At 43.4% G+C, this 72,089-nt stretch overlaps 2 protein-coding genes and 3 pseudogenes across 2 annotated transcripts; all 5 read left to right on the top strand.

Moving 5' to 3' along the window:
• Nucleotides 1–27,731: 27,731 nt before the first annotated feature.
• LOC136548305 (receptor kinase-like protein Xa21) lies at nt 27,732–31,684 on the top strand. Its single transcript, XM_066539882.1, has 4 exons — nt 27,732–28,341; nt 30,023–30,219; nt 31,279–31,396; nt 31,641–31,684. The coding sequence occupies exons 1-4, from the start codon at nt 27,732–27,734 to the stop codon at nt 31,682–31,684; spliced, it is 969 nt and encodes a 322-aa protein (XP_066395979.1).
• Nucleotides 31,685–48,812: 17,128 nt separating this feature from the next.
• LOC136548304 (probable LRR receptor-like serine/threonine-protein kinase At3g47570) lies at nt 48,813–52,781 on the top strand (annotated as a pseudogene).
• A 639-nt stretch (nt 52,782–53,420) lies between these two features.
• Nucleotides 53,421–54,367, top strand: LOC136548303 (ribonuclease 3-like). The gene is made up of 4 exons (XM_066539881.1): nt 53,421–53,586; nt 53,682–53,890; nt 54,003–54,127; nt 54,349–54,367. The coding sequence occupies exons 1-4, from the start codon at nt 53,421–53,423 to the stop codon at nt 54,365–54,367; spliced, it is 519 nt and encodes a 172-aa protein (XP_066395978.1).
• Nucleotides 54,368–56,892: 2,525 nt separating this feature from the next.
• Nucleotides 56,893–66,036, top strand: LOC136548301 (probable LRR receptor-like serine/threonine-protein kinase At3g47570; annotated as a pseudogene).
• Nucleotides 66,037–67,337: 1,301 nt separating this feature from the next.
• Nucleotides 67,338–71,206, top strand: LOC136548300 (putative receptor-like protein kinase At3g47110; annotated as a pseudogene).
• The last annotated feature ends 883 nt before the right edge of the window (nt 71,207–72,089 follow it).

The following is a 72,089-nucleotide window of genomic DNA, read 5'->3' as shown; positions in this document are numbered from 1 at the left end:
GTTCTTTTTCTATACCAGAACTGGATTTGCTAGCCAATCTGGAAGGAGAATTTCCCTGATGAATCCAGCCGCCATTAGTTTTGTAATTTCCTTTTTAATTGCTGCCTTCTTGTCAGGAGAGAATCATCGTAGTCGTTGTTTTACAGGCTTGGAGCCTTCATTGACATCAATTCTGTGCTCAGCCAACTCTCTTGGGACCCCTGGCATGTTGGCCGGCTTCCAAACAAAGATATCCTTGTTGTCCCGAAGAAAGTTGGTGAGCGCGAGTTCCTATTTTGCTAATAGGTGGGCACTGATGGTTGCCATTTTTGAGGGATCACCGGTGCCTAGGTCGATTTGTTTGACGTCGGCTTCTTTTGGTGGTGCCAGGATGCTTGGTCTTTTAGCCGGTATCTCTAGTTCTTCTTGGCTTATTTCTGCGGCGATAGTGGCTATTTCTTTTCTTCCATCATTTGCCTGTGCCTTTGCTGTAATTTGGATTGCCTGTACGTCATAGTCAAATGCGCGCTTTAAATCACTCCGAAGAGAAAGAACACTGTTAGGCCCTGGCATCTTAAGCAACAGGTATGGATAATGTGATATTGCCATGAATTTTGCTAGTGCTGGGCGCCCGAGAATTGCGTGATATGATGAATCGAAATCTATGACTTCAAACTTGATGAACTCTGTGCGGTCTCTTGGGAACATTTCCCTGCTGGCCTCCTTGGCAACTAACTATCTTTAGGGAACAATCCCTGAAGGCATCGGGAACAATCCGTATCTCGGCTTCCTTCAGCTCTCCTGCAGCGGCCTCTCTGGTGTGCTTCCTCCTTAATTCCCTTTTACAACCTATCCTCTCTTTATTTCTTTCATATGGCTGTCAGCAAGCTCCATGGTCGTGTACCATCCGCCTGGGAAAAAACCTCGCCAGCGTCCAAAAATTTGGGATCAGAACTAACCAATTTACTGGAGCTTTTCCACAGTTACTCACTAATCTCTCCGCCAGACATGGGAAACAATAGTTTTACCGGAGTTGTTCCTTCCGGACTGGGGCAGTTTGCGAAAATAGACCGAGCAGAAGTGAAAATGCACATAGACATCCACTACCACTCCCAGCAGCAGCGTGAGGCCCGGCCTGCTGGGAGTGGACGAGTGGTAGAGGAAGCCGATGTGCATTTTCACTTCTGCAATCCATTTGCTCAGAGTTGGTGATGAGCAAATAATGGCACCATCCTTGGCACCTTAGGCAACCACAATAACTTGTCACGACCAATCCCATAACAGTTAAGTAATTCAACATCACCGCTACGCCTTGATCTATCCTTCACAATTTGCAAGGTGAAGGACCAGAAGAAGGGGTTTTTAGAAATCTAACTCGACTATCAATTGATGGGAACACCACGTTATGTGGTGGAATACCACAGCTTCATCTGCCAAAATGCCCAAGCTCTAGCACAACAAAGAATAAGAAAGGCTTGCCGAAATCTATTAGAATAGCAATACCAACTACAGGAGCTCTGGGCTGGATTTCTTTACATAAAGTCCAAGACAGCATCGAAGAAAGAACCACCACCACTATTCCCAGAGATAGAGCTTCTAGTAGTTCCATACAATGATGTACTTAAAGGAATAGATGGATTTTCTGAAGCAAATGTGCTTGGAAAGGGAAGATATAGTACAATATGCAAGGGCACACTAGAAAGGCTGTGAATGTGTTTCATGTACATCAAGCAGGGTCCTACAAAAGCTTCCAGACTGAATGTAAGGCAGTAAAAAGAGTGAGGCACTGATGCCTAGTAAAGATCATTACATGCTGTTCTAGCATCAACCACCAGGGTCAAGACTTCAGAGCACTAGTCTTTGAATTCATGGCTAATGACAGCTTAGATAGGTGGATCCAGTCAAATTTTGAAGGAGAAAATAGACAAGGAGTCCTCAGCTTGTCACAGAGGTTGGATATCACTGTGGACATTGTGGATGCTTTGGACTACCTTCACAACGGCTGCCAGCCATCCGCTATCCATTGCGATTTAAAGCCAAGCAACATTCTTCTCAATGAAGACACATGAGGGCTCGTGTTGGGGATTTGGCATTGCTAGAGTTAGATGAGCCAACAAGCAAACATGCAATGGCTTCTAATTGCTCAATAGGAATAAGAGGCTCCATCAGATATATTGCTCCAGGTAACTCAAATTTGATGTTCTCCATGTTCTTCACATGATAGTATCTAATTATTAGCTAGCCCTGTGCACATGGCATATCTTCTAACTACTATGCATGTTTATGTGTGCTCCAAATTACTCCACATCCAAAACTTTTCATTTCAACCTTTGTAGTGATGCAAACTGCAAAATGTATCTCTCATTTCAGCCTTTGGTTTACCCTTCTGATCCATATTCTGTTCTTGTTCATTGGAGAAATTATTAAATCATTTATTTTATTTAGTGTCCTGCGCCTGCAGTGTGTGTTGCAGTGACTTGCATTGTGTTCACTACCGGAAACTGGGTGTTTGCCGAGTGAAAGATTGTTTGCCGAGTGTATTATATCGGGCACTCGGCAAAGAAGCTCTTTGCCGGCTGCTTTAAAAAACACTCGACAAAATAATTGCATTCGGCAAAAAAGGCAAAAAACACTCGGCAAAGTTTGGCACTCGGCAAACCAGAAAAAAAACACTCGGCAAAAGCTAGGCACTCGGCAAAGAACTGCCACATGGACAACCGTTAGTCCATGTGCTGTCAGTTAGTACGTTTGCCGAGTGTCTGTTAGTGGAAACACTCGGCAAACAAATACACTCGGCAAAGAAATATGTTTGTCCAGTGCACTTATTTGGCACTCAGCAAAGAAATATGTTTGTCGAGTGTATTTGTTTGGCACTCGGCAAAGAAACAAGTTTTTTTTACTTCTGACCTTGAAACTTTTTTTTGCTCTCCACATACAACATGTGGTACTCCATGTTAAGATTTGGTATATTTTTTGACATGTTTGCTATATTTAATTAATTTATTGTATTTCAAGGATTTTTTTTGGTATAAGTCAAATTTGAACCGCAAGTGATTCAAGTAATAGAATAAAATGAGTAGAAAAATAATATTCATGTTATTAAGTCCATTGTGAGGCCTTACCCGGGAAATGAAAAAAAAATTCGAACATCTTGTTCAGGAAACACGACCACGAACGTGTGGCCAAATGGTTTTTAAATTCTAAAAAAGCAACGAATCCTGAGATTTGTTAGAATGTGATGATATCATATGTGGAGGCTGTAGTAAAAAATTGAGAAGGTTTCACACAATTTCTCACGTACGATGTTTAAAAACCGAAACATCTCAGAAGAAGAATCGTAGCGTTGAGAAGGATTCAGTAAGATTTAGAGTCAAAATGACGGTCAAATTGGGGTTTGGCTTCAAAACTTTTTGTATAGGCAATAGAGAACATAGATTGTTTTATGTGAAATTTTAGTAATTTTTTGGATCCGTTTGATAATTTTAATTTATTATGTGTAATTATAGAATTTTAATTGACATAAATTGAATTTAAGTTATAACTGCATGAAATAATGGAATAATATTCGTAGAAAAATCAAATCTATATTGTTGAGTGAATTTGACAAGGTATTTTCAAAGTACATCAGAACAAATTTAGAAAAAACACATTATGGAAAAGAAGGAAAATAAAAAAAACTGGGTCTCAACAAACCTGGGGTTTGCTGAGTGTCAGGTCTGGGACACTCGGCAACCCCCCCCCCACTGGCCGCACACACGCACAGTGTGAAAATAAAAAAAAATGGGTTTGTCGAGTGCCCCTGATCTGGTACTCGGCAAAGCTGGGGTTTGCTGAGTGTCAAATTAGGAGCACTCGGCAAACCCCCCTCATATCCCTGCACCATTTGTGCAAACACGCATCGACAAACAAAGATGGTCATAGGTAAATATCATTGCAAGAATGGATTTGCGGCGGACTATACCCGGTGGATCTACCATGGTGAATCCGATCGTATGAGAGACGAAGTCGTGAGACAACGCCTCGAGGATTATGATGCCGATGCCGGGGTAGGTAACATGTTAAATGACTATCATGAAGCACACTTTGATGAAGGACATAGGGAGGAGCCAGAGGCAACCACAAAGGCGTCTTACTATATGTTGTTTGCGGCACAGCAACCCCTTCACGGGCATACCAAATTCATTTCTTTATTCTAACACTCAATTCTGCATAATTTCTAATCATATTGCTTTTTTGTAGTCGGCGACACATGGTGGCGAGCCTTGCTCCTAGTTCATGGCATATGCTTTGGCCCATAAGGGCAAGGCGACGGCCGATGTCGCCTACAACCCGGAGGACCCACCCTCGGCGTACAGCAACAAGTCTGTCCACAGCCGCCTCAATGGATACACATCGATGGCAAGGACGGTCCATGGCCTAGAGTACGATCCGAGCGCCCATGACCTTGATGGAGAAGTGGTCATGAGGGCGGGAGGAGGCAAGAAGCATGGTCGGTTCTGGATTGGTGACGGCACAATCGACACGGCCAAGACTCCCACTCTCTCCTAGATTCGAGGACAGAGCATGAGTTCCAGCCCGGCGATACACCCACGGTTGGACTCTACATGGTTCTAGATGAACGCACTCCAGGTTATTCCTATTTTATTCATCGTTCATTGATTTTTACATACTTTTACATTGCATTGTAACATTGGGATGAAATATTGTAGGCTCAGCTTGAACAAGAAACGAGGCATCGGGAGGAGCTAGAGGAGAGGATGGAGGCAGAGCAGTAGAGGATGGAGGTAGAGCGGCTGTAGATGTTTGAATATATGAGGGGTGTTTATGCTGCAATCGGTCAACCTCCGCCATCGATGCCAGTCCCTCCTCAACCTGCTCCAAATACTGTTTCAGGCACTGCGAGTCACTTCACAACCTTATAATCATCATTTCTAGTTTATGCAGAATCAATCTTTTCTCCTTTGTGATGTGCGTATGTTTATAGTTTCTAATTTCTAGTTTATTTCTAGTTTGTAGTTAACCTTGTAATCACTGTTTCGTTCTTAATCACTATAACTTAGCTACTTTTAGTTTTCGCAGAATTAATCACTTTTTCTAGTTGCTAGTTTATTTCTAATACTTGTATGTTTCGTTCTCAATCATTGTTAATGATTTATCTCTTCTCCTTCGTGCAGAATCAATCTGCGGCATCGAATGAGCCTTATGACCGACAGTGGTCACAGTGGTCATAGTTTATTTGCATTCGTGATGAGCCTAGAGAGCGACTGGGAACTATGTATTTATGATTCTGAAGTTTATTTGCATTTATGATTGTGAAGTTCATTTGCATCTGTGATGTGGTCGATATATCTATATGAACTGCCTGTGATGCCTATTGTGAACTATTTGTGATGGATGTGATGTTTATTTGAATGTGGGGCTGTGACCGAACCAAATAAACTGATTATATGTGGCAGCTTTGCCGAGTGTTACACTCGTCAAAAGGACTATTTGCCAAGTGCCATGAAAAATACACTCGGCAAAGCGGACACGTGGCAAAAATTTGTGCATTCTGGGGCTAAAATGGCTTCTTTGCCGAGTGTCTGCGCTATGACACTCGGCGAAGAGACCAAAAGCTGGGTCTGGAATGGCTAGTCTTTGCCGAGTGTTCGGGATGTGACACTCGGCAAACATGGATTATTTGCCGAGTGTCAGAGCTGGGTCACTCAGCAAACAATGTCATGTTTGCCTAGTGCCGAGGACGTTAGACACTCTGCAAACACGCCGTGATCATCTCCGTGCCGTCATGTTACCTTTTTTTGTCGAGCGTTGGTTTCAGCACTCGGTAACGTCTTTGCCGAGTGCCCAATAAAAAACACTCGGCAAATAAACTTTTGCCGTCACTGTGTACGCCAAGTGCTGTTTGCCGAGTGTAACACTCGGTAAAGTCTTTGCCGAGTGTTTTTTGGGCTTCCGCGTGTGCCTTGGACACACGGCAAAGATCCTATTTCTGGTAGTGGTTGCGTCTGTCCCTCTTCTGATGCTGCCTCCATCTACTCACCCAGTCTTTTGTTCGCCTCCTTGTCCTGTTGGCCTACTACACCCGGGCACCCCACACTAGGTTGTTGATCACGCCACATCAAAAACTTCACTTTGGATTGTTAATAAAAAACACTAAATTAGAATAGATGACTTACTAATTTTTCTAATTTTTTTGAAGATTTATTTATTTTATTTTATCAATTTAAAGAGTAAAAGTGTGGTTTATAATTTTTTTTCAAGTTAATATACTTTGTTTGCATAAGCTTTTTGTGTGAAAAATGATTTTCTAAAATTCAGTTAAGTCACGGTTAGTATTGTTAGATTTTGGAAAATAAATCCTAAAAATGTTTCAAAACTAGTACCGAAAATCAGTTCAGTTTTCAGTAGAAAAGGTTTTAAAAATGTCTTTCTAAAAATGTTTTAGAAGTATGTTTAAAAAAGTTGAAAATTTTAAAATAGTTTACAAATATATTCTCAAAATAAGTTTCAAATTTTATTCTCCATTTTTTAAATGGTATGTTTAGCTTTCAAAATTGGTTCGGAAATGATCTTTTAAAAATATAGTTTCAAAAATGATTTTCTAATATGTTTGAGAAACATTAGAGATTTCAAATGGGTTTAAAATTACAATTTTAAAATATAATTAGTTATAAAAGTATGTGAGTTTTCAAACTTAAATTGTTTTAAAATCATTTGGAGAAAAATGGTTAAAAAAATCAATCATGTATATAAATAAAAAACCTTTCTTTTTTTGTTCATTTCGCCCCTCTTTTGGCCTTCTTCAGCTTGTGGCCCATGTCCGGCCCCGCCTCCTTCATCTTTTTTCCAGCACGTAGGTCGCCTCGCGCTGGTGGCCCGGCTAGCACAGCAGCAGGTCCGGCCCGCCTCTTGTGTCTTTCCATTTTCCATTATTTCAAATACATTCTATAGTAGATAATCCAACTGTAGTTTCTTATATACAACCTGTCAGCTCTTCAGAAGTCTTCCGGGGCTTCAAATTGAAGGAGAAGTAGACAACAAAGAATCCAAATGTTGTTTCTCATATATTTTCCAGGATCATTGCAATCATAGGGAACAAAAGCACTGTTAGATTCATACTAACATTTACCATAATCTTTTGTAATGAACAATGAATTTGTAATGAGAAGTGCAATCTAGATTTGGTTGGCTTGAGAATCTGTGATTAATTATATGCCTCTGATCATTTGTCTTAAAGTGAACGTCTAATATTATTTGAGTTGATGTATAAATATTATAGTGCACAAATATGGGTTATATTGGTGGTAGTATGGGGATAGACCTGGTACAGTCAATTCCTGACGGCCTAGTTACCTTTTCCTGCCGGATTGGAATGACAGGAAAAATGCATGATTCCTGTCGGGATGTTTTCGTGATGGGATTTCCTGAGAATTATATTGACAAGAGCTGATCCTGGCCAGTCAAACCTAAACCGTCACGAGCTGCCTGTCAGGAAAATATGGTTTTCCTGTCGAGCTGTTCCCATCAGTTGTTTCCTAACTGCCAGCCCCATAAAAAATTATATTCCTGACGGTTTTTAGGCTCTCCTGTCGGTTTTCAGCCATGAGGAAAAATTGTAGCCAGATCATCCCCATCCCGCACGAACGAACTCAAGTCTGGTGGGCCTCCCATTCGATCCGAGCCGGGTGCGCATGCCGAGGAGACCCTAGGCCTATGTTTTCGCCCTATGCGCGACAACCCAAACCCGCCTCCCCCTCCCTTTTCGTGTCCAATCGATGTCGTAAACCCATGCCCCTTCTCTCCAACATGCCCCACCAGCTGCGTTGCCCGTGGTGTTGCCCCTCGCACCCCCGCATGGCTTTCATCAGCACCTTTCCTAGCTCCACCGAGCACCGCCTTGCCACCCGGACACCATCTGCCGCCCATCCCTGTATGATGTATGCCGTGCTGCCACTCGGCCCAACATGCTGTTACGCGCCGCCGCCATACCCTTGAACTCACCAGTCACCAAGAACTGCTGCACCTTTTTGCCGTGGCCGGCCGTTGGCCGCCGGTGCCATTTTCTAGACATAAAGAACCACCTGGAGGAGTCGCAGCTGCGCTGCAATGCCGGAGAGCCACTTCGCGCCTATCCTCATGGACCCTAGCCAGAGATGAGCCCTATGCCGACCGTGCGCCCGCCGTTTTGACTTCTGAGGAGTCATTGCGCCGGAACTAGGTTGCTGATGGCATTTGTTGGAAGGACACTTCCCAGCCATCCAACAAAAGATCAATGAATCGTTTATGTTCCTTCGGGCATGTGCGGGATTTAACGCGAGGTAGACGATTGACCAAAGCATGATTAGTGGAGGGACGGGGCAAGGAGAATGATCCATATCCACTGCATGCGAGGGTGAGGCGAAGACTGTGACATGCATGAGGAAACAAGTTGTGAAGTGGTGACGCCGTGACGAGATTGACCGTAAAGACGGAGGGGGCGATGCTTCATTTGAAAAAGTGGTACATATCATGGGAAAGTTGCATTGGTACTACTTCTCTTCCTATTTTAGTGGATTCCGAAGAAGTGAAACACTTTTTCTTTAATATAAAGTATTTATATGGAACTCCGCGGCCGCGGCCGTGGATGCAGAGCTCTGGCCAAGCCCTGGCGCGCCCGCGGTGGCCGCCTTCCCCCCTCCCCCCACCCTCGCTGACACTACCTGCCCTGACCTAGCCCAACCGTCTCCACCGCTGCTAGGGCCCCTAAACCGCCCACCGGCCTCCCCACCGCCTGGCCGGCCTTCCTCCCACAACCCCTTTCCTTCTAAGGCCGTCGGAGTTTGGGAAGAAGGGAGGGGCTCGCCGGAACCCTAATGCGGGAGGAGGAGAAGGCCTACCTCGCCGGATCCACCATGGCCGGCATGGGTGGGGGTGTAGGTGCGGGGAGGCGATGGAGGTTGCCAGGCGCGGCCGTGGGGAGGAGCTCGCCCGGCGCGGCCGCGGGGTGAATCTCGCCGAGAGATAGAGGGGGGGGGGGGAGAGAGGGGGGGGGGGGGGGGAGAGAGAGGGGGTGCGGTGGGGAAGAGAGGGAGCCGCGTGCGGCGTGCGTGTGTGCGGTGAGCGGGCCGATGGATAAAAAAAATGGCTGGCCGAAATGAAGTCATTACCAAAGTATACATAAACACAATTTCAAAAATATATATATATATATATATATAAACAGACAGAAGACATCCCATCAGGCTGCTCCTATTCATCAGTTCATGAAATTGGACAGGAAATGTTGCAGTAGTGGTACTAGCTAGATATCACCCCAAATTAGTGAACAAGAAGTTCATAGTAGATCGTTGACACATGCTCATATGCACACACATAATGTGAATCTTCCTGCTCGCCTAACATTTTTTGCATGAGTAACAATTTGGTTTGCATATTTTTAACAAAATACTTGTTGCATGATATCAAGAATTGTTGTTCGTATTTCAGACACAGAGCACTATAAAACCCCATTTTCCCTGGGAGATGGCAAACACATTAGCAGTTTCTGCTCAAAATAGAAGGATTGCCTTAATTGGTTTTAGAGACTGTTCATATGCAGCACAAAGCAAACTAAATAGGGGAAGTGAGAAGTAGGAGGAAACCTTTGATGTTTATTGGTTTTGGTGAATATGATAGGCTAATAAACTGGGCGAAATCAGAAGTGTACAAACACACCAATTTGATTTAGGTGGTATGTTAGTTTATTTAGCTAGGCGAAAGTGGAAGTGTACAAACACACCAATCCAGTTGCATAGCTCAACTAGTTGATGTGATGGTCCTCTATATTGAATAAAGTTAACGTTTCATGATTGAGCGCACCACGACATTACACCGTTGTTACTAAAAACATGTTTCCTACCGCCCCAAGATTTCCATGTGCATTGTTTTTATGTTTCGTTAATGCAAAGCATAGAATCACTAACAAACTGGTAGACCTCATGCAGATGACTAAAAAATATTGCAGTTACTTCAATGGGCATGTCAAATGTTTATCATTCATTAGGTAGAAGACACAGCAGTTTCATGTCAATCCAATGGTCTGTCCTCAAGGATTTAACGGCCAAATGTTTATCATTCATTTTATTAGGTAGAAGACAATAGTTTAAGGAATTCCAATGGTCCTGTCCCAGTGGTAAGGAAATACACACGATCATATAGGCAAGACAGTTTAATGCCAATGTGTATCTTACAGTACACATGCCATGCTTTGATTTTTTTCAGCAGACCATTAATATTTACTGGATTACAAACCTTTTTACTCTGCTAGCATCAGCCAATTAGGTTGAATCTTGAGCACCAGACCGATTATGTAAATAAAGAATGTTCAATCTAAAATTCACAAATTAAATACTGCCAGGAGACGAGAACATTTGGAATTTGAAATAATGCAAACTAACTTATTTCTTTGTTCTTCATAACATTACAAAACTCGTCTGTCAGACACTCTCCACAAAGTAGTATAACTTATATCAACAAAAGAATGCATATCAACACAAGTAACTCTGTGAAAAACAATATCCCCGGGTCTGTACGTAGCTGTAAATAACGCCACCTGCTTATAACTTAACATACAATTGGTGGCAGTGGCACATCCGTATTCTAAAAAAAACGCCACATCCGATGTGCCAACACCACTCCACCTCATCTCAAGGATACCAGTGGCAAAAATTGAAATAAAGAGAGAAATGAACCAGATACTTGCGAAGCTGCTAATCTGCATTCCAAAAATAGATTCTGTCGGTATTGTTGATCGATGCTCCTCGTAATAAAGAACACTCTTATGTAACGCATGCTTACCTCTGGGATGATCAAAGTGAGCAGACAGATGGCAGGCAGAATACAATAAATGAGAAGTGGGATAGACGTGAGCGGGTAAATGGTGGTGTTGATGTAAGCAAATCTCTCCAAGGCGTCCTCCATAGCCGTACCATAAGGGGCAATGCCGGCTGAAAAGAATTTCCACAGAACCACAAGAGCGCAAACGGAGCACTTGGTTCAGACGATCTGAAAGATTGATGGGAGTAGTCGAGCAGATCCCTTGAAAGCTGGCCGCTTAGGCATGCAGTAAATTGACTGCCAGCCTCGTGCGTAGGGAGGTTTTGGGGTGTTACAAGGAGCATGCGTAGGAGCAGCCCAGCCACCTAGCGCGGCGGTGGCACGAGGGCCAGCCTGGCTGCATGGAGTAGGCCGTGAAAGTGGCGCGCGTAGAGCAAGAGCGCAGCAGCAGCCTAGCCTCCTGGCACGACGGTGGTGTCGCCAACTTGGCTGCCAGGCACGGTGGCGATGACTCAACGGTTGCCCAAAGCACCAAGACCTCCTTCGGACACATGCGTCAGTGATAGGAGGATGGAGAAAGGGGATTGAGAAAAAATGGTGGCAGATCCCTCTATTTGAGGTATTGAGGGGAATTTTTGAGGGAATGAGAAAATACAGAGAAAGAGGATTGAGAAAGGGGATCTAACGGAGCAGTTTTTTCACCTCATTCCCCTATATGACATGTTTTAGGAAAAGGGGATTTTTTCTCAATCTAGTGGAGATGCTCTTAGGCGCTGTCGGGTCCCTAATTTAGGGTCCTCTGTGCATCATATATCAGTCCTTGGATCAGTAGCTGATACACACAATTCGAACAACGTTGATATCAAAAACTATACTTTTATTGCTAAGGGAAAAACACATTACATGGTTTGGGTTTACATAGCTTGGGCCACTAGCCTTTTATCGTATATCAGAGTTCTAAGACAGCGGTCCTATATCATCGTGGCTCCATTCCTACAGGCAACTTGGAGTGTGGACGTAACTCTAGACTTATTCCTTAAGCGTACTCCTATATTCTAATCGTCGTAGTCCTAGCGTAGCTCCTTCGTGTAGTCATATGGCTCCGTCTTCGAGTATACTTCGGGTGTCCTATCCTTGCGTAGTCCTCGATAGCATCATACTCATATGTTCTACTATTGTCCTATCCTCGCGTAGCTCCAACAGTTCCATCCGGATATGTGCTCCTGTAGCTTAACTCCTAAAACATAGAATGGAGGGGGTTGAGTACATAAAGTACTCAGCAAGCCCTAAACTTTTGGTGGAGGTGAGGTGGAAGGGGAAGGCTACATGTGGAGGGGGTTAAGGTGGTTGAGGCGGAGGTAAAGTGGTAGGATGAAGTAATTATAATTATAGGTTGGATCCTGGCAGAGTATTACCATTCTCACCGATTTTTGGGGTTAAGTAAAATTTACCAAATTAGTAAAATACATCTTACCAGATTATCACAGTTATAGAAGTCTAATCATAGTATCTCATCCTAGCATCTGCCCATTCCAAGGACGTGGCTATTTGAATAGATTCAGTAAACTCTACAGAGGTGTACAAGTTTCCCCACATGATAGACACAGTTCCTAACCATGTGCGATGGCAAGAACAGGCCTAACGAGATCCCGTACCTGCATGGGTGCTACCCTAGATTTCCATATAACTCTACCGCGGCTTCTCAGGGGTTGGAAAACACACTAATCTCGGGAGGATACCAAATCATCCCATCTCATAATCTTGGATTATACCACATCATTCCATCATATAATCTTGGACGATACCAAATCTTTCCAACATAATAGTGCTGATGATACCAAATCATCAAAATAAACAATAATAATATGGGCTCGAACACGGTCAAAAACAAGGGGCTTAACGTGGAGGATCACATAGCAACCATACCAACTGGACCACGGAAGATCACATAGCATCCATGTCTTCTCCTGATATTTCGCTGCCAACACCGACCTCCTAGTAGAAATCATACTTCAATCTAATGGGGTGTGAGATCAAGTCTACCCATATAGATATGTGGATGCACGTAATATCTCACTAGGCGAGAGGGACTACGAACTGGTTCTTATGTAACCGAGGTAAGTATCTCCCACAGGAACCATCACCAGATGATCCTACCAAGGTAATTTATCCCCATATAAATTACCCCCACTCGCCCCCTTTCGGGGTTTAGTCCAGTTTTACCAGTTTAAGTTCATAGTTATGATCCTCAGGTTCATAGAGCTCATCACATATCAAGGTAACCATTACCTTATCATAATATCATAGTCAAACTTATATCTTATCATGATAATTATCATCAATGTTCCCATTATCATAATCGAGCTCATGACCCACATAATTCCATTAATTTACAAAGAGTTAAACAATATAAGTTGAGTTTATTCATTAGTGGAGGTGGAAGGTGAAGGGTTTATGGTGAAGGTTAGCAAAATATAGTGGTGGAAGGGGAGGTAGTTAAGGGATGGTAAATAATGTGGAGGGAAGGAATGGGTGGGCGTTAGGACTTGCCTCCATTCGCTGATGATTATATCCTTACTCCAAGACTCCGACTCCTGTGTCTCATACTCCTATCTTCTGGACTCCATCGGGTTCTCTCCATGTTTTCTATCCTATGTGGTCTAGCGTCGACAAGCAAGAAAATACAAACAAGGAAAATAACAAGCAAAGCATGTAAAACAAGCATAAGCAATCAAAGTGAAGGAAACGATCCTAGATGGGTTGGTCCTATTGGGTGATGGGTTATTATCTAAGGTTACCATTATTACATCAATTTGAAGTAAGGTTTGGATGAAGAGATTTCATCCATAGGGTAGGGCTTCTACTGGTTAGGTTAAGGTGGGTCGTTGGTCTGATGAAAAACCAGACCACATTATTATTAGGCTTCACTATTATGTGAACCTGAAAGAGAAAGCTTGACGTAGTCATCATAAATGACTCGTCCAACTTCTATAGGTCCACAGGGTTAGCGGCACATATGCACATGCATATTTATGTGTCCCAACTTAATTAGAATAGTGAAAGGTGGGAGATAAAGTTAGCCATACCTAGGTGTATACCAGGCTATCAGGCATATCCTTGTATGTATAGGTATCCTATTGTTTTAGGTGATTAGGGGTAGATATATTCGAGTATATGTCATGGTGCATACGCATACACGAATATACGGGGTTAACTACTACTACAGTGAAGGGTACTACTATATTCAGTATTGGATTAAATATAGGAAAGAAAAAACATTCAAACTAGAATTTACATGGGCACCAAAAAATAGAAAAAAGAAATTAAATACGTAGGGTTTTACTTTAAAAGATTTTTAGTTAAAGAAGTACTGGATTCGGAATTAAGACGAGGGAGATATAAATTTCCTAAGTTTATGGGCATGACGCGAATGAAAAGGTGCTCAGAAATTATTTCTAGAATTTTAGCTAATGGAAAATGAGTGGCAAATATTTATGTAGGTTCTAGGGTGACTCTAGTTTATTTAGAAATTTTTTGGAAATTTTTCCGTAAAGACTTACCTTTAATCTCCTGTGGACGTTTCCTGTGTGTGTGCCTAGTGTTTTCCTCCGCTTAGACTGACACGTGGGCCCATACTGGTGGGAGTCGGCCTGCTGCCTAGGCTGTGAACCGATCTGTGGACTTGCCTTCCTTCCCCCTCTGGTCTTTATAGACCGGCTTCATACAAGTTTGAGGGAGGGGGTGAGCCACTGCCGCGTGGGCCCCAAGGGGCGTGGTGGTGCTCCCAAGTTGGCTGGAACGATGTGGCTGAGCGCCCGTATTGGGTGGCCATGACACGGCGTCGGTCGCTCCGCCTCTGTCCGCATCCCATCCGAGCGAGCGAGAAAGAGCGAAGTAGATCAACAAGGAAAGCAGAGCAGAGAGAAAGAAGGGGAGAGCAGGGGAGAGGGAAAAGCAAGGCGCCGGCGGTAGAGAACTTGGCGGCGCAAGGAGGAGTGAAAGCAGGAACAAAGCAGAGAGAAGAGAGAGGAAGAGAGATGGAGGGAGAGAGAGAGAGAGCGCGCGGAGCAGAGGATGGGGAGGAGGGAGCAGGGCTGCGCGACGCTTCGGCGAGGGCAGCTCCGGGTGGTGGGGCTAGCTCCGGTGATGGTGGAAGCAGAGCAATGGCTCTGGAGGTGCTCGGTGTTAGATTGATCTCTAACCTAACTGGACCCAATAGTCCAGTTGGGCCTTTGATTTGCGCCCTGATCGGGGGCGCCCAGCCCACCATGGCTGGAGGGCCCCTGTCACCCTGCGCTATATAAAGATGTGGGGGCCGGCGGCTCTAATCATGAGGTTGACCTAAGCCGACCTCCCCACCGACAAAACCCTAAACCCGATCTAAGTGAGGGGTGCAGCCAGTGACAGGAAGTCCCTCCACCGCTGCACTACGCCGCTATCGATCTTCACCGACCATCGCTGCCCGTGCGCAGACATCATCAACGAACCCGATGGCATCCGTTGAACCTTCCCCCTCCGCGGTGTTAGGATCACCACCATCTCCCTACCCTCTCTGTCACTCACTAGTTCATTCTATACATGCTTAGGATGTACTGTGTCTCCCTTTTATATCGTATAGAATAAGCTATGGCTAGATCTATGATCCTACAGTTACAATAATGGTACCAGAGTAGGTTTAGGAATAGATCTAGCTTATCAAAAAGGAAATCCAGTGCGGATCTAAAAAGAAGAAGGGGGCTTTGGCCGATAAAGGGTTTGGTTGAACCCTAACTTTGATCCCTTCGGATCTGAGAAAAGAAGTGGGTTCAGATGAACCCTAACCCTAACTGGGTTAAGCAAATCAGAAAAGAAAAGGGTTCGGATGAACCCTAACCCTAACTGGGTTAAAGAAGCAGGGCTCGTTTTCATGTCAAAATCGAACCCTAAAACCCGAAATAAATTCGGGAAAAAGAAAACAGTGAAACCCCATCCCCAAACCCTAACCCTAATCTCCAAATCAGATGAAATCCGAGCACAAGAACCAAAGAAACCGAAAGGGGAAGAGGGGGAAGGGGGTGGCTTACCTCGCCGCTGTGCAGCATTGCTGTCACGCCGACGCTCAGGGAAAAGAAAGGGTCGGCAGGGGGCACTGCTCGCCGGACTCAGGCCACAGGAGCGCCGCGGCCAGGCTGCTCGACGGCGGCGCGCTCACCCGCTGGGGAGCGCACACGCCGGTGAGGGGGCCAGCGACGGCGCCGGGGCTCTCTGCTCGCTCTCGCCGTTGTTGCTCGTCGCTTGGTGCTGCTGCGCTGAGGAAAGAGAGAGAAGTGTGAGCGGCGAAGAGAGAGAGAGAGAGCAGAGTGGCAAATGAGTTAGGGTTTCTGCTCAGAGGCGCGCGGCGTCGTGTTTTATTCCGAGCGAAACGCGCGCGCGACTGTCCGATGCTGGATGAACGACTGAGATAGAGCGGGCCAGTTTCAGCCTAGGCGGGGCGCGTGGCCGAGCGGCATCGCCGGCCCAGGCCCAGGTTGCGGCCTGGGTGCGGGCAGCGCGTGGTAAAAGGAAGTGGGCCGGGCCGTTTTCACTAGCTGGGCTGAAGAAAAGTACGCATTTTGAGTCATTTTTGTTTTTTCTTTTTCCAGTAAAAGTTTTATTCCCTGGAAAATAGAAATGGCTTAAAGAAAATAGAAAAGAGGATTTTTCTGTGGGTAAAATTCATCAAATTGAATTATGTTCCACTGCGTATGTAAAGATATTATTTTTATTATTAAATTCGAACCAACGGGAGAATTTAATTTTAAAAAATGGATATGTTTTAATTGATTATAATATTGTTATTATTCTGACCAATGTTGATTAATGGCAATATTATGATGTTTTGTCTTGCATCAATTCTATTTTTTGCCCAACGGTGATATAGAATTAATGTAGAGAACAATTGTATGTTTTATTTTTGACCAACGTTGAACTACGGCATGCAATTGTTATTGTTATTATTTATGTTCTCACACTATTTGAATTGTGTTTTCAGGCGGATACAACTTGATGAGTTGTATCAAAGAGAGCCCCACTCTAAAAGGTGATAACTACATTGAGTGGAAGAAAAAGATCGACCTGGCTTTCATCCTCGCTGAGGTGGACTGGATAGTCACCACACCGTGTCTCACAGAGCCTGTGGCACCGGTGCGGGAGACAAACGAGGCTGATGCCGCCCGGGTAACCAGAGAGAGAGAGACTTTACGTCCCAAAGAATGTCCTATGACCTTGAGCATAGGAAATGGGTCACTACCAACAAGAAGTGTTTGACTATGATAAAGAACACGATTGGGCCTATAATTGTGGGCTCAATACCAGAGTGTGACACCGTCACTGAGTATCTAGAAAGAATAAAGAGTCAGTTCACTAGCTCTTCAAAGACATATGCTACCCAGCTGATAAAGCAGCTGGTGACAGAGAGATACTCAGGCAATGATGGCATTAGAGAGCACATACTAAGGATGAGCCATTTGGCATCCAAGCTAAAACCAATGGATCTGGCTCTCAAGGATGAGTTCCTTATCCATCTGGTTTTTGCTTCCTTACCAAAAGAGTTTGACACTTTTGTTGTCAACTATAACATACAGCCCGAGAAATGGGAATGGAGAGGCTCATGGCTATGTGTGTGCAAGAGGAGGAGAGAATGAAAGCTGCCAATAGTGGCACTATCAATTATCTGAAAGATAACAAGAAAAAGAATACTAATGCCAACTTCTCCTCAAAGTCAAAGGGAAAGGGTCCCATGCTGCATCAACCTCAGCAAAATAAGTTCACAGTGGATAAAGATCAATGTCTCCACTGCAAGAAGACAAGACATTATAAGAAAGATTGTCCCGATTACCTAAAGATGATTATTGCAAAGAAAGGTGAGAACATTATTACATTCATAAATAAATCCTAGTATATACAGTATTCGAAATCTACTTGGTGGATTAACTCAGGTGCAACTGTTCATGTTGCTAATTCTTTACAGGGATTTCGTTCGACGAGGACTACGCAAAGAAGCGAAAGACACGTTAAAGTCGCAAATGGAGTCCAAGCAAAAGTTGAAGTTGTTGGCGATCTTTCTCTATAGCTTGCTGATGGTTTTGAACTCATACTTAGAGACGTTCTTTATGTTCCCTCCCTACAGAGGAATTTGATTAGTGTTTCATGTGTGGACAACGATGGTTATGATTGCCATTTTGGAAATGGCAAATGTAAGATAACATATAATGATGCATGTGTTGGTCTTGCTATCTTACAGAATGAGCTTTATTTGTTATTACTATGTGATGATGTGAATGTTGTATGCGATGATGGGAACGTTGCGTGCAACAATGTGAATGTATCCTCGTCTGCGGATGTAAACAGAAAACGAAAGAGAGCTCACGATGCGTTGTCGAAATTATGGCACTGTCGTTTAGGCCATATTTTGAGGGAGAGAATAGAAAGACTAGTTAAGAATGATATTCTTCCTCCATTAGAGCTCTCAGATTTAGAACAATGCAGAGATTGTATAAAAGGAAAGTATGTAAAGAAAATTAAGAAAGATGCCAAACGAAGCACAGGAATTCTATAGATTATTCACATAGACATCTATGGTCCATTTCCTATAAAGAGTGTGGATGGTTATGATTCGTTCATAACATTCACAGATGATTACTCCCGTTATGGCTATATTTATCCAATCAAAGAAAGAACAGAAGCATTGGATAAATTTAAGATTTTTAAGGCAGAAGTTGAAAACCAGCACAACTTAAAGATTAAGATAGTCAGGTCTGACCATGGAGGGGAGTACTATAGTCGGCATACCCCATATGGCCAAGTTCCTGGACCTTTTGCAAGGTTTTTATAGGAGAATGACATAGTTGCCCAGTATTCAATACCGGGCGAACCTCAACAGAATGGAGTAGCTAAAAGACGCAATCGTACCCTGATGGATATGGTGCACAGTATGATAAGTTACTCCACCTTACCATTGAGCCTATGGATGGAGGCGTTAAAAATCATCATTCATATTCTCAATAGAGTACCAAGTAAATCGGTGCCCAAAACACCGTATGAGTTGTGGATAGGAAGAGTACCCTCACTTAACCACTTGCGTGTGTGGGGGAGCCCTGCAGAGGCTAAAGTATTTAACCTGAACATTGGGAAGCTAGATCCCAAAATAGTGAGTTGCCATTTCATTGGCTACCCAGAAAAGTCAAAAGGTTTTTGTTTCTACTGTCCAGATTGACATACAAAGTTTGTGGAAATGAGACACGCTGTCTTCCTAGAGGATGAAATGATGAGGGGGAGCATGGTAGCTCGAGAAATTGACCTTGAAGAGAAGCGGGTATATGCACCCACTCCGATGATTCATGAGCCCTTTTTCTCACTACCTGCTGTTGCTGCACCGACAGTGCAAGACACTGTGGGGCCAGCACCTGTTGTTATCCCTCCTATGGCAACAATGAATGATGATGAGGAACCTGTTCTTCAGGATCCTGTAGAACCTATTGCCACAAATGAGGGGGAGCAACAACAGTCTCAAACAGAAGATGTGCCAAATGTGGAGGCCCCTAGAAGGTCTCAAAGAGTTAGAAAATCAGTTATTCCTGCTGATTATGAAGTGTACAACACTGAGGAATTTCAAATGGAGGATGATCCCACCTCATTTGAAGAAGCCATGAAAATTGATCATTCATCAAAGTGGCTTGAGGCCATGGAAGATGAAATGAAATCAATGAATGCCAATAAAGTTAGGGATTTAGAGATAATTCCTAAAGGAGCCAAAATAGTAGGCTGCAAATGGGTCTACAAGACAAAGCTTGACTCTCAAGGGAATATAGAGAGGTATAAAGCCTGACTTGTGGCAAAAGGCTTTACGTAAAGAGAAGGGATTGATTACAATGAGACATTTTCTCCAGTCTCATGTAAGGATTCCTTCAGAATCATAATGGCATTAGTGGCACATTACAATCTAGAATTACATCAGATGGATGTAAAGACGGCATTTCTCAACGAAGACTTGGAGGAAAATGTTTACATGGCACAACCGAAAGGTTTTGTCATGGAAGGAAAAGAACGAATGGGATGCCGCCTAAAGAAATCCATTTATGGATTGAAACAAGCTTCAAAATAGTGGTACTTGAAGTTTGACCAGACAATAAAGAATTTTGGGTTCAAAGAGAATGTTGAGGACAATTGTGTCTATACAAAGTTTAAGAATGGGAAGTTCATCTTCCTTGTCCTATATGTGGGTGATATCTTACTTGCTAGTAGTGATGCCAGTCTACTACTAGAGACAAAGAAGTTTTTGTCCTCAAAGTTTGATATGAAAGATCTTGGTGAAGCTTTGTTCGTTCTAGGGATCGAGATTCACCGAGATAGAAGTAAAGGGGTATTAGGACTGTCACAAAAGGCATACATTGAAAAGATCTTAAAGAAATTCAGTATGCACAAATGTAGTCCCTCACCTGCTCCTATAGTCAAGGGCGACAGATATGGGGATTTTCAATGCCCCAGGAACCAATATGAGATCGATCAAATGAAAGTGGTTCCATATGCTTCAACTATTGGAAGCTTGCAATATGCTCAAGTATGTACGCGCCCTGACTTGGCATTTGTTACCGGGTTACTTGGCAGATTCCAGAGCAATCCTGGAATAGAACACTGAAAATTGGTAAAGAATGTCTTGCGTTATTTGCAAGGAACAAAAGGCCTTATGATGACGTATAGAAGATCTGATTCACTCCATATAGTGGGGTATTCAGATTCTGATTATGCGGGAGATGATAAAAAATCCATGTCTGGATATGTATTCACTCTCACAGGGGGAGCTATTTCATGGAAAAGCTCAAAGCAAACCGTCACTACATCGTCCACAATGTATGCCGAGTTTGTAGCATATTATGAGGCAACGGGGCAGGTGAACTGGTTAAAGAAGTTCATACCTGGTTTGAAGGTGGTTGACGACATCTATAGACCACTAAAGTTATACTGCGATAATAATCCAGTAGTACAGTATGCTCACAACAATAAGTCAAGTGGTGCTGCCAAACACATTGACATAAAGTATTATGTTGTGAAAGATAAAGTCTGGGATCAAGTCATAAGTCTTGAGCATATAAGTACAGTAAAGATGCTCACGGATCCGCTTACAAAAGGCTTACCACCCAATGTATTCAGAGAACATGTAGTCGGCATGGGTTTAAGGGAAAGCCTATAATTCCTGGACAAAAGAAGGCCCAAAGATAAGTATATATTTTAGAACAGAGTAGTGTGTTGTAGCTGTTAAATCTATTGGCAATGGACCGTGACAATGAGACATGCTCTATGCGCTAATCTATAATGGAATGAACAAAAGTAAAGAATATGAAAGTGAAAGATGGAAAGAGATCAAGGGGGAGATTGTTAGATTGATCTCTAACCTAACTGGACCCAACGGTCCAGTTGGGCCTTTGATTTGCGCCCTGATCAGGGGCGCCCAACCCACCATGGCTGGAGGACCCCTGTCACCCTGCGCTATATAAAGAGGTGGGGGCCGGTGGCTCTAATCACGAGGTTGACCTGAGCCAACCTCCCCACCGACAAAACAATAAACCCGATCTAAGTGAGGGGCACAGCCAGTGACGGGAAGTCCCTCCACCGCTGCACTGCGTCGCCGTCGATCTTCACCGACCGTCGCTGCCCGTGCGCAGACATCATCAACGAACCCGATGGCGTCCGCTGAACCTTCCCCCTCCACGGTGTCAGGTTCACCACCATCTCCCTACCCTCTCTGTCTCTCGCTAGTTCGTTCTATACATGCTTAGGATGTACTGTGTCTCCCTTTTATATCGTATAGAATAAGCTATGGCTAGATCTATGATACAACGGTTACAACACTTGGCTCCGGCGACGGCGATGGCTGTGCTTATCGACTCTGGCTGGGCGTGTGGAGGAGGGAGGCCGAAAGGTGAGGGAAGGAGCTCAGTGCGACGAGTGGCTGCGGTGCTTGGCCTCGGGCCGAGGTGCAGCCTCATCGACACCTTGCTGCCTCCTCGTGGTTCTCGTCGACACCCTGTTGACTGACGCTGAAATTTAGCTCGCGTAGATGCTTATGATAAGATATTGGGAGAGAAGTTCTGAATAAGCTCAAGCGAATGGAATGTCCACGGTGAGCTCGCCGGCCCCTTTTATAGCCGGAGCTAAGGCGGTTCGTGGAGAAATATCTCCGGCGACCGTTGTGCTCGTTCTGTACGGCCGCGGCAAGGTGTCGACGAAATTCGCGGAGTGGATAAGATCGATGAGGAAGACGACGATGGAGAAAGGTGGTTGCGCACAGTGAGGTCGCCGATATTTTCTTCGCGGGGAGACGACGACACGGCGCGGACGCGGCGTGCACTGGGCTGGGCTGCTCTCTGCCGAGCTAGGAACGGCACTGGGCTAGGCCCATTCGGCGAGAGGGAGGGGTACACAGAAGAGAGTTTCCTATTCTTTTTGTAATTAATAGTTCCTAGAAAATCAAGAAAAGAAATAAAATACTTTTGTATTTCTAGATATTTCAAAGAAAAGAAATTATTCAAAATGTGATTGAGAAGAGAAAGGAAGGGGAATAAACCATGTAATGAGATGGCTTTTATAAAACCCTAAGAAAAGAATGCATTGTCCAGAAAAACGAAAGAAAGGATTTGTTGTGCATGGAATTGGAAATTCAGTGAATACTTTTGGTGCCGTAAATAAATTCCAGAAAGCAAACACACAAGCTTTCAAGCAAACATACAAGCATTCAAACAATCACGCAAGCATCCAAGTAACATCTCAAGCACAAATGCATATGGTGAATTTTGATGCAAAGGCTTTTAGAAATATATTTTCAAATCGGTTTTGCAGAAAATAAATGGTCAATGTTTTAATTTGTTGTTAAGTTTTAAAAAATTCAAATTTTTAGAGTTTTTTATTATGATGGAAAATTCAGGGTGTTACAGGCGCCCACGCTGACCTTTTCCGCCTCCATGCCTCTTTCCAAGCACTTCCTTGTCCTCTAAATATTTTCTAAGAATAATATCATTAGGTAGCAATCTATTCACATAATAGCATGGTGATCTGTAAAATCTCTTTCCATTTTCTACCCTATAAATTTGAGATAGGATTATATGTGAACTTATAAAAGTCGTGGAATGTCAAATTCCAAGACAAACTGCTAATTCATTAAGTAGATTTCAATTTCTCCAGAATAAAAGGGTCCCTTACAAAAAAAAAAACAATAGATATAATAATATTACGAGCAGTTGAACCTTGTTGTCCTCTGAAAAATAGAGATTTACACCACTTACCTATTATTATTGTTTGATTCAGTGGATGATCTGACTAATCAAATCGTGAATTACAGTCTAGAATAGTTTGTTGTCCATATATGTCTAGATAAATGTGTCTCGAAACTGTATGCATGTACCAATGTAATTCTCGATGAGGGATAGTACATGAAAAATCAAGAGCCATCATAATCATTAGAGGACAGATCAATTTTTGAAACGTCAGCAACTAACTTGTTATGGACATTAATCAGAGAATAAAATTACATTTTTGTGGATCCACAAGAGATGATGCATGGATAGTATGAAATTAAAGTTATGATACAATTTTGATTAAGAACTAAACCAATCTTATTATAATTGGATTTAGCTGATAATAAATGTGTTTTAAAATTGTATGCATGTACTAATGTAAACCTTGACGAGGACAACGGAAAATCAAGAGTGGTCTCCCTTGATAATCATCAAGGAACAGACAAGTCATTTCGGCAACCAACTTCTTGCCACCTATAATCGGAGATTGGAATTACAAATTTTTGCAGATCCACAAAAGAAGCTGCACGGAGAGTATAGAATTAAATGATATAGTATTAGCTTATATTATAAATGTCATAGTCATCATAAAATAAACTATAGCTTTAAATTTCAAGACAAGAGTAAAACATAAAATATACATGTATCATTTCGGTTGTTGTTTTTCATAAATATTTGATAGTTTTTTCTCCCGTTAACGCACATGATCACATCGTCACGTATGTGGAGATGTTAGGGTTTCTAAGCATCATACATGACGATGTGCTCGAAATCTTTTTAAATTTTTATCATGGCACCCGCATGCGATATCTTGACTTGTCGACAAGTTTCATGAATTTCAGACTCCGTTTTCATTTAATAGAATTTAAAAACTATTTGCTCGCAAGTTCGTGGTCATGTCTCGACGTGAAGATGTGTGAAATTTTTGGTCTGTTTCTGGATACGGCCTCAACTAACACTTACTAACATTAATATCATTTTTGCATTCATGAATTGCCATTATTCGACACACTTGCAGTTCAAATTTGCATTTGTCGAAAAAATTCAAAGAAATTAAATAAACTAAAGAAATATAGAAAAATTTCATAAAATTGTGCCAACTTTCAACATGTAGTCTCATTTTATGTAGGGAGGCTCGATAAAAAGTTTGAAGACCAAAATTGAAAAAAAAATAAATAAGTTTGCCTAGTGTGCCAGCTAGACACTAGGCAAACTGGCCTCTTTGCCTAGCGTCTCATGGAAGACACTAGGCAAACTTATTTTTTATAGTGTTTGCCTAGTGTTGGGTTATCGACGATCGGCAAAGTTAATTTTCAGTTTATATTGTTTGAGTGTTTTTTTTGTTTTAAAAAAATTCATAGGTGTACTGCTACGGCTCTTGGGCCTTTTTGTTCCAGCAAATCACGCTGTAAGTGGGCCTTTCTCACTTAGCCCGATGTCACTCGCGCTCCTATGCCGTTGAATGAAAACCGATGGTCAAGATGCATCAGGATAGGAATAAAAGTCGAGAACCCTAACCATTCCCTCTCATTTCTCTATTCCCCGCAGCCGCCGCACTTCCTCAGACGCTCCTCCTCCACCCCACGTTTCAGGAGTCTGAGAACCCAACCCTAACCACCACTCACCAGTCTCCCAGTGTCTCGAGCAACCGCCGTAGCATGCCGCCGCCGCCGGCGATCTGCATTGCGCCGACATAGATCCGGCCATGGAGGTCGTAGATCGGGCCTTCTCCAATCGCCTCTGGCTTGGGGAGGCTGCAAGGCACCATGGCCGGCCTTCGGTCGTCTCCGGCCAAGTCCCGTTGCCGGGGCCGGCCTCCTCTCCGCTCCTCGTCAAGCTCAGGGCGGCGCGGTGTTGTGGCCACCGTCCTCAGAGGAGTACGTGAGATCACCGCCGTGGTACGCGCCAGGCCCGTCCTGTTCTTACTCGGCAGTCCGTCGCAAGGCTTGGTGTAGCCGTTCTCGCGTGGTCCCGTGCGCAGCCTGGCGTGACCTGTGGAAATCCACAGTGGCGAAGCTCGTGCTCGGATCTGAGAGGGGGAAAAGGGGATGGAGTTCACGGAGGCATGCAAGCAACCATGCTCCTCCCCTGACTCGCCGTCTAGTGCGCCATCTCACTGAAGGTCCGCCGCCTCGCTTCCTGTTGTCCGTCGATCCGTCTGCCTGTCTATTTTTTGTGTTAACACCAGATGCTGCAGGCTTCGGCTACCACTGCCTCTTGGATTGGGGTCCAGACCGGTGAAAACGCCTCGAGGCTGAGCCGTGGGCCGTGGCAGCGTGCTGTTCCTGTGCCTGATGCTGCTCTTTCAAGCTGCCAAATGGGAGAAGCAGCCAAGTAAGCAGGTGCTCCTGATTTCCCCAATCTCCGTGACGGCATGGCACATTTTTGTTGGAATATCCTTTTGTAATGTTGATTGGTCATCTTGCTTTCTTAAATAATATGGTACTAAATTGCAGTATGTGCTATAAGTCCATCTTGCCGTATATAACAGTACAGCTATAAAATATTATGTTTGCTGAAGTTATTTATTTGGCACTGGGGCATAAGCCTGAATGCAACTTTGATTGGCATGTGAATAGCTAGCTTCTCTAATAGAATAACTGTGTTACCGAATAGCTAACTTTTCTGTGTGCTATTATTTAAAAAAAACTTTAGCAATCATTGATAAGTCTATGCTAATTAAAATTGTTCATTCATTCCTATGTGAGATGTAGCAGCCGTCTTGAATGCAGTTCACAAGTTTTTTGAATGTTCATTCATACTGTGTGTTGAGATGTAGCAGCCCTCTTAGTTCACAAGTTTTCTGATTAAAGACAGTTTTGGTTAATCGATTTTGTTTACTAACTCTGCATATGGTTGCACTATCAGCCGTGAATGTTTCTGAGATAATCTAAATTTTCTTTACCATATATTAGTTCTAAAAAATATTTGAGTCTGGATTTGTTTCTTTAATATGATGGCCACATTATTACCCTAGAATGTAATAGATCTTGTCCATTATTTTATGTGATATGAAACTACAAATGGTGTATCCTTTACGTTGTTTTCCCATATGTTAGTGCCCTGGAGGTTGATGTTTATTGCTGCACAATTTGTGATGCTGGTTTTTTGATGTTCGAATTTTCGTCAACTGGATGTCATAAATCTTAAGTTGTGACATTAATTCCATATATTTTGACATAAATAGAATGTCAAAAAACCACACATGTCTTATAGTGTTTAACATTGGGGGTCAAATGTTGTAGGCCCAACTGCTAGAAGAAAGGAGGCTTCGCGAGGAGATAGAAGCGAGGGCGGTGGAAGAGCGGGAGGCCCAACGACAGAGGATAGAGGAGCTGGTGGGGTTCATGTCCACTCTTGGCGCCGCTATGGGGTGGACCATGCCAGCTAGCCTAGTCTTGCCACTTCCTCAAGCAGCTACTCCTGTGAGTACCAATATATTACTTATTATGTTCCAACCTGACATAGGGCACACTAGAAAAAATATGCAATCTCAAACATACAATATGGTGTTGGTGGTGACGGCGGTTGTTGTTGTGGTGTGGTGGTGGCAGTTGTGGTGTTCGGGTGGTGGTGGTGTTGGTGGCGGTGTATTGATATGTATGTTCTTGACGGTCATCGTGCCGTTTGTCTTCTTGCAGGGTTTGGAAACCTCTCCGTGCAGGGGAGGTTCTATCGAAATTTTTTATTGACGGTATCCTTTTCATTTTTTTCAGCATCAATCGGGCATGTCATCGAATCAAATTGGAGGGTTGCCGGCTTCACAGATTGGAGCGTCGCCGGCACCACAGCTTGAGCCGAATCAAGTGGAAGGGTCGTCGGCTTCACAGATTGGAGCGTCGCCGGCACCACAGCTTGAGCCGAATCAAGTGGAAGGGTCACCTGGAGCATCAAACCACGGGCCTCTTCACCCTTGACAATCATCGTGATCAGCTTGTTGTGAACTTTGTTAAGAAATTTGGTTGTGCACTTATGAACTTGTGGCACATTTGGACTTTTGGTATGAACATGTGATATATGTGAACATGTGGTTCTTATTTATGATTCATGTGATATATTTGCGGTGTTTGAATATGATTTATATTTGTGTCGCAAATGGAATAATCAAAAAAAAAATTCAGCTTCTGGTTACTTTGCCTAGTGTCAGGGGTCTGACACTAGGCAAAGGGGCCACACGTGGCACACCTGGGAACATGCTTTGCCTAGTGTCAGAAAACTAACACTAGGCAAAGTAGCCAGTTTGCCTAGTGTCGGAGGCCTGACACTAGGCAAAGCTTGGCATATTTGCCTAGTGTAGGTGGCCTGACACTAGGCAAAGCTTGACATATTTGCCTAGTGTCGGACGCCTGGCACTAGGCAAATCTTGCATACTTTGCCGAGTGTCTGACCTCCCACACTAGGCAAAACGTCTGTTACTATTTTCACCGTCAGTGGAATACTTTTGCCGAGTGGTGTCCTTGAAACTAGGCAAACACTTTGCCGAGTGTCCGAGGTTTGACACTCGGCAAAGTGCTCTTTGCCTAGTCCGCCTCTGCCGATCCTTGTTTGCCTAGTGTGACACTAGGCAAACTGTTTGCCTAGTGTTTCTAGGCCTTTGCCTAGTGCCTGCGGCACTAGGCAAATCCCGCGATTCTAGTAGTGTGCAGGGTCATGGAAATCCTCTCAATGGATGGCAACTCGTTCCAAGGAAATATACCTGCTACGTTCAAGAACATGGCAGGCTTGACTGTACTTCATTTGACGGACAACAAACTAGATGGAAGCATCCCAGGCAACCTGGCTACCCTTACCAACCTACAGGAGTTGTATCTTGGCCACAACAATTTATCCGGAACAATCCCAGAGCTTTTAGTTTATTCAACATCACTGCTTCATCTAGATTTGTCCTACAACAATTTGCAAGGTGAAGTGCCAAAAGGAGGAGTTTTCAAAAATTTGACTGGACTATCAATTGTTGGTAACAATGCGTTATGCGGGGGGATACCACAACTCCATCTGGCAAAATGCCCAAGCTCTTGTGCAAGAAAGAATGGGAAAGGCGCACCCAAGTTTCTTAGAATAGCAATTCTAGCGATAGGAAGTCTCATCTTGCTTTTTCTGGTTTGGGCTGGATTTCACTACAGAAAGTCCAAGACAGCACCGAAGAAAGATCTGCCACCACAGTTTGCAGAGGTAGAGCTTCCAATAGTTCCATACAATGATATACTGAAAGGAACAGATGGATTTTCAGAATCAAATGTGCTTGGAAAAGGAAGATATGGTACAGTATAAAAGGGCACACTAGAAAATCAAGCCATTGTCATCGTTGTAAAGGTGTTTAATGTCCATCAATCAGGATCCTACAAAAGCTTCTAGGCTGAATGTGAGGCACTAAGAAGAGTGAGGCACCGATGCCTTCTAAAGGTCATTACATGTTGTTCTAGCGTCAACCACCAGGGTCAAGACTTCATAGCACTAGTCTTTGAGTTCATGGCTAATGGCAGCTTAGATAGATGGATCCACTCAAATTTAGAAGGCCAAAATAGACAAGGAGCGCTCAGTCTGTCATAGAGGTTGGATATTGTTGTGGACATTGTGGATGCTTTGGACTATCTTCACAATGGTTGCCAGCCATTGATCATCCATTGTGATCTCAAGCCAAGTAACATTCTTCTCAATCAGGACATGAGAGCTCGAGTTGGAGATTTTGGCATTGCTAGAGTTCTAGATGAAGCAACAAGCAAACATCCTGTGAATTCCAGTAGCACCATAGGAATAAGAGGTTCCATTGGATATATTGCTCCAGGTAACTAAAGTTATTTTATTTCATGCTTCAAATAATAGCATCTATCCCTATTACCTAATCAATATGTGCCACTGCATGGGTTAGTAATTGTTAAAAAACAAGTCAGAAATTCATGGATAATTGGGTTAGAGCTCAACAAAATTGCTTATCTTTGCTCTTTCCCATTTGCTCGTATGCTTGCCTTTAGTTTGAATCTTAGCTTTCGCTATGTGTTGGATATAGAAACTGGCATTCAATGCTTCCCTCAAACATGTACCCATCGTCTGCGACACACATCATGCATTTATACCATAAGTGGATAACTTGGAAAATATATATGGTTACTTTTAAAATAGTTTTTTTTAAAACAGCAGATGCATGCTATTAGATTTAGACTCAGAATTAGTTTAAAATGTTTATAATAACAACACAGGTGGGTTATTTTAAGTTAGTTTTCACAATGTCATATGTTGGTAATTTAAATATACAAGATAGAAAAGGCCATTAAAGAATGTTTTTATAATGGTCAAGAAGTGTAATTTTTTAGAAAGCACAATATACCAAATGCATATTGTCACCACGGGTAACTATAGTATACTGAATTGATGGCTGATGTCTTTTATTTTTGTGAGAACATCTCAGATTTACTTTTAGTTATGGCTTATTGTCTTGTGAGCACTAATGTCGAGGCTCCAATAGGATTATCCAATTGCTAATAGTAAGATGCACATCAAGTAGTCTTTGAGTTTTATACACACACACACACACACACACACACACACACACACACACACACACACACACACACACACACACACACACACACACATATATATATATATATAGACGTACTACTCTGTAGCTGGCCGCAGAATAAGTTATTCTGTGGCCACTTTGAGTTACGATAATTACTATACTAATTTACGAGATTATGGTAACTCACTCATAAGTGATTTACTATAGCATTATGTTAAGTATCATCTTGAATTATAACAACCCATGTATCGTAAATGTATATTGTCATTATCGTAAATTGGTACAAACATTATCGTAAATTAAGGTGGCCATAGAATAAGTTATTCTGTGGCCAGCTGTAGAATAGCCTTATATATATATATATATATATATATATATATATATATATACCTATGTATCCTCATATTTCATTTCACTGCAGAATATGGAGAAGGGCTTGCGGTGTCAACTTCTGGAGATGTGTTTAGTCTTGGCATCACTTTGATCGAGATGTTCACAGGGAAGAGCCAGACAGATGATATGTTTAGAGATGGGATAAGCTTGCATTATTATGCCGAGGCAGCTCTTCCTGACAAGATTATGGAGATAGCAGATTCCAACATCTGGCTGCATGATGGAGTAAACAATAGCAATGATACAAGACATATAACAAGAACCAGGGAATGTTTGTCGGGCGTTATTCAGCTTGGTGTCCTTGGTTCAAAGCAATTGCCCACAGAGCGATTGTCAATGAACGATGCTGCTACAAAGATGCATGCTATCAGAGATAAATATATTTTTACTCAATAATAAAATGGTGTTAGTTCATATTAATCACCACTACCTTATACTATCATGTTTCTCTAAATGTATTGTTGAAGTCTATAATATATTTGCTTATCTTTTTCCAGTAGTAATATCTCCTTCTATTAATATATCTACCCAGGGAGCAACCCCCTCCTGTTATGTAAAAAAGTATACATATTTGATTATTTTGGGGATGAGCTGTACTGCCTGTACATGATTTTTATCAATTTTGTTGTGTTGTCTTTTATCATAGGCTGATAGGCATCATCATTGGTTAAGATGTTGGTGATCCTAAAAGACAATGGATTGTTGGAATCATGCTAGTATAAATGTCACGATGCCATTACACTATTTGTCTGACTTGTTATTACATTTTGCTGTATAATCAAACCATACCACTTTATACATATTTGATAATGTTGACCCCACATATAGTCAATTGTATTTTGGTATTGCCTACAATCCCCTTTTTCTTCCCCTCCTCCGATGCCTCCAGCTTGCCAATGCCCTAACCCACTAATGTGGGCTCAATGATGGTGGCCCTCCCATGCTTTGGAGAGGGACACAAGGCCCGTGTGGAAGTTTTTTTAGAAAGGCAGCAAGAGATCTATTACACCATGTTTACTTCCAGTTCTTGTTCTTAGCATCTAATTATTCTCTCAGCTGATCCTTCAACCTAGCCGGTTCATGTTTTGTTCTTACCGTCTATTAAAGCGTTTTTTTAGGTGTGGGCGTGTGAGTTGATTGTATTGGGAATAGGTCCTATGCCCTCTCCCTCATTTTTTCTCATATCTTAATGAAATGACAGGGAACTCTCCTATGTTGTTTGAGAAAAAAAACGAAAGTTATACTAGATTTATTAACGTTGATATTGGCCTATCTGGTTCATAGGTAGCTGGAGCTGTTGTTGATGCTAGGTTGCCCCTTGAAAAGGTAGCTAAACAAGCAAGGCATGCATCTAAGTTGGTTGGTACAATGGAAGTTGCTCTGTCATGGTGTACAATTCCTGGTAAGGGAACCTCTGATCGTCTAGGTCCAAGATCAAATGGAACTTACTTGTGATGATATGTATTGGGAAAAATTGTAAGTTTACTTGTGATGATCCTCAAGCTGCAGACCGTTGAGATGTAATGTACTACTACTACATAATGTCCCTTGGTAAGATTGTATACATCAATTTTCAGCTGCATCTATTCTTCTAAACATTGGGTGTCTGTCATCTTTGCTAAAGTCCTGCAATGTCCATTCTGCAGGTTGTTGCAACTATGAGATGGCTGCTTTGAGGCCTGCATTTTAAGCAATTGTGAGTACATTTCATGTCTCGATAAAATCTAGTTTACCATGACCTGCACCTTCATTGGTGATTTTCGAATCTTGTTGATTTTGTTATCTGGAAACTACCAATAGAGTATTTTCTCACATACATAATACTCAATTTTGAGTTTAGAAAACCACACAGCTTCCAAAATATGCTCCAGCTACTTTAAAGTTGTGTTGGTGCACTACTGCACAAATAAGATGCATCCACATTATATTACTGATTTTTTTGTTTATTATTCTTATCCATAGTAGTCGTAGTGCTCTGTTCCTATTAATCTTTCCTATTCATAAAAACAAAACAAATAAAACATTTAGTTAATTACAATCAGCAATGATGTAAATTGCAAGTTTCCAGCCCCGCAATTTTTGTGTTGAGGATATGCAATATGTCCCTTTTCCTTGCAGGGGTTGCCTATTAGTAACCATATGCAATTTTAGTGCCTTAGGATTTGCTCTGCAGTCAATTTGTGTTGTTTTGGGTCTGTTATTAGTTTGGTCTGTTATTAGTTTGCTATTGTATATATTGGGGCTGTTGCAGTTCCTTGCATAGATTATTGCAGTTCCAGATTACTGTATTCATCTATATTTGTTGTTGTTATTTTGGGGCTGTTTTACAGAATATCCTTTTAGATTAGTTTAGAGTATTTGTTCATATTAGTTCTAGCAGTTTATATTTCCTTTGAATCATTACTTTGCTTGTGAAATGTTTATTCTATTTTTTCAATAGTTAAAAGGCATATGTGGTATTTATCTTTTATTTAGTACTCGAAATTAATAGTTCACTATGTCTGTGGTGATGCTTGTATTACTAGTGTTTTTTTTCCATTAGCTTTCTCTATTTGTAGTCATGATAGAATTTTGATATTTCTGATACATGGCTAGGAAGAGGCGTCCTAGTTTTGTTGAGATATTGAGCTCTTATGATTTAGAAGGCCAGGATGTTGAAGATGTTCAGTGCTCGCAGTTTCCAAGTGTTGATTCTGATCTCTATCGCTCCATCTCTTGCTCTGGAACTGATTATAACTGTGATGTAAGTGTACTGCATTTGTTTCTAATTTTTGTCCTTTTGTATGTTGGTGCACATAACATGGTTTGGTAATACTGAATTGATAGCTTTGACTCAACATGTTTTTTCCCTCTTGGCATTGTTGCGCAATAGCCTTTTTGAGTTTATGTGGCATGCCTTTCCCTGTAGTAGAATTGTAGGTTCTTTAATCTGGGCGTGGACATTTTTTTAATTTAGGCTTACTATTGAGTGAGAAATGTGACCATTTTCTTTTGTTTCTGCACCTGCCATCTTTTTGACAGTCAGCAAATGACTTGTGTATGGACTTAATCATAGTATGGACTTAATATGTAAGAACTACTAGTATAAGCTTATATCAATATATCATATGCTAGTTCACATGCCTAATGTCAAATATGAAATATCTGTACAATAATTTTCTCTTTTATTTTTGTACATCTTCTTTATGAGCTTACTTATTACTTCTATACTGTTCAACTTAATGGAAGACACTGTATATCTAGTCCATACATTTGGTATTATTGATTGTGCCTGTCAATGGTGTATGTGCACTCGTATGCATGGATATGTTTGTATTATTGTTACTGGGTATTGTAATGAGAAGTGCTGAGCCGACAATTATGATTAGTTTAGTAGAGGGCAGTGATGCATTGTTTATGTTATTTCTGTATGGAGCATGGAGTTGTCATGCCAGTCTTTTCATTGTAGCACTTTCAGTAACCCTAACCCTAATCTCCCCACCCTGCGGAGCTGATATTTTTTTATCTCTAACAGTAGTGTGAGCTTGCTTTTCCTTCCAATTGTTTGTTAGTAATGATTTATGATTTTTTAAATTTGTTGTTTTAAATTTTCATACTGTAGGACTCTTCTTCAAGTGGCAACTCAAGTTTCAATAATGTATTGTACCAGCAATGCTTGAGATATGTATGTATTATTTGAAGCCTATGTCATCACTTCCTGCATGATGACAAACCTGATGACCTACAGGAGCTGGTACATTCGCTCTCATATGTGTAAGTATAGCAAGCAGAGACTCGAAAAAACTTTTGCTAACCTTTGTCTTGTTATGAAACTTTCCTGCTCACAAGCGATTTCCTAGGACTTTATTTTAGGTACCAAAGGAGCACAACAACCATATCAGTTGGTAAGTTTACCTGGGCACCTTTTTTCTCTCTATTTCAAACTCTTATCACCTCCAGGAGCTTTTGTGTATCAGATCTGCTGGAAGTGATTTCCTTGTTTTGCCTGCCTACAGTTGCTCGCATCTGCTATGCACATCTCGCTGCTGCTTAGGTTGGCCAGTTCATAAAGTTTGATGAGATGTTGGAGACGTCCTCCAGCCATGACCGGCACACTTCAGCGAGCATCGTCCCCATCCAGGAGCTATCCCGTCTACATGAGAAAGTGAGTAACTCGATGTTGTTCTGCTGAGCAGGGGAATCTTTCGTGGTTTAACTTTTTGGTGGATGGTTGGGTCTGAACCCTGGTAGTTGTGTCAGGTGGCGGTAAACGCTCCATGAACTTGTTGCGGCACTTGGTGCTTGCCTCGCCCCAGGAAGACTTAACCTGGTAGTAGGATGTTAAATTTTAGTTTTTTAAGCACCGCTGCTACAGTTATGCTTGGGTGGCTATAATGCTAGCATGCCGCAACTATGTTGAGTGGCTTGTTGCAGCACTTGGTGCCTGCCTACCTCAGGAAGACTTGGAACCTGTTAGGGATGTCGTTAAACCAATCTTTTTAAGCGTTGCTGATTTAATTTGAGTTGTTCTGTGTTACATGATTTCCTTGTTCAATCAGAGTTCACAAAACGTCACATCTTGGAAAATATGATCAAGCTACTTTCCAGTTATTTTGGTGTAGTACTGTAGAAATAAGATGCATCCACAATATACTACTGCATATTAAAGTGCTTTGTCACTATTAATACCTGTTGTTGATGAAAACCAAACAAACTAAAAATTTAGTTACATAATTGCAATCACCAACAATGTAAATTGCGGCTATTGGGTACTGCAATTTTAGTTCTCAGTATATGCAATTGTAGTTCTTTTCATTGTAGGACTTTCAATAACTCCAACCATAGTCCCCCAAACTTTTCCTTTGTTTATTGTGATTTGTGCCAGCACAAAGCACATTTTTGTCCTTGTCCTTTCATATAAAAAAATGTTTCTTGTGATTTGTGCTAACATAACTTTTCCTTTGTTTATTGTGATTTTTGTCAGCCCACACCAAAAAAAAATTCTTTGTCCTTCCATAGAAGAAAATTTGTTTCTTGTGATTTGTGTTAACACACCTTGTCCTTTGTTTATTGTGATTTGTGCTAGCACACACTAAATTTTTGTCCTTGTCCTTTCATAGAAAAAATTGTTTGTTGTGATTTGTGCTAACACACCTTGTCCTTTGTTTATTGTGATTTGTGCTAGGACACACATCTTTGTCAATTATGATTTATGGCGACACATTTCATATATTTGTGCTAGCACACACCACATTTTTGTGATTATGTTTTATTGTAATTTGTGCAAATAAAGACCTCAGAAGCTAAGCTCCTCCTTTTTTCTGTAGAAGTTCTGTAATACTAAATTTGAAGCATAGAGATATACCAAAAGGAGAAGAATTCAGTTGCAAACTTTGAAGAACCAAAAAGGATTCTGTTAATTTCTGAATTTTTAGTTAAGTGTGAATGTGTACCCTATATGTTACCATGTTCTGCATGTTACTATGAACCATAGTCTGAATAAGATTGGAGTTACTGTATATTCTTCCTAGTTTCTGAATTTGTTACTGATTAGCTGAGATCGAAACCATCTTGTGATACGATCACAGACTCACTTCCGTGAATCCTTTTTTTAGTTTCATCGGAGGTGGCTCCGGATTGTACTTTGTACTTTGTGAAGCTTTCTTTGTGGAATGCTGGTTATGGAGCCGGTAAACGTAGACTAGTTGAGTGCTTTTAAGTTGTACTTTGTTTGTTTATTTGCTTGTGTGTTTGTGTGTATGTGTGTGGAGGAGGCACAGGTGTGTTAGTGTTACCATGGTTTGCTTGCCTCTAAATCATAATTGATGCACATTCTTTGCTTAAGCTGCAGTTGCCATCATGCCTAATTGAGCTCGGTCCCTCCACTAACAATGACATTGATGAAGCATTTTTGTTTTACCCTGTACTGCTTGTGTATAGCCTCATCCTCCTGTAGTTTTGGATAGCTGGGTTGTCTTGTGGCTGTTGTAGTGGAATAGTAGGAGCTCACATCTTTTAATTGTGTGTTGCATATACGCATACACTATACAAGAAAGTTGTGTTTAGTATCCATTTCTTGATTGCACATTTATAAGTAATAAATTGCACACTTAAAATACTGCAATTATGGTGTTTAACATGTGCAATATTCAGTCTTTATATATAACTTTGGCACTATTTTGTTTTCCTTTTTACATTTGATTAAGCAGGAAAAACATATGTTCAGAAAGCTTGCCTCTGTGGTTGAATCGGTTATTTGCCCCCACATTTTGGGTTCTCTGTTCTGTTTTTGTTTGCCATCTATAGATATTTGTTGACTTGCTGAACGAATATGTGAATATAAATGTTTGCCCACTGTCCAAATTAAACAAAAGGTTTGCTGGTAGCATTTGTCACTGGATAGTACCAAGCATGGAGATGTTTCAACTTTCTGTGCCTTAGTTGTTGTGCCAGCTTGGAATCTAGTTTCTATTTCTCTCTTACGGGAGTCCTGTTTGCTTTTATAGACACCAAGACCTATCCATCTGTTTCCTTTTCCTTGTAGCTTCGCTTCAAGCTTGGGCATGCTTTTGTTATCTCGGGCATCATAGAAGACAAGAAACGGTTTTTACTTCATTTGTATTGGCCTATTGGGTATCATAATGGGAATATGCATAAGAACATGATTTTGTATTTTCTTCTGTTGATCAAATTGTGTGGCCATAGTAGATTGCATAATGGCAAAATTCACCAGTTTTTACACTGATCTGGAATGAATCATGAAATGTGGATCGAAACTAGGAAAAGCACATGCTTTATTTAATTTGAACATTACGCTGACGACATCCAGTACAACAGCTGCCTTTCATACTTGTAGTGTACTGATCAGTCTGGGCAGGACATACTAACTCTTGTGATGAAAGATTACTTTAATTGATGTAACTTCTGAACAGTTATGGAATGAATTATAAAACATGGATTGAAACTAGGTGGAGCAAAGGCTTCCTTTTCATTGGACACTACACTTAGTTTATCAGGTACAGATGGTTTATCTCTTTGTGGCATGTCGATTAGGTTTTGGCGTTTGGTGGGGAAATATGGCTTTGAGGCATTGAGCAGAATAAGAAAATACTTAGGTTGGTGATGTGCATACCTACCATTTTGGGGAAAATCATTGGGGTACTGATGATGTTGGTCTAATTTATAGAAATGCCCTTTTAGATGTTTACGGAGAGTAGGGATACTTTTCATTCAAAAAACCCTTTTGTCCATTTAGGGGAACTGGAATACTTTTTATTCATCTGTGGGGAATCACCACCTGTTCATTGAGGGATACTTCTTATTCACCTATGGTGGAATCACCATCTGTTCACTATTTGAAACTTAACTTACTAGATGGAATCAGCTTTGCTGGCCCTTGAGCATAATTTCAGCAGGCCGAGTTATAACCTGACGTATGTACCTGAGCTCACCATCTGTTGAATAAGCTGTGATGGGAAACTTCTTTTATCGGGCAGAACCTCCTTTCGTCCATCCCTTTTCTTTCCTGTTTCCCCACCCATTCTGCTACTCTAGATTGTCCAATTGGGTGCAAGCCAACATCCTCAATCAATGATATGTACCTGTCCTCTTTCTCAGATTATAGCCTGTGGATTCTGTTTACGAGCTATTGAGGCTTCTTTTGAGGTGGTCAACGAGTACGTTCCTAGGCAGGCAGTATTGTGTTTCATTGTCTGAGACTTAACATTGATTGTCAGCTGCTCACTGGCCATGTGTTTACTCATGCAATTCTTGTGAAGCATCTGCAATTTGAATTTCTTTCTGGTAGTTAGGCACACCTTCTTCCCTACCAGTGGTCAGTATCCCTTGGCTTTTGGATAGCAAATCGGCTTCAAGTTTACAATTAATTAGAGAAGTTACCTGGCTAAGTTCCAGAAAGCATTGTATGGGGCCTGTTAGCCTGCCCAGCACTTCCTCCCTGTGAACAGAATCCTAATTTACACTATGACATGTTCTGATGCTTCTTTAGTTCATTATAATTCTTTACTTTATACAATATCCTTCTAGTATCTTTCTTGTATTATATGTTCATTTTCCAATGGTAGATTTTACAGCTGAAGTGTTGAGGGGATATTTTTGTTGTTTGGTATCTGATGGATGAAATGTTCTAACTCAACGCCTTCAAATGTTACATGATGTTTTTTTATACATATGTTTCGCAATTGAGTTTGCTGATATTCTTTTCAGGAATTTTTCTTGCAAGGCCGATTCATATTTGGACCTGATGTGAGATCCTTGTTTCTCACCATATTCCTCATCCTTGCACCAGTGGTGGTCTTCTGTATATTTGTGGCCAGACATCTTATCAATGACTTTCCTGATCATTGGGGAGTTTCAGTTATGGTCATAGTGATTGTCTTCACAATATACGTAAGTGCTGTTGTGCTTTCCAAACTTTTTCAAGGAATTTTGTGGAAGGTTGTCTGCAGTTAGTTATTTCATATGGCAGTTATAACCATGTTCTCTTGCTTGATAATTGGATGTTCTGGATAAATACGAACTATGGCAGTGTACAGCAAGCAAATTGTTAATACATGGGGTGGTCCAATTTTTTTTATGTTAGTTCACTGCTGTAAATCAACAATATACGTAAGTGCTGTTGTGCTTTCCAAACATGTGCTAGCTTGTGCTAAAACACATGTTTTCTTCTCTCTTGAAAATCATGTGTTATGCAAGCAACCAACAACCATGTGCTAGCTTGTGCTAAAACACATGGTTTTTGCTCTGTTACAAATTGTGTGTTTTGTAGCTAGCAAACAACCATGTGCTACCTTTTGTTGAAACACATGGTTGTTGGCTAGACAGACTCTTACGGAACCCCAAAGCTGTGCTACTCAAGTTTAGCATGCTACAGTTCTCAATATTCCTCACAAAGTCGAAAGAAGCACATAGTGACTGCGGTTGTTGCTGCATCAGTAGCTACATTTTCCATCCTTGTGTTGATGATTCTTGTTACGTTGAGTTGGTCCAAGAGATTTTCAGCAAATGCAAAGATACAACCGACAAGTGGCGGTATTAACATCAGAGCAAATAATCACCCACTTATTTCATACAAAGAGCTATGTCGTGTGACCAACAACTTTGACCAAGCAAACCTCATTGGGTTTGGTAGCTTTGGTTTGGTCTACAAAGCTACACTACATGATGAAACACCAGTGGAGGTCAAAGTGGTAGACCAATCCAAGGTGGGAGCACCGAAGAGCTAGGTTGCAGAGTGTGAGACTCTCAGAAATGTCAGGCACCGCAACCTCATAAAGCTGGTCACGGTTTGCGCAAGTGCTGATTTTGCTAGCAATGACTTCCATGCTGTGGTCTATGTGCTAATGAGCATTGGAAGCCTGGAGGACTGGATCCACCGCCATAAACGCCACCAAGATGGGACCGGGCTCAATGCTGAAGAGGTGCTCAACATCCCGTTCGCTTCGCTGAAAAAACAAGCCAAAACACTGTTCCGGCTGATTTGTTGTGAGAGAGAAACACTGTTCTGGCTAAAAAAAATAAGCTGAAAAAGATGGATTATAAGATAAGCGAACAGAGGCAAGTCATTGATGCTGCCAGCGCGCTGGAGTACATGCAAAATGACTGTGGGGGGCAGGTTGTGCACTGTGACATCAAACCCAGCAATGTGCTGCTGGATGGAGACATGACTGCAAAAGTTAGTGACTTTGGTTTAGCCCGGTTGTTAGCTCCAGTGCAACCAGAACAACAATCAATTTCCAGTATTCATGGAATCAAGGGCTCCATTGGATATATTCCACCTGGTAGTACATTATTCCTCTATACTTCTAATACTCATGCAAAGAAAAGTATTTACTATATATTGTGCATATTGCAACCAGTACTACTCATCATTGTGTTTATATTTCAACCCTAAACCTGTGTTATTCATAATATGGATATGGGAGTAAACCATCAACAAGAGGTGATGTCTACAGCTACGGCGTAATGCTCCTCAAGATGACTGGCAAGAGCCCTCTCGAACAGAGCTTTGGAGCTGAGGGGAAATCAATCTCATAAAATGGGTGCCAGATCATTTCCCCCATCGAACTCACGAAGTAATTGACAAGCGACTCATCCTGAGGAAAACGAACATAACTTGGTAGTTTTAAGAATAGAGAATGAGAAATTTAGAAATCTTATTCTATTACTCTATTTTTGTAGATATTTTATCTAAAAATGGCTAAATCATAGATTTTAGAATTTGGAATCTAATTTTAAATGATCTCTTGGAGCTACTCTTAGACAATATGCACATTAGGGGGCGCAAGCAGCAAAGGCGATTGGGGTGGGACGTGTCGTCGCCCAGTCCAATCATCACTGCTTGTAGGATTGTATATTGGGCAGCATAAGTGGCGTGGCCAGGGCAGGCCCTAAAAATTAGGGGCCCTCCTAATCTGAGCATCTCCAACAGTACCTAAAAAATTCTTCCTAAAATCATTGAGTTTTCCAAGTCCCAAAACGATATTGGAAGCATCAAAGATGGGTTTCTCTAATAGTTTTCTAAAAAAAGCACTCCTAAAAAATAAAAAAACAAACCCAGTGGCATTTTCGTAAATGGCGTCATCTAAAGGTACCAAAAAAAGCATCGTGTGCGTCGCTGCGGTTCGACTGCTCCTCGGACTCGGCGAGGGGCGCGATGTCGGAGCCGACGGGCGCTGACTCGCCGGCCGGCACCAGGACCGTGGCAAGGATGCTGTGCTGCTCGAGCAGTCGAGCTCATCACCGGCCGCCGCGCCATCAACTGCCATGTTCGCTTGACTTATAAGCCGTACTTTTTCAGCCAACGAACATTATTTTTCTCAAACAACAAATCAGCCAGCCAAGTGAACAGGACAAATATCGCCGGCCGTCTGGCAAGCTTTAAAAGGCACAGGGCCGCGTCATCCAATTGCTGTGCAGCGGCACGAGCACGATGGGGCGCGTGGCTGTGGGTGCTCGTGAACGCTGGATTGGTGGTGTCTGAGCTCCGGTTGATTCCGTAGTGGATGCGTCCGTGGGGGCCGGGGAGCTCACGTGGCTTTATGTTGGAGCATGCGTGGCGAGTAGCGGTGTGTCCGGACGCCGGCGATAAGCCTCTGCGGCGAGGAGCGTGCAGTCGATACTGGACGCCCAGGGTGCGGGGCGGATACGCGGACGCGACCGCGCGCGTATCTTTACGCGCAAACAGCTCGGTTTTCCCAAATGCTAAGACATGGGGAAGTGGGATTAGGAGAGGTTAGAGATTGATTTTTTCCAATCTTACTAAAAATCCTAGATTAGGAGAGTATTTTGAGGACTCTTGGAGATGCTCTCAGTAATTAGTGACTAAGCTTAACTAATTTGAGCCCAGTTAGTCTAAGTGTCAGTTACATTTTTTTAGTTCTTTATGCAGCTTACTAGAATCAATGTGCAAACATTCACCAATTATCTACATTGCGATGTTCTAACTCTCGAGTTCACTATGACTACTCGTCTTCCACGTGATAATTCATTATTGGACCCGGCATTGGCATCCACTGACACTCAACGGCCAATGCATACGGCACGATGACAACGAGGAGGCGACACTTGCCATGACGAGTTCCTCCTAGCTGCCACTAGTTGGCCAGTTAGTCCTTCCTGTTGGTATCGACATGACTTCTCAATTTTCATTCTGATCTAACTTTTCAATTAAGATAATAGTGTACTTTCTTGACTAGTAGTTCAATGAATGGTTGAGAAGGTGGTTAAATACCTATTTTATGTAGTTCTTATTATTGAAAATTGTAAGCTGTATAATGGAACCTAATTTAGTTATTTTATTTGTCAAGATATAGTAACATCATTTGGGGCCTGGCTGATTGGATCGGTAGTGTTAAGTTCACATGCCCATGACAAGAGTTTTGGTTTTTCCACTATTAATATTTAATAAACAAGAACATAAACATAGGTTGATTATAAGTTGCTTAAGCTATCACCAATATAAATGTGTGAATGTTTAACATAGACGGTTTATGTAAAACAGTCGTATCTATTAATTCATTTTCAGTGGTGGCTTAGTAACATAAACCATATATAAAAAATATTTTTAAAAATTCAAATGTTCCCTGTCATATTATAATCAGTAAAGCATAATTTAACATATAGTTATGAATAATTAATTAATCTAATTTAATAAAGAAATTCACCATCTAGATCTAGATAATGAAAATCTAGGTCTAGATCTATAACTACTCCACTCATGTATGGAGATTTTTTTAACGCTTTTTGTAAATTAATTTTAAATCTAACACTTTTTTTCAAAACTAACACTTTTGGCCGCGCCTATTGCCATGGCGCGGCGAAACGCCTGTGCCGCGCCATGCATGGTGGCGCGGCAGCAGGATGACGTGGCGATGACCGGGGCTGCTGACCGGTGATGTGGTAGGGTCTGCCGCGCCACCGATCTTGGCGTGGCACTGACGTGCCACGGCGCATGGCGCGACAGGACCTGGACATAGACAGAAGATCGGCTGCTGTCGGTGAGGATCGGTAGCGATGCGACCATGGACCCCGGCTTCCTCGACCCCTCGCCGGTGGGCTCCGACTAGGCGCTCTAGTCCAACATGAGGTCGCGCAGCACGGTCGACTACTACGCGTCTAACCAAGGTGCCTTCTTCGGCGATTTCGTGGCGGCGATGACCAAGCTCGGGAGGATCAGGGTCAAGACGCCGGCCACCGGCGACGAGATACGCCGGGACTAATGGTTCCTGAACTAGTTGCTAGTTAATCTCGCCGGCAGTGCTGCCACGACGCATTGAAACGAATATGAAGCAAATAAATGAAGTCCGTGCGCAAGTTGACAAGCTGCCACATAACATTTTCATTAGTTCGACATAAGTTCGACATAACATAACCAACTAAGCCTGCAAGTTTCGGACGATAATATTCGTTCGACCTAACAAACTAAGACCCAGGAGTGTAAGGATCTCTCGGACGCCTCTGTCTCTTCGGATTTGTTGACAACACATTGGGAGTGTAGCCAACGTCGGTGTGGTCGCGTTGCCGGTGCATACGGCTCATACCATGCAAGTATATGATATGCACGATTACTTATAATATTTATGATCGTTAGTTCATGGAGCCTACGTATTTAAAGAAGCTACCTTTGTTACTACCTATGAGGCTCCTTGGGTACCAAACAGGGCACCACCAAGCTGAGACATGCCGATCTCGTCCTGCGGTCAAGGGTCCCACTGGTGGTGCTGTCTGCGGAAGCCCGAGGGGTCATCGTCGTGGTCGTCGTCATCATCGTCCTCGCTTGCAGGGTCCTTCCTAGTGCTATGATGTGGTGGTGTACGCACTGCGGAAGTGGCACATGTCACCAGCTGAGAAGAGTTGGCTGGTGTCATCAAAGAGCCAGAAGAGGTGCCACCCGACCGCACCGGGACTGCCGGTTCCACCCATGGAGTGTCCATGCAGCTCAGCTTCTGAGCTAGCTTTCTGCAGCTCTGCTTCACCTTCTGTATAAATAGACGTTAAAGTTAGTGCATTTCCCAAACGCATATGCACTAAAGAAACATTTTCAGAACAGATAAGGTTATGTTTACCTCCACAAAAGCCTCGAGAATGCCTGGCCCCTGCCCTCTAGACTCATGAAGCCTAAACGCTGCTTCGTTGGACATCCTTGACAATTATGTCACCTAGGTACAGAAATACGGTTGGACAGTTTTAGTACACATACTTAATACCAAATGGATAACAAATTGTACCATTCGAGTATCTTACCACGTATCTTTGAAGCGGAGCTCTCTGTAGCTATGTGTCGGCCCTAGTGGCAACGTCGTACACATCTTCAATCACATCTTCCTCTGAGTCCTTGTTAATCGCCTCCTCAGTGTACGAGGGCTTGATATGTGTCCTCTTAGACCTGTGAAGCCACCGCAGGTACTCGTCGAAGGTGTGCTGGTCGTGTGGGGGACCTGCATGGACCGACAACCGTTCCCTAGTCTGCCACAACTGGATGTACGCGTTGTGTGTCATGCGTCAATCCTTGGTCTTGTACCTCTTCCTGCGGTCATACCTGCAACAAAACGATGTTAGTTGTACCACACACGCCTCTGAATTGTAGCTTTGTTATTAATCGATAACGCACCCGTGCAATTCTTGGTTGATGGAGTAAAGCGGTGGTGGGCAGCCTGTCATTCTTCCAAACTGTCTGCAGACCCTGATGGGCAAGTGAATCTCGACCACGTGGAAGAAAATAAGAGGGACGTTGCAGCGATACTCGTGTGACTCATCCCTAGTGATAGGACTCAGATAGTACTCGAGCTCCGGAGCATCCCAAGGACACCAATGCACCTGAACATTTCATAATTGAGTTAGGTTGTGATATAGTGTACATCGAACAAGACACATGTATGATAGTAAAGAGAGCGTGACATGGTGCTATGTTAGGACGTCGAAACCGTCTGTGTACTCCTTGTACTTACGCCTCGCATTCCCTCTAACTAACTCTGCTTTCGTCCAGATATACAGAGCTGTAGGGAGTGTATCCTGCCCGTTCCATTACTGCATTGAACACGATAATGAATTAGCCGTTAATAATTTTATCATATGTAACTGCCTCGAAGAATATGGTGAACCGAAGTACTTACCGGTAAACCAGTAGCAAGGGGCCTCCCAACGGGCCATTGTTCCCAACACCAAACCTAGAGTAGGTAGGAGCAAGCCCCAAGGTTCGCATACCCTGAGGTGCGATGGCAGGCAACGCATAGCTGTCGGTACGTCCATGTCAGGACTGCACTGCCCCAGCTGTACGCCGCTATGTTCTCCCATGGCTGGCGTAGTATGTCAAGGAAGATCCAGCTGATGGTGTTGCCCGAGGCATCTAGGAAGAGGAAAGCACCAAGGAAGTGCCAAAGCCAAACTCTAGCGAACCTGTCGATCTGAGCCTCCTCAGCTTGTGGGTCCAAGTAATCAAAGCGCTCTGTGATCCAGGACGACGAAACACCAGAACTTTTCCTGAAATTCACCAAAGAAAATGAGACCCGATGGCTGCAGGAAAGCAATGCAACTATTAAATAGACTTGAATTGCTCACTTATTTTTTCTTTGAAACCTCGTCGTCCGGTGAAAGAAAGCCAGTGAACTGAGCCACCAGACCCCTCCAGTGATCGTTGTCAACTATACCTGTCACTGGAAGTCCTCCCAACCAAAGGCCAAAGATAGCCTTCACGTCCTGCATGGTCAAGGTCATCTCGCTGAAAGGTAGGTGGAACGTGTGGGTCTCAGACCTCCACCTATTATAAGAATAGAACGACGGTTAGTTGACTCAAATTTGTTATAAAAATGTTTACGTACAAAGAAGGCACTCGTACCTGTCTACAGTTGTAGTAAGTAGTGCTAGGTTAAGGGGCGGAAGACCATAGTTAACAACATGGACAAGTTCAAGGAAGCCGGCACGCCGTATATACGGCGCGTAACGCTTGTCCCACTGGTGCGCCCTGGTGTGCGTGCGGGGCCTCAAAGGAGGCAAGGCCACCTCTGCGTCGGTGTCACTCAAGATGTATGCTCGGTGCTGGTCGTCGTACTCCACCTCAAGAATGGGATACAACGGGTGCTGCGTGGGAGGGGTCATCCTATTACAAATTGATAAACAAAGGGTTAGAGTATTCAAATTAACAATATTTAAATTAACATTATGTAGCATTGCAAAATTTGAACAACTTGTTATGCAATACGAACACAATATGAAAGCACATGTATATATTCAAAGTAACATTAACAGATATATTAAACAACTTCACTAGGAAAATAAGCATTTGATGAAACTTCATCAAGTCATCCAAATCGAGGCATCACGCACTACTAAGTACCGACACTTGAAAACTAGTATCTATACCCAAAATCCCTAACTAAATAACTAACTATAAACTAAATAATAAAAACCTAATCAATCCCTAAACCCAAAATCCTAACTAACAGTAACCTAAACCCTAACTACCTAACCAAACCTTAACTATACTACAACACACAACCTCAAACCTAAAAACTACCTACCTAAATAAACAAATTCACTAACCTAACTATCCTAAATCACTAACTATCCTAAATCAATAACAATCATAAAACTCTAACTATCCTAAATCACTAACCTAACTATCCTAAATCACTAACTATCCTAAATCAATAACAATCATAATAACATGAAATTGAGAGGGAGCTACCTTGATATGAGCGGGCGGCCGTCGGGGCGGCGGGCACCGCGCGACGTCGGGGGGCGCTCCGCGGCGTGCGGGCGGGTGGGCTCGCTCGCGATATTTATCTGGTCCTGCCGCGCCATGCGCCGTGGCGCGTCACTGTCGCGCCAAGATCGGTTGACGCGACAGACCCTGCCACATCACCGGTCAGCAGCCCCGGTCGTCGCCACGTCATCCTCCTGCCGCACCACCATGCATGGCGCGTCACAGGCGTTTCGCCACGCCATGGCAATAGGCGTGGCCAAAAGTGTTAGTTTTGAAAAAAAAAAACAGTGTTAGATTTAAAATTAGTTTACAAAAAGTGTTAAAAATAAAAAAAAATTATGTATGGATCAATAATTATGAAATTGATGATATATAATGGAAGAAACATGCTTTGCATTCCCCCTCCATACACACACCCCATAAAACCTAGATCGAATCAGACCATAAATTATGAAGATTCATCCAAAAAAAATAGGACATATGCATTAACTAAACTTCTTGAGCAACCTCATTTAGAGAAATGAAGATCAAAACCTACTCTTGTATTTTGCATGTTTGAATCTCTAGGGACATCTAGAATGGGGGGGCTTGCTTGGTTAGTACAGTACTCGTCGGGGAGGAAGAATGGTATTTATAGGGCCTGTCTGGCACAGCTCAGCTTCACTAGTAAAACTGGATTTTTTTAAAACAGCTTCATGAGCAACTTTTAAGGTGAAGCTGAGCTGTTTTGAAAAAATTGTTTGGCAAAACAGCTTCACCAACAGCTTCATACATGGATGGGAAAGAGAAATGAGGAAAAGAACTAGGATAAACTACTTTTTTCAGCTTCATCCCAACTCATGTCTTTGTGAGAGGAGGAGAAAAAACAACTTTATGGATAAAACTATTTTAGAAATGAGTGTTTGGCAAATAAAACAGCTCACAACAGCTCGTGAAGCTGTTGTGAGCTGTGCCAAACAGGCCATAGAGTTGTTTGTATAATCAGTAGGTTAAGAAAAACACTAGTGTAAATGTATCTACAGTGGCGTGAACCTTAAGAAAACTGCCCGTGTAAATCCTAGATCTACACTTGGGGTAACACTTAAGCTAACTGTCAGTATAGATATATTTTACACTAGCGGTAGTGATTTACCCTTTGTGGTTTTCTTAAACCTACCTGCACTGATGGTTCATAACCATGGGCCCACTCTTCTCTTTCTATTGACTCCTAGTCTTTATGAATCGTCTATGAAAAAAAACTAGACGTCAGCCAAAAAAAAAACTATTTCTGTATTAGTGAAAGGGGCCCATATGTCATAGGCTCTTGCAGAATTAATTTTATAAACATGAGCCATTCATACGGCCTCCAAAATAAAGTGTCACGCAAATATTGATGCTACTTTAATTAATCCTAACATATTTCTTAGTAAAAATAATCATCAAACACTGAGCACATGATGATTTTCCCCCCACCCTACATACCCAAGACTGTCGGTCTATCTTGAGGTCGTCGACAGGCATCAACTTCAGAGTGGAGTGGAGCCGCCTTTCCCTTTGTTTCGACATGACTGTTTCCGCACCAGTACCCAACAAGACAATGGTCATCAGTTCCAGAACACCGTTTTAGACCCGCTAGTGCTGATTTCCCCGGTCTGTGATAATGATATATAGAGCTGTCCTGAAATATTGGCTTGAACACATCTGTAATGATGCAATGCAAGGGCGGTAACCAATCGCTTTTGACTGAAGAAACCTGAACCCATCTCGGTACTCCCTTCATATGAAACTGCAGCTGGATCAGTAAATCCGGTATCTCTGCTGTGGCTCAAAGACTTTAGCAGCCATGCTGCTCTTCACAAGCAGATGCCGCCTCCTCCAGCTGTTACTGTTAGTGCTCTCCACCACCACAACTAACCGTGCAACTGCTTCCTCATCTTCATCCACGGGCCGCGAGGTAAGGGCCTGTATGGCTAGCCGGCTGAAGCTATTTTGTTGTGAGAAAAAAACACTATAGATTCTAGCTGATAAGTCAAACGAACAGGCCCTGACTCTTCTTGATTTCAAGGCCAAGATCCCCTGCCACTCCGGCGTGCTGGACTGGACTCGTGGAACTAGAGCACCCGCTACCAGGGTTTTCTCTACGGGTATTTTTAAAATCTTGGTGGTCACCGATAAATAGAAATATCGGATATATCAGATATTTATCGGCAATAAAAAACTTTCACACAAAATTTACAAAAATTGGTTATTTTTGTCCAGGAAACCATGTATATCATTTTAGATAAAAAAACAAAAATGAATCCATACTATAATCTATAGTACAAAGAACCCTTTTCACCGCACACGGTCGTCTGGATGATTGGACTATAAACTATATGCCCCTTAGCAACGCTGACATTTTTCTAGTATATCTGATGGAGGAAAGGTTCCGCTAACCAACTCATTTAGTGGAGAAATGGACTTGGCGAATGACCCATAAACAAAATTTGACTAATCAATACTTCCTTTTGGACTGGACTTGCTACTTGATGGAATAATGGCACGCGCGTGCATAGAGCACAAGCACAGCTGCCCAAGTTGTGAAGTGTTGACGCACTCTGCATGCTATTTATGAAACCCTTGACTTCCTGAGCGCACAATGCTACTAGCTACCAGAGGCAAGGAGACCATTCTCTGTACTGGCTCAAATCCCTCAGCACCTAGCAGCCTAGCTATGATGTTCCTGCAGCTGCTTTTGCTGCTCTCCGCTATAGCAACCAACTGTGCAAGTGCAACCGCTACCGCTTCCTTGCTAAACCATAATGGTGACGAGGGAGCTCTTGTGGCTTTCAAGGCCAAGATCTCCCGCCACTCTGGCGTCCTGGACTCGTGGAACCAGAGCACCAGCTACTGCAGCTGGGAGGGCGTCACCTGCGGCAGGAGGCACTGGTGGAGGGTGGTAGCCCTGAACCTCAGCTCCCAGGGGCTCGCCGGCAGCATCTCCCCCGCTATCGGCAACCTCACCTTCCTGCGCTTACTTGACCTGAACTACAACAGCCTTCAAGGTGAGATCCCTGCCAGCATCGGCTCCCTCAGGCGCCTCCGACACCTTTACCTGAGGCAAAACACGCTCACTGGTGTCATCCCAAGTAACATCAGCCGCTGCATCAGCCTCCGTGAGATTGTCATCCAAGACAACAAAGGCCTGCAGGGAAGCATCCCAGTCGAGATTGGCAGCATGCCGGCGCTCTCGGTTCTAGCGCTGGACAACAACAGCATTACCGGAACCATCCCGTCGTCTCTTGGGAACCTTTCCCGGCTGGCCGTGTTGTCCTTGGAAGCCAACTATCTTGAGGGATCGATCCCTGCAGGCATCGGGAACAATCCGTATCTCGGTTTCCTTCAGCTCGCCCTTAATAATCTCTCCAGTCGGCTCCCTCCTTCCCTATTCAACCTTTCCTCTGTTTATATCTTTTATGCGGCTTTAAACCAGCTCCATGGCCATCTACCATCTGACCTGGGGAAAAGCCTTCCGAGCATCCAACAGTTTGGGATTGGAGGAAACCGATTTACTGGAGCTCTTCCGCCATCGCTAACCAACCTCTCCAGGCTCCAGCTTCTTGACTTGGGAGGTAATAATTTTACTGGAGTTGTTCCTGCTGAATTGGGCAGATTGCAACAACTTGAAGTGTTTGTTCTGGAAGATAACATTTTAGAAGCAAACAACGAGGAAGAGTGGGAATTTATTGATTCTTTGGTGAATTGTAGCAGATTAAAGATACTGCGCATTGGATGGAACAAATTTTCAGGAAAGCTGCCAGGCTCATTGGTTAATCTGTCTACTAATCTCCAGCGGCTGCAGATTCCCAGCAACAGCATATCCGGTGCCATCCCACCAGATATAGGAAATTTGGAAGGTCTTCAGATGCTTGATTTTGGTGAAAACTTACTCACTGGGGTCATTCCTGAAAGCATCGGGAAGCTTACACGATTGCAGATGCTAGGCCTCTATGTAAACTACCTCTCAGGACATCTACCATCCTCCATCGGAAACATTTCTAGTCTACTTCAACTTAATGCAAGCGGCAACAGCTTGGAGGGGCCAATTCCACCAAGCATTGGAAACTTGAGCAAACTTTTAGGCTTAGCTCTGCAAAATAACAACCTTACTGGATTGATTCCTAATGAAATTATGGAACTGCCATCAATCTCAATGGTTCTCGATCTGTCCAACAACATGCTGGAGGGACCACTTCCATTAGAAGTCGGTGGTTTGGTAAATCTTGAAGAGCTTCTCCTGTCAGGAAACAAATTGTCAGGTGAGATACCTGATACTATTGGCAACTGCAGGGTTATGGAAAACCTCTTACTGGATGGCAATTCATTCAAAGGAAGCATACTTGCTACGCTCAAGAACATGGTAGGCTTGACTGTACTTAATTTGACGGACAACAAACTGAACGGAAGCATCCTTGGAAACCTGGCTATCCTTACCAACCTACAGGAGTTGTATCTTGGGCACAACAATTTATCCAGAACAATCCCAGAGCTTTTAGCTAATTCAACATCGCTGATTCGTCTAGATTTGTCCTACAACAATTTGCAATGTGAAGTACCAAAAGGAGGAGTTTTCAAAAATTTGACAGGACTATCAATTGTTGATAACAATGCGTTATGCGGGGGGATACCACAGCTCCATCTGCCAAAATGCCCAAGCTCTTGTGCAAGAAAGAATAGGAAAGGCACACCGAAGTTTCTTAGAATAGCAATCCCAGCGATAGGAAGTCTCATATTGCTTTTTCTGGTTTGGGCTGGATTTCACTACAGAAAGTCCAAGACTGCACCGAAGAAAGATCTGCCAGCACAATTTGCAGAGGTAGAGCTTCCAATAGTTCCGTACAATGATATACTGAAAGGAACAGATGGATTTTCAGAAGCAAATGTGCTAGGAAAGGGAAGATATGGTACAGTATACAAGGGCACACTAGAAAATCAAGCCATTATCGTCGCCGTAAAGGTGTTTAATGTCCAGCAATCAAGATCCTACAAAAGCTTCCAGGCTGAATGTGAGGCACTAAGAAGAGTGAGGCACCGATGCCTTCTAAAGATCATTACATGTTGTTCTAGCATCAACCACCAGGGTCAAGACTTCAGAGCACTAGTCTTTGAGTTCATGGCTAATGGCAGCTTAGATAGATGGATCCACTCAAATTTAGAAGGCCAAAATAGACAAGGAGCGCTCAGTCTGTCATAGAGGTTGGATATCGCTATGGACATTGTGGATGCTTTGGACTATCTTCACAACGGTTGCCAGCCATTGATCATCCATTGTGATCTCAAGCCAAGTAACATTCTTCTCAATCAGGACATGAGAGCTCGAGTTGGAGATTTTGGCATTGCTAGAGTTCTAGATGAAGCAACAAGCAAACATCCTGTGAATTCCAGTAGCACCATAGCAATAAGAGGTTCCATTGGATATATTGCTCCAGGTAACTAAAGTTATTTTGTTTCATGCTTCAAATAATAGCATCTATCCCTATTAGCTAATCAATATGTGTTGCTGCATGGGTTAGTAATTGTTAAAAAATAAGTCAGAAATTCATGGATAATCGGGTTAGAGCTCAACAAAATTGCTTATCTTTGCTCTTTCCCATTTGCTCGTATGCTTGCCTTTAGTTTGAATCTTAGCTTCCCCTATGTGTTGGATATAGAAACTGGCATTCAATGCTTCCCTCAAACATGTACCCATCGTCTGCGACACACATCATGCATTTATACCATAAGTGGATAACTTGGAAAATATATATGGTTACTTTTAAAATAGTTTTTTTAAACAGCAGATGCATGCTATTAGATTTAGACTCAGAATTAGTTTAAAATGTTTATAATAACAACACAGGTGGGTTATTTTAAGTTAGTTTTCACAATGTCATATGTTGGTAATTTAAATATACAAGGTAGGAAAGGCCATTTAAGAATGTTTTTATAATGGCCGAGGTGTGTAATTTTTTAGAAAGCACAATATACCAAATGCATATTATCACCACTGGTAACTATAGTATACTGAATTGATGGCTGACGCCTTTTATTTTTGTGAGAACATCTCAGATTTACTTTTAGTTATGGCTTATTGTCTTGTGAGCACTAATATGGAGGCTCTAATAGGATTATCCAATTGCTAATAGTAAGATGCACATCTAGTCTTTGAGTTTTATACATATATATATGCCTATGTATCCTCATATTTCATTCCACTGCAGAATATGGACAAGGACTTGCGGTGTCAACATCTGGAGATGTGTTTAGTCTTGGCATCACTTTGATCGAGATGTTCACAGGGAAGAGCCCGACAGATGATATGTTTAGAGATGGGATAAGCTTGCATTATTATGCCGAGGCAGCTCTTCCTGACAAGATTATGGAGATAGCAGATTCCAACATCTGGCTGCATGATGGAGTAAATAATAGCAATGATACAAGACATATAACAAGAACCAGGGAATGTTTGTCGGCCGTCATTCAGCTTGGTGTCCTTTGTTCAAAGCAATTGCCCATGGAGCGATTGTCAATGAACGATGCTGCTACAAAGATGCATGCTATTAGAGATAAATATATTTTTACTCAATAATAAAATGGTGTTAGTTCATATTAGTCACCACTACCTAATACTATCATGTTTCTCTAAATGTATTGTTGAAGTCTATAATATATTTTCTTATCTTTTTTCTAGTAGTAATATCTCCTTCTATTAATATATCTACCCAGGGAGCAACCCCCTCCTGTTATGTAAAAATGTATACATATTTGATTATTTTGGGGATGAGCTGTACATGATTTTTATCAATTTTGCTGTGTTGTCTTTTATCATAGGATGATAGGCATCATCATTGGTTAAGATGTTGGTGATCCCAAAAGATAATGGGTTGGTTGGAATCATGGTAGTATAAATGTCACGATGCCATTACACTATTTGTCTGACTTGTTATTACATTTTATTGTATAATCAAACCATACCACTTTATACATATTTGATGATGTTGAGCCCACATATAGTCAATTGTATTTCGGTATTGCCTACAGTCCCCTTTTTCTTCCCCTCCTCCGATGCCTCCAGCTTGCCTAATGCCCTAACCCACTAATGTGGGCTCAATGATGGTGGCCCTCCCATGCTTTGGAGAGGGACACGCCCGTGTGGAAGTCCCAAATTGGTTTTGATAATTGAGTGACAACCTTAGGTGGTACACAAGGTTGAGCAAGATATAGAACCATGGTGAAGATGTGGCTTGGTCATGTGATCATAGTGCCCATGTCACCTACCGCACCCCTCCACTGCCCCCTCGCCGTCGCCGTTCTCCTGCTTCCTCTCGTCGTCGCCTCCGCGGCCACCGATTTCGATTTCTTCCACCACGTTCAGCAGGTAGCTACAATCTCCGGTCGATTGCCATTGCCGCCACGTCCAGCAGATTGTTTTGGATAATTGGATATGCAACATGCACACTGTTTTGACTGCGGTTACTTGCTTGTACAGTGGCCCGGCTCTTACTGCAACACAAACACAAATGCCACCTGCTGCTTCCCGGGCGGCGGGAAGCCGGCGGCGGGAAGCCGGTGGCGGACTTCGGCATCCACGGCCTCAGGCCAGAGTACACCGCATGCCAGCCAGACGCCGTGAACCCCAACAAGACCAGCTGCTGGCCGGACTCCTGCAACGCCACCGCTCCTCTCGACCTGTCTCAGGTACGTACACGGTGCACTACCATTCAGTACCGGTGCACCCACAGATATCCTCGCACTCTGCACCATCCACCATGGCCATGGTCTGACGGCACTCGGCACTCGCACTCTGCAGATCAGGGACTTGGACAGCGACCTGCGCCGAAACTGGGGGACGCTGTCGTGCAAGAACAGGGACAACTTTAGTGTGTTCAAGCAGCACCCGGGACGCCGTGGCCGCGGCGACGGGCTCCGCCGATGGTGGAGTGCAACCGCAACGGGCGCAACGAGACGCAGCTGTACCACCTTGCTCTGCGGCTCCGCTTCAATCATTGTGCCGTCACCTACCGCACCCCTGCGTTGGCGGCCATCAAACAGATGCGTGAGCAGGGGCGAATCCAGGATATCATGTCATTAGGGTCAAGGACTAAGCATCGGGGTCAAACACAGGTTGATTTTCTATTTGAAAGAGTAATTTGCAGGTGGATTAAAGAACTTTAAGGGCCCGTTCGTTTCTAGCCCGGAATGGCGTGGAAGTATTCCAGGCCTAGAACCATTTCATATTTTGTACTGGGCTGGAAATGTTCCTGGCCATTCCAGGCCGGGAATGCCTAACCGAACGGGCCCTAAGTGTATTTCTGGCAAGTTATCGGGGTCAGCTGACCCCGATGGATACACGTAGATTCGCCCCTGTGCGTGAGTCGGAGACCGTTGGGGGAACGGGGACGGGGATAGGATTGAGGGCGTCGTTGTGGGCTTCGGAGAAGGGAGACACCGGACACCGCATGGTCCTTATTGGGCTTCGGCTAAATTACAAGAACAGGCTTAGATGCTTAATGAAATAAGAAGGAAATTAAAGCCCATTCGGCCCAAGTCGTGAAGTCGTCTTCAACCTACGAACTCAGCCCCTCATATACAGTAGAACAATGGCAGAAAACTAGAAACTCCAAGGAAACTTCAAGGGGGGCTCGGGGGGGGGGGGGGGGGGCTCTGTGGGATCTGCAGTGGTAGGGGGGCTTGAGCCCCTCCTGCTCCACCGCTGGATCCGCCCCTGTCTCTAGGGACGTCTAGAATGGGGGGGGGGGGGGGGCTGGCTTGGTTAGTACAGTACTGGTTGGGGAGGAAGAATGGTATTTATAGGGCCTGTCTGGCATAGCTCAGCTTCATTGGTAAAGCTGTTTTTTTTAAACAGCTTTATGAGCAAGTTTTTAGGTGAAGCTGAGCTATTTTGAAAAAATTGTTTGGCAAAACAGCTTCACCAACAACTTTATGCATGGATGGGAAAGAGAAATGAAGGAAAGAGCTGGGATAAGCTACTTTTTTCAGCTTTATCCCAACTCATATCTTTGTGAGAAGGGGAGAAAAACAGCTCGATGGATGAAACTGTTTTAGAAATGAGTGTTTGACAAATAAAACAGCTGTTGTGAGCCGTGCCAAACAGGCCCACAGAGTTGTTTGTATAATCAGTAGGTTAAGAAAAACACCAGTGTAAATGTATCTACACTGGCGTGAACCTTAAGAAAACTGCCCGTGTAAATCCTAGATCTACACTTGGGGTAACACTTAAGCTAACTGTCAGTATAGATATATTTTACACTAGCGGTAGTGATTTACCCTTTGTGGTTTTCTTAAACCTACCTGCACTGATGGTTCATAACCATGGGCCCACTCTTCTCTTTCTATTGACTCCTAGTCTTTATGAATCGTCTATGAAAAAAAACTAGACGTCAGCCAAAAAAAAACTATTTCTGTATTAGTGAAAGGGGCCCATATGTCATAGGCTCTTGCAGAATTAATTTTATAAACATGAGCCATTCATACGGCCTCCAAAATAAAGTGTCACGCAAATATTGATGCTACTTTAATTAATCCTAACATATTTCTTAGTAAAAATAATCATCAAACACTCAGCACATGATGATTTTCCCCCCACCCTACATACCCAAGACTGTCGGTCTATCTTGAGGTCGTCGACAGGCATCAACTTCAGAGTTCGCGGACCGTGCTAGATCTGTTGGGGAGTGGAGTGGAGCCGCCTTTCCCTTTGTTTCGACATGACTGTTTCGACAAGACAATGGTCATCAGTTCCAGAACACCGTTTTAGACCCGCTAGTGCTGATTTCCCCGGTCTGTGATAATGATATATAGAGCTGTCCTGAAATATTGGCTTGAACACATCTGTAATGATGCAATGCAAGGGCGGTAACCAATCGCTTTTGACTGAAGAAACCTGAACCCATCTCGGTACTCCCTTCATATGAAACTGCAGCTGGATCAGTAAATCCGGTATTTCTGCTGTGGCTCGAAGACTTTAGCAGCCATGCTGCTCTTCACAAGCAGATGCCGCCTCCTCCAGCTGTTACTGTTAGTGCTTTCCACCACCACAACTAACCGTGCAACTGCTTCCTCATCTTCGTCCACGGGCCGCGAGGTAACTCTTCTCGATTTCAAGGCCAAGATCCCCTGCCTCTCCGGCGTGCTGGACTGGACTCGTGGAACTAGAGCACCCGCTACCAGGGTTTTCTCTACGGTTTTTTTTTAAAATCTCGGTGGTCACCGATAAATAGAAATATCGGATATATCAGATATTTATCGGCAATAAAAAACTTTGGCACAAAATTTACAAAAAATGGTTATTTTTGTCCAGGAAACCATGTATATCATTTTAGATAAAAAAACAAAAATGAATCCATCCTATGACCTATAGTACAAAGAACCCTTTTCACCACACAATGACGTCTGGATGATTGGACTATAAACTATATGTCCCGTAGCAATGCGGACATTTTTCTAGTATATCTGATGGAGGAAAGGTTCCGCTAACCAACTCATTTAGTGGTTAAATGTGCTTGGCGAATGACCCATAAACTGAATTTGACTAATCAATACTACCTTTTTGACTGGACTTGCTACTTGATGGAATGATGACACGCGCGTGCATAGAGCACAAGCACAGCTGCCCAAGTTGTGAAGTGTTGACGCACTCTGCATGCTATTTATGAAACCCTTGACTTCCTGAACGCACAATGCTACTAGCTACCAGAGGCAAGGAGACCATTCTCTGTACTGGCTCAAATCCCTCCGCACCTAGCAGCCTAGCTATGATGTTCCTCCAGCTGCTTTTGCTGCTCTCCGCCATAGCAACCAACTGTGCAAGTGCAACCGCTACCGCTTCCTTGCCAAACCATAATGGTGACGAGGGAGCTCTTGTGGCTTTCAAGGCTAAGATCACCCGCCACTCTAGCGTCCTGGACTCGTGGAACCAGAGCACCAGCTACTGCAGCTGGGAGGGCGTCACCTGCGGCAGGAGGCACCCGTGGAGGGTGGTAGCCCTGAACCTCAGCTCCCAGGTGTTAGGATCGGTGGCTCACCGTCCTAGGAACTCTCGGCTGCCGGCGATGCCCGGTGGTGTCCGATCACCACGGACTCGAACAGATCAAACAAAGTATAGAACGCAGAACACGGCGAGTTGGTTTACTGCGAATGGCGCAGCTTTACCCGATGCATTTCATTGATCTTATGTATGGCTCGATCCGACTTCCCCGCCACAGTTTGTTGCTGCGTGGTACGCCGTCTTTTGCGAACGTCCACGCGACAAGCACGGCGAACAACCCGTGGCGGAGTGAGCCTCCTGGACGCGGTCACGGCGCAGTGGTGTGCAAGTCTCCACCCCTGCCCGCGATTCTACGCTCGTACAAAACATGTTCATGCATCTAAGTAACAAAGTAATGCACCTAATGAATGGATACAACTTTGACACGATTACTGAAGGCCGAGCTCCAACAATTCACCCCCTTAATCGTGACAAACACTGACAACACCCAACCTCTGACGCATCTCGATGAACTTGACTCTTCCCAATGGCTTCGTCAGAACATCTGCTAATTGTCTGTCAGTGCTGGCGTGTTGAACTTCAGCAATTCCATCGCTAACACACTCTCTGATATAATGATATCGTGTGTCGATGTGCTTACTTCTCTCATGGTAAACTGGGTTTTTGCTTAACTCAAGTGCAGACTTACTGTCCATCAAGAGTTTGAACTTCTGAACTTGTTCACCTGTCAGATCAGCTATGAGCCTGGACAGCCAAACACCCTGACAAGCTGCTGATGCTGCTGCTATGTATTCGGCTTCACAACTTGACAGTGATACTACCCATTGCTTTTGTGATGACCAAGTCACCACATTGTCATTCAGGAAGAATAGGATCCCTGTAGTGCTTTTCCTCTTCTCAAGATCTCCAGCATGGTCACTATCAGAGTAACCCAAGAGTTTCAGACCTGAAATGGATTTCTTCTCAAACTTGCAGCCATAATAAGAAGTACCAGCAACATATCTCACAATCCTCTTGACTGCTGCCCAGTGTTCGAAAGTGGGAGATTCCATGAACCTACTCACCATCCCAACTGCAAAAGCAATGTCAGGTCTGGTGTTCACCAGATATCTCAAACTCCCAACTATACTTCTATAATTGGCCACATCTCTCACTAGATCAGGCTTCCCAGGGAGTAGCTTGCAATTCTGCTCCATTGGAGTATCAACAGGATTGCAGCCTATCATTCCACACTGATCAACAATCTTGATGGCATATGCTCTTTGACAGATAGTAATCTGCCCAGGGCTTTGTTTTACTTCCATCCCCAAGTAGTAACTTAACATGTCAAGATCACTCATGCTAAAAGTTTTACACATCTGATTCTTGAATTCAGCAATGTTGTCTCTATCAGGCCCACAAATAATGAGGTCATCAACATATACTCCAAGCAACAACAGAGAACTGCCACTGCCTTTCTTGTACACTGCATGCTCCTCTTCACTCCTGACAAAACCCAACTTCTGCAATTGATAATCCAACTTGGCATTCCAGGCCCTAGGTGCCTGTTTCAACCCATACAGGGCTTTCCTCAACTTCAACACCTTGCCTGGATACTTGGGATTCAGAAAACCTGGAGGCTGGTGGACATAAACTTCTTCTAGCAACTCACCATTGAGGAATGCAGATTTTACATCCATGTGGTGCACTTCCCAACTGCCTTGAGCTGCTAGAGCCAAAATCAGCCTTACTGTCTCCAACCTTGCAACTGGAGCAAAAACTTCTTCATAGTCCACCCCCTATTTCTGAGCATACCCCTTTGCCACCAATCTTGCTTTATGTTTCAGAATGTTTCCCTTAGGATCCCTCTTTACCTTGTACACCCATTTCAGTCCAATTGCTCTCTGCCCCTTTGGAAGATTAGCATAGCACCATGTATCATTCTCCTGAATGGACTTCAGTTCAGATCTCATTGCATCAACCCAACAATCTTCTTCTAGTGCCTCATCTACTCCACTTGGTTCATCTGCAGCAAGTAGACATAGTCCACTATATTCATAGTCAAGCATCTCTTCAGTATTGTCAAACAGGTCATTCAGAGTTCTGTATCTGGGAGTTCTTTCCTCTGAACTGTCAGACCCATGACGTGGAGATGTTGCTAGATGATGATGTGGAGCTTGCACTGAGTCTGGGGAGTGTTGTGGTGATGGTGCTGCTTCATGTGGAGCCACAACACCAGTTTGCCCAACAGAAGCCTCCCCTCCTGCTTCTGCTAATGGCTGGGCAACTGCATCTTCTGTTGTCGGATTTTCATCAGGCAACTCATAATGCACAATGAAAGTTTTAGTTTCTTCAGTTGTTAGATTTTCTGCATTGGTCCACTTCCATGCTTGTCCTTCATCAAACAATGCATCTCTACTGACCACCAACCGACCAGTAGCTGGATCAAAGAACCTGTAGCCTTTAGTGCCTGGCTCATAGCCGATGAGCACCATCTTGGTAGATCTGTCTGACAGTTTGTTCAGACCAGGACCATTATGCTTCACATAAGCCACACAACCAAATGTTCTGAGATGGCTCACATTAGGCTTCCTTTTGTACCAAGCTTCAAATGGGGTGATGCCCTCAAGGCTTTTTGTTGGGGATCTGTTCAGTATGTAGACTGCTGTCATCACTGCTTCACCCCAGAACCTTGCAGGAACATCCATAGATTTCAGTAAACACCTAGCCATCTCAACCACTATCTGGTTTCGACGCTCTACTACTCCATTCTGTTGGGGAGTATAGGGAGTAGTGGTGTAGTGTTTTATACCCTGCTCATTGCAAAAGATTGAGAACAGATGAGATGTAAACTCTCATCCCCTATCTATTCTTAATCCTTTCAGCTTTCTGTCAGTTTCTAGCTCAGCTCTCTGTTTCACCTTTTTAAAGTATTCCAGTGCCTGATCCTTGGTTTTTAACATCTCCACCCACATAAATCTACTGTAATCATCAACTACTAGTAGGAAATATGAGCAACCCCCCGGTGTTTTGGGAGTGATGTGACCACAAAGATCTGCATGAACTAGCTGTAAACCCTGACTAGCTCTTGCCCCTGAAGCTTTGGGAAAAGGAATTCTATGTTGTTTCCCAAGAACACACCCATCACAAATCTGCTCCACCTTGTTCACTATTGGCAGGCCAGTTACCATCCCTCTACTACTCAAATCTCTTAGAGCTCTGAAATTGAGGTGACCAAATCTAGCATGCCAACGCCAAGCTACATCTTCTGCTTCTGCTAACAGGCATATTGGTTCAATTAAATTCAACTTAACAGTATAGAGCCTGTTAGCTGTTCTAGGAGCAGATATCAACAGAGCACGTCCCTGATCATACACACACATCCTTCCATTCTCTAGAATCACTTTGAAACCTTTCTCCTCTAATTGCCCTAGACTGACGATATTGCTACGCAGCTTAGGAATGTAATAAATGTCAGTCAATACCTTGTGCTGCTGATGACGACCTTGCGCCACCACTGAGTCGATGCCCTCAATCTCCACGCGAGAGCCATCATCGAAACGCACTGAGCCACGAATGCTTTGATCGAGTTGTGTCAGCGCCGATCATGTCCCGGTCATGTGATTGCTTGCGCCGGTGTCTAGCACCCACACACCGTCGAGGACATCGATGGGGGTCACCTTCTCCGACAGGTGCACGATCTGAGTCGGCCCGCGCGTGACGTCGCACGTGGCCAAGAGCAGAGCACCACCGTGATTGGCGCCACCGACGGCGACGTTGGCCTCCGGCTGTGTGCCGTCCTTCTTCTCCTTCTTCGGTGGGCGTTTGCAGTCCTCCACCCAGTGGCCGTAGATGCCGCAATTGCGACACCAACCTTTCCTTCTCGGCGTGCCCATGGAGGTCAACTTGACTGCACCCGTGGCACCACCGTCAAGGCACGCCGCCGCCTTGCCCTTTGAGGAGCCGCCACCGCCACCGCTCCCTCCAGCCTTGTTGCCAGGGTGGAATCGGTGCTTATGCTTCTCCAACCAATCTTCTTCGGTGAGCATTAGCCGCCCGGCCTTGTCAACGATCTGGTCGACCTTCTCATCGAAGCGCTCCTCCGCCGCCCGTAATCGCCCGACCAGTTCTTCGACTGTCAGCGTCTTGAGGTCGACGAACATCTCAATGGACACCATGATCTATGTGAACCGAGGTGGCACCACACGTAGAAACTTCTTCACGACGCGGAGATCATCGATCGTCTCGCCCAAGGTTTTGAGATTACCGACAAGATTGGTAATTCTCATGCCGAAATCATCGACAGACTCCCCCTCCTTGAACTGAATGTTCTCAAATTCCTTCAAGAGCTTCTGGGCGTTCACCTCCTTAATGCGATCGGCTCCGATCCGCATCGTCTTCACTGCACCCCACGCCTCCTTCACCGTCGTCTTCCTGCCCAACGTCTGCCACATCTCCTTGGGTACAGAGCGTAGGAGGGCGCTCATAGCTTGTCGATCTTGTGCGCGCTTCGAGTTGGTACCTGGGTCGATCACCTCCCAGATTTCCAACGCTTCGTAGTTGCACTGCATCAACATGGACCACTCGGTGTAGTTGTCGCTGGTGAGCATCGGCCACATGAGCGAGCTCTCCTTCACGGTGGACATGGTGGATGTATCGCCCATGGCGCTCGACGGTGGTTGGCGGCGCGGCTTGCGATCTTCTTCTACGTTGACTCTCTTGGTGGACCACTGGATCCACCGGAACTCTCAACTCTCGCTCTGATACCAATCTGTTAGGATCGGTGGCTCACCGTCCTAGGAACTCTCGGCTGCCGGATATGCCCGGTGGTGTCCGATCACCACGGACTCGAACAGATCGAACAAAGTATAGAACGCAGAACACGGCGAGTTGGTTTACTACGAATGGCATAGCTTTACCCGATGCATTTCATTGATCTTATGTATGGCTCGATCCGACTTCCCCGCCACAGTTTGTTGCTGCATGGTATGCCATTTTTTGCGAACGTCCACGCGACAAGCACGGCGAACAACCCATGGCAGAGTGAACCTCCTGGACGCGGTCACGGCGCAGTGGTGTGCAAGTCTCCACCCCTGCCTGCAATTCTACGCTCATACAAAACATGTTCATGCATCTAAGTAACAAAGTAATGCACCTAATGAATGGATACAACTTTGACACGATTACTGAAGGCCGAGCTCCAACACCAGGGGCTCGCTGGCAGCATCTCCCCCGCTATTGGCAACCTCACCTTCCTGCGCTTACTTGACCTGAACTACAACAGCCTTCAAGGTGAGATCCCTGCCAGCATCGGCTCCCTCAGGCGCCTCTGACGCCTTTACCTGATGCAAAACACGCTCACTGGTGTCATCCCAAGTAACATCAGCCGCTGCATCAGCCTCTGTGAGATTTTCATCCAACACAACAAAGGCCTGCAGGGAAGCATACCAGCCGAGATTGGCAACATGCCATCGCTCTCAGTTCTATAGCTGTCAAACAATAGCATCACCGAAACTATCCCGTCTTCTCTTACGAACCTTTCCCGGCTGACCATGCTATCCTTGGCAGCCAACTATCTTGAGGGATCGATCCCTGCAGGCATCGGGAACAATCCGTATCTCGGTTTCCTTCGCCTCTCCTTTAATAATCTCTCCGGTCGGCTCCATCCTTCCCTATTCAACCTGTCATCTCTTTATAAATTTTATGCGGCTTTCAACCAGCTCCATGGCCATCTACCATCTGACCTGGGGAAAAGCCTTCCGAGCATCCAATAGTTTGGGATTGCAGGAAACCGATTTACTGGAGCTCTTCCGCTGTCGCTAACCAATCTCTCCAGGCTCCAGCTTCTTGACTTGGGATTTAATAATTTTACTGGAGTTGTTCCTGCTGAATTGGGCAGGTTGCAACAACTTCAAAAGTTTGCTCTGTCTGATAACATGTTAGAGGCAAACAACGAGGAAGAGTGGCAATTTATTGGTTCTTTGGTGAATTGTAGCAGATTACAGGGACTGGGCATTGGATGGAACAGGTTTGTAGGGAAGCTGCCAGGTCCGTTGGTTAATCTGTCTATTAATCTCCAGTGGTTGCAGATTGCCAACAACAACGTATCCGGTGTCATCCCATCAGATATTGGAAATTTGGCAGGACTTGAGGTGCTTGATTTTGGCAAAAACTTACTCACTGGGGTCATTCCTGAAAGCATTGGGAAGCTTACACAATTGAAGGTGCTAGGCCTCAATTCAAACTACCTCTCAAGACATCTACCATCCTCCATCGGGAACCTATCTAGTCTACTTCAGCTTTATGCAGGCGGCAACAGCTTGGAGGGGCCAATTCCACCAACCATTGGAAACTTGAGCAAACTTTTAGGCTTAGCTCTGCAAAATAACAACCTTACTGGATTGATTCCTAATGAGATTATGGAGCTGCCATCGATCACAATGTTTCTGGCTCTGTCCAACAACATGCTGGAGGGACCACTTCCGTTAGAAGTTGGTAGTTTGGTACATCTTGAACAGCTCTTCCTATCAGGAAACAAATTGTCAGGTGAGATACCTGATACTATTGGCAACTGCAGGGTCATGGAAATCCTCTCAATGGATGGCAACTCGTTCCATGGAAATATACCTGCTATGTTCAAGAACATGGCAGGCTTGACTGTACTTAATTTGACGGACAACAAACTAGATGGAAGCATCCCTGGCAACCTGGCTACCCTTACCAACCTACAGGAGTTGTATCTTGGCCACAACAATTTATCCGGAACAATCCCAGACCTTTTAGGTAATTCAACATCGCTGCTTCATCTAGATCTGTCCTACAACAGTTTGCAAGGTGAAGTACCAAAAGGAGGAGTTTTCAAAAATTTGACTGGACTATCAATTGTTGGTAACAATGCATTGTGCGGGGGGATACCACAGCTCCATCTGCCAAAATGCTCAAGCTTTCATGCAAGAAAGAATAGCAAAGGCATACCCAAGTTTCTTCTAATAACAATCCCAACAATAGGAAGTCTCATCTTATTTTTTCTGGTTTGGGCTGGATTTCACTACAGAAAGTCCAAGACAGCACCGAAGAAAGATCTGCCACCACAATTTGTAGAGGTAGGGCTTCCAATAGTTCCGTACAATGATATACTGAAAGGAACGGATGGATTTTCTGAAGCAAATGTGCTTGGAAAGGGAAGATATGGTACAGTATACAAGGGCACACTAGAAAATCAAGCCATTGTCATCGTCGTAAAGGTGTTTAATGTCCAGCAATCAGGATCCTACAAAAGCTTTCAGGTTGAATGTGAGGCACTAAGAAGAGTGAGGCACCGATGCCTTCTAAAGATCATTACATGTTGTTCTAGCATCAACCACCAGGGTCAAGACTTCAGAGCACTAGTCTTTGAGTTCATGGCTAATGGCAGCTTAGATAGATGGATTCACTCAAATTTAGAAGGCCAAAATAGACAAGGAGCGCTCAGTCTGTCACAGAGGTTGGATATTGCTGTGGATATTGTGGATGCTTTGGACTATCTTCACAACGGTTGCCAGCCATTGATCATCCATTGTGATCTCAAGCCAAGTAACATTCTTCTCAATCAGGACATGAGAGCTCGAGTTGGAGATTTTGGCATTGCTAGAATTCTAGATGAAGCAACAAGCAAACATCCTGTGAATTCCAGTAGCACCATAGGAATAAGAGGTTCCATTGGATATATTGCTCCAGGTAACTAAAGTTATTTTATTTCATGCTTCAAATAATAACATCTATCCCTATTAGCTAATCAATATGTGTTGTTGCATGGGTTAGTAATTCTTAAAAAATAAGTCAGAAATTCATGGATAATTGGGTTAGAGCTCAACAAAATTGCTTATCTTTGCTCTTTCCCATTTGCTCATATGCTTGCCTTTAGTTTGAATCTTAGCTTCCGCTATGTGTTGGATATAGAAACTGGCATTCAATGCTTCCCTCAAACATGTACCCATCGTCTGCGACACACATCATGCATTTATACCATAAGTGGATAACTTGGAAAATATATATGGTTACTTGTAAAATAGTTTTTTTTAAACAGCCGATGTATGCTATTAGATTTAGACTCAGAATTAGTTTAAAATGTTTATAATAACAACACAGGTGGGTTATTTTAAGTTAGTTTTCACAATGTCATATGTTGGTAATTTAAATATACAAGATAGGAAAGGCCATTTAAGAATGTTTTTATAATGGCCGAGGTGTGTAATTTTTTAGAAAGCACAATATACCAAATGCATATTATCACCACTGGTAACTATAGTATACTGAATTGATGACTGATGACTTTTATTTTTGTGAGAACATCTCAGATTTACTTTTAGTTATGGCTTATTGTCTTGTGAGCACTAATGTGGAGGCTCCAATAAGAATATCCAATTGCTAATAGTAAGATGCACATCAAGTAGTCTTTGAGTTTTATACATATATATACCTATGTATCCTCATATTTCATTCCACTGCAGAATATGGAGAAGGGCTTGCGGTGTCAACTTCTGGAGATGTGTTTAGTCTTGGCATCACTTTGATCGAGATGTTCACAGGGAAGAGCCCGACAAATGATATGTTTAGAGATGGGATAAGCTTGCATTATTATGCGGAGGCAGCTCTTCCTGACAAGATAATGGAGATAGCAGATTCCAACATCTGGCTGCATGATGGAGTAAACAATAGCAATGATACAAGACATATAACAAGAACCAGGGAATGTTTGTCAGCCGTCATTCAGCTTGGTGTCCTTTGTTCAAAGCAATTGCCCACGGAGCGATTGTCAATGAACGATGCTGCTACAAAGATGGATTCTATCAGAGATAAATATATTTTTACTCAATAATAAAATGGTGTTAGTTCATATTAATCACCACTACCTTATACTATCATGTTTCTCTAAATGTATTGTTGAAGTCTATAATATATTTGCTTATCTTTTTCCGGTAGTAATATCTCCTTCTATTAATATACCTACCCAGGGAGCAACCCCCTCCAGTTATGTAAACAAGTATACATATTTGATTATTTTGGGGATGTGCTGTACATGATTTTTTATCAATTTTGCTGTGTTGTCTTTTATCATAGGCTGATAGGCATCATCATTGGTTAAGATGTTGGTGATCCCAAAAGATAAAGGGTTAGTTGGAATCATGCTAGTATAAATGTCACGATGCCATTACACTATTTGTCTGACTTGTTATTACATTTTGCTGTATAATCAAACCGTACCACTTTATACATATTTGATGATGTTGAGCCCACATATAGTCAATTGTATTTCGGTATTGCGTACAATCCCCTTTTTCTTCCCCTCCTCCGATGCCTCTAGCTTGCCTAATGCCCTAACCCACTAATGTGGGCTCAATGATGGTGGCCCTCCAAGGCTTTGGAGAGGGACACAAGGCCCGTGTGGAAGTCCCAGATTGGTTTTGGTAATTGATTGACAACCTTAGGTGGTACACTAGGTTGAGCAAGATATAGAACCATGGTGAAGATGTGGCTTGGTGATGTGATGATAGTGCCCATGTGTGGTTAATGTAATGATTTAAACTATTGTAATAGTAAATACGTTTAGTCTGATATTCTATAATTTGAAATATATATGTGTTTGGACTTCCTAGGCCCACATATATATATATATATATATATATATATATATATATATATATATATATATATATATATTGGTACTTGATTTTACATTGTAAAACTGGGTGCGGCATATTGTTATCGGAGCCTAGTTGATTGTAGGATGATCAGCCTAGTTAGAACTACACGACTTTTAGGCTTTTATCTCTTACTCCTCCCTCATGTGGTCAGGCATAGCAAGGAGGCCAGCAGGGAGCTAGCGACCCTGACGGAGAGGACTCCGATAGCTCCGATGATGACGGGGCAGTGGTGGCAACGACAACGACTAGGGCTGATAGGACGCCAAGCGTTGGACCATGGAATTATGCACCCACGTACAATGGTAACAACTTCTACCACCTATGTATGTTGCCTCTCCTGCTTCGTTTCTACACTCAAGTAGAGGTGGGGTACATGACTGAGCACTGGATTCACCCGAGGCACTAGGGCTTTTGGAAGACCTTGGTGTACATCAACACGGCTGGACAGGTGCGCTCTGTCCACAACCCGAGGCACATGAGGCAGTTGTTGGAGATGATGTCAGGTAAGATCTGGAGATCTACCGCTCCTTCTTCCCTCGGATAGAGGGGGAGCCAGACTGCTACCTTCATCACCATGAGAGCGGTCAGTCTAGGTGCCAAGTGTCTTTAGTTGTAATACGTATGTTTCCTCTGATATTCTATAATTTAGAATATAAATGTGTTTGGACTTTCCAGACGTACATATATCGGTACTTGGTTTGACTATGTAAAAATGGTATGACAAGACAAGACATTTGTCATCCGTTGCTTCCTTCTAATCAGACATACGTATGCTTGTCTCGGTTGTTTCGTTGGTGTTGAACAACAACCGGTACGGTGGTTGTTGAAACCACTTGCATGACAGGTAGACAGTCCCTTCAAACCAAAATGGCACGCATTCCAGCATGACTGCATGGGTTGACCGCTAATAGTATTTAATAGACAAGAGCAACGCTGCCAAAACACCTGCATCCTTCACATTTTCGAAGCCACTTCTTATAGGCAGGAGCTTCCTGCCACGATTATCTCTATCCTTTCTCAGTTTCTTTCTGTAGGTATATATGTGTGGCATCGTGTCTCTTTTCTAGAGTTCTTATTAGTATCTAAAAATTCTGAACTAATATCATCTGCTTTGTAATGTGTGCCTCTGCGTGCAGACATATATATCGAGCTCAGGATGAGAATCTGGTAAGTCTGTCTGCTGCTTTTCTTCCTGGTCATATCTACTATTTTACTCTTGGGTTCTTCCCAAACAACTCCAAGCAGCAATAACAAGGACCGAGAGGCTCTCCTTGATCTGAAATCCTTCATCACCAGTGATCCGTCCGGGGCGCTATCATCATGGGGGAATGGCTCGTCGGAGTGCACATGGACAGGGGTGAACTGCAAAAATGGTGGCAGGGTTACAGAGCTGGATCTCAAGGCCCTCAACTTGGTTGGGACTATCAGCCCTCACATTGGCAATCTCACAGCTCTACGTTCCTTGTACCTACATGATAATCACTTTGCCAGTAACATCCCTAACCATCTCGGTCGGCTTCGTCAACTCCAATTGCTAAATCTTAGTGGTAACCTTCTTACCGGAACCATTCCCCCGGCTTTCACAAACTGCACTAGTCTCATGACCATCGATTTGTCAGGGAACGCCATTTCTGGTGGAATCCCTGCATCCATGCATCTTCTTCAGAAACTTCGGGTCCTAAACATGGGGAAGAACCAGCTAGATGGCAGTATTCCCATTTCAATTGGCAACTTGTCACTGCTAAGCCATCTTGATGTCAACACAAACAACCTCACCGGTGAAATCCCTGAAGCAATGGGCAGGCTGGATCATATCCAGCACCTCCAGCTCTCCATAAACAGCCTAAAAGGCATAGTTCCCATGCAACTTTACAATCGCTCTACACTTGTTTTCTTTGCATTTGCAAAGAATGGCCTTTATGGTGAGATCCCGAGTGATATCGGTTTTCGGCTCCCAAACCTATGCGTGTTCCACAATTGCTTCAACAAGTTCAGTGGTCCGATCCTACCGTCTCTCCACAACGTCACCAAGATTGAAAGCATAAGGATGTCTAACAACCTATTTACCGGCTCAGTGCTACCTGGTCTTAACAGACTACATAGTCTTGTCATGTACAATATTGGCTTCAACCATATATCTGACACCACAAGCATCATTACAGGCCTAACAAACTGCACTAAGCTGCAATTCATTGCCCTTGATGAGAATCTCATCGAGGGATGGCTGCCTGATTCATTTGGCAACCTGTCAAGTTCCCTTGAAAAGCTATACCTTGGCGGCAACAGGATAAACGGTCAAATACCGCTGTCCATAGGAAGTTTAACATCTTTAACATTGCTCAACATGAGTTACAACCAACTATCTGGGAGTATCCCATCAGAGATAGGTCGTCTCAGCCAGCTGACAGTGCTTGGGCTTGCTGGGAACAAACTTTCAGGGCAACTCCCAGCAGAGATTGGGCACCTTACTCAACTCACATGACTAGAGATTAGCAAGAATGAGTTGGTTGGTAGAATCCCAGACGAGTTGGGTCTCCTCCAGCGTGTTCTTTCGCTGGATATATCCAGCAACAAACTTCATGGGGACATCCCTGCCTCCCTCTTTGCACTCAGGAGCCTTAGTTCTGTTCTTAATCTGTCACATAATTCACTTTCTGGAGCATTAACTGATACCATTGGCCAGCTAGAGAATATCATCGCCATTGACCTCTCCGACAATCTACTCAGCAGCAGTATCCCGCTGTCGATAGGGCAGTGCCGGAGCCTGCAAGCATTATCCTTGAGCAGAAATGATATGTCAGGAGTGATCCCTGATAGTATTGGGAATAATCTTAGAGGTATGCAAATACTAGACCTCTCAGACAACAAGTTAACCGGTAGCATACCTGAAAACCTAGCGAAGCTGCCTCTTAAACTATTAAACCTCTCAATGAATGACCTAAATGGGTTGGTTCCAAGCAGTGGAATCTTTGAGAACCACTCCATTGTTTACCTTTACGGAAACCCAAAGCTGTGCTACTCAAGTTTAGCATGCTACAGTTCTCAATATTCCTCACAAAATCGAAAGAAGCACATAGTGACTGCAGTTGTTGCTGCATCAGTAGCTACATTTTCCATCCTTGTGTTGATGATTCTTGTTACGTTGAGTTGGTCCAAGAGATATTCAGCAAATGCAAAGATACAAACGACAAGTGGCGGTATTAACGTCAGAGCAAATAATCATCCACTTATTTCATACAAAGAGCTATGTCGTGTGACCAACAACTTTGACCAAGCAAACCTCATTGGGTTTGGTAGCTTTGGTTTGGTCTACAAAGCTACACTACAAGATGAAACACCAGTGGCCGTCAAAGTGGTAGACCAATCCAAGGTGGGAGCACCGAAGAGCTGGGTTGCAGAGTGTGAGACCCTCAGAAATGTTAGGCACCGCAACCTCATAAAGCTGGTCACGGTTTGCGCAAGTGCTGATTTTGCTGGCAATGACTTCCATGCTGTGGTCTATGAGCTAATGAGCAATGGAAGCCTGGAGGACTGGATCCACCGCCGTAAACACCACCAAGATGGGACCGGGCTCAGTGCTGAAGAGGTGCTCAACATAGTCATTGATGCTGCCAGCGCGCTGGAGTACATGCAAAATGACTGTGGGGGGCAGGTTGTGCACTGTGACATCAAACCTAGCAATGTGCTGCTGGATGGAGACATGACTGCAAAAGTTAGTGACTTTGGTTTAGCCCGGTTGTTAGCTCCAGTGCAACCAGAACAACAATCAATTTCCAGTATTCATGGAATCAAGGGCTCCATTGGATATATTCCACCTGGTAGTACATTATTCCTCTATACTTCTAATACTCATGCAAAGAAAAGTATTTACTATATATTGTGCATATTGCAACCAGTACCACTCATCATTGTGTTTATATTTCAACCCTAAACCTGTGTTATTCATAATATGGATATGGGAGTAAACCATCAACAAGAGGTGATGTCTACAGCTACGGTGTAATGCTCCTCAAGATGATCACTGGCAAGAGCCCTCTCGAACAGAGCTTTGGAGGGGAAATCAATCTCATAAATTGGGTGCCAGATCATTTCCCCCATCGAACTCACGAAGTAATTGACAAGCGACTCATCAGCACTGCAACTGACGATGCCTCCTCGGAAGGGATGCAGGAAAGTGACACCAAGCAGCTGCTGCTGAACTGCCTGTTGATGCCCATGATGGAAGTGGCCTTATCTTGCGTTGTGGAGTCCCCAGATGAACGAAGCAACATGCATGATTCATTACTAAGGTTGAAGCAAATGAAGGCGACTTTCTTTCGCAACTGCAGGATCAGCAGAGGTTGATACCTACTGATCCCTGATAGATAAAAGGTATCTGATAGCGTTTTGATAATTCATATTTTGTATATGATTTACACTGCATGAAAAACACAGGTTGATCATCCGCCGTTAGCACCATGTATTGTCGGGGATACTGACAGGCATTGTACCTGTGTGAGAATATGAATAGTCTGAATACTGAATGATGTCCTTATAGTCCACACGCTACTAGCTCTTGTCATGTGTTGCCGTACCAGTGGGAGTGAGACGAGACATTATCTCTGTGCCCAAACAGCCACAGGCAAACACAGTCCATAGAAAACTGTTTGCGTTGTACTATATAATTCTCAAAAAACACGGTCCATAGCACACCATTGCCAGTTTTGCTAGCGTCCGGACATCCGGACACCCGCGGCTGCAGTCCGTTTCCACACGCTCCCATTTCGCACGCTCACTGGGGTCATTCCTGAAAGCATCGGGAAGCTTACACGATTGCAGATGCTAGGCCTCAGTTCAAACTACCTATTAGGACATCTACCATCCTCCATCGGAAACCTTTCTAGTCTACTTAAACTTTATGCAGACGGCAATAGCTTGGAGGGGCCAATTCCACCCAGCATTGGAAACTTGAGCAAACTTTTTTCCCTACTTCTTTCAAATAACAACCTTACTGGCTTGATTCCTAACGAAATTATGGAGCTGCCATCGATCTCGATGTATCTCGGTCTCTCTAACAACATGCTGGAGGGACCACTTCCGTTAGAAGTTGGTAGTTTGGTACATCTTGAACAGCTCTTCCTATCAGGAAACAAACTGTCAGGTGAGATACCTGATACTATTGGCAACTGCAGGGTCATGGAAATCCACTCAATGGATGGCAACTCGTTCCAAGGAAATATACCTGCTA

Source organism: Miscanthus floridulus, chromosome 4 (genome assembly GCF_019320115.1).
Source record: "Miscanthus floridulus cultivar M001 chromosome 4, ASM1932011v1, whole genome shotgun sequence".
NCBI lineage: Eukaryota > Viridiplantae > Streptophyta > Magnoliopsida > Poales > Poaceae > Miscanthus > Miscanthus floridulus.
The sequence above is the reverse complement of the archived record's forward strand: the minus strand, read 5'-3'. Positions and strand labels throughout refer to the sequence as shown.

What these genes read in the sequence shown, in the direction of transcription:
- LOC136548305 (XM_066539882.1), top strand. Translation starts at nt 27,732, where the DNA reads ATGGAAATCCTCTCAATGGATGGCAACTCGTTCCAAGGAAATATACCT. An exon ending in GCTTGGAAAAGGAAGATATG is followed by an intron (nt 28,342 to 30,022) that starts GTACAGTATAAA and finishes ATTTCACTGCAG; the next exon opens with AATATGGAGAAGGGCTTGCG. An exon ending in GTCATGGTGTACAATTCCTG is followed by an intron (nt 31,397 to 31,640) that starts GTAAGGGAACCT and finishes TCCATTCTGCAG; the next exon opens with GTTGTTGCAACTATGAGATG.
- LOC136548303 (XM_066539881.1), top strand. Translation starts at nt 53,421, where the DNA reads ATGGTGAAGATGTGGCTTGGTCATGTGATCATAGTGCCCATGTCACCT. An exon ending in GCAGGTAGCTACAATCTCCG is followed by an intron (nt 53,587 to 53,681) that starts GTCGATTGCCAT and finishes TTGCTTGTACAG; the next exon opens with TGGCCCGGCTCTTACTGCAA. An exon ending in CTCCTCTCGACCTGTCTCAG is followed by an intron (nt 53,891 to 54,002) that starts GTACGTACACGG and finishes CGCACTCTGCAG; the next exon opens with ATCAGGGACTTGGACAGCGA.